General features: G+C 33.6%; 2 protein-coding genes and 2 long non-coding RNA genes across 20 annotated transcripts; 1 reads left to right on the top strand and 3 right to left on the bottom strand.

The window, feature by feature from the left end:
- Window positions 1–27209: 27209 nt before the first annotated feature.
- LOC107890843 (RNA-binding protein 39) lies at window positions 27210–34049 on the bottom strand. 8 transcript variants are annotated; one of them, XR_005905264.1, is made up of 15 exons: window positions 32966–34049; window positions 32421–32499; window positions 32226–32282; window positions 31060–31115; window positions 30018–30249; window positions 29631–29717; window positions 29461–29538; window positions 29217–29300; window positions 29013–29077; window positions 28748–28940; window positions 28550–28638; window positions 27962–28076; window positions 27676–27740; window positions 27528–27549; window positions 27210–27428 (listed from the first exon to the last, which is right to left on the bottom strand). XR_005905264.1 is itself a non-coding variant. In XM_041082307.1 (14 exons), the coding sequence occupies exons 1-13, from the start codon at window positions 33634–33636 to the stop codon at window positions 27705–27707; spliced, it is 1842 nt and encodes a 613-aa protein (XP_040938241.1). In that variant the 5' UTR covers window positions 33637–34049; the 3' UTR covers window positions 27210–27428; window positions 27676–27704. The 8 variants fall into 8 exon arrangements, 4 of the variants coding, with proteins under 4 accessions (XP_040938241.1, XP_040938243.1, XP_040938244.1 ...); XR_005905263.1 differs by having other exon boundaries at window positions 27528–27571; XR_005905265.1 differs by having other exon boundaries at window positions 27528–27595.
- A 4209-nt stretch (window positions 34050–38258) lies between these two features.
- LOC107890874 (uncharacterized) lies at window positions 38259–39011 on the bottom strand. The gene is made up of 3 exons (XR_005905273.1): window positions 38740–39011; window positions 38599–38650; window positions 38259–38473 (listed from the first exon to the last, which is right to left on the bottom strand). It is a non-coding gene; the product is annotated as an uncharacterized lncRNA (long non-coding RNA).
- A 3-nt stretch (window positions 39012–39014) lies between these two features.
- LOC107890855 (calcium-dependent protein kinase 20) lies at window positions 39015–42929 on the top strand. 10 transcript variants are annotated; one of them, XR_005905271.1, is made up of 8 exons: window positions 39880–40054; window positions 40243–40361; window positions 40444–40540; window positions 41538–41624; window positions 41707–41850; window positions 42111–42262; window positions 42348–42463; window positions 42664–42929. XR_005905271.1 is itself a non-coding variant. In XM_016815444.2 (6 exons), the coding sequence occupies exons 3-6, from the start codon at window positions 41543–41545 to the stop codon at window positions 42405–42407; spliced, it is 438 nt and encodes a 145-aa protein (XP_016670933.1). In that variant the 5' UTR covers window positions 39880–40054; window positions 40243–40361; window positions 40444–41542; the 3' UTR covers window positions 42408–42929. The 10 variants fall into 10 exon arrangements, 2 of the variants coding, with proteins under 2 accessions (XP_016670933.1, XP_040938245.1); XR_005905269.1 differs by lacking the exon at window positions 41538–41624 and having other exon boundaries at window positions 39015–40054; XR_001682071.2 differs by having other exon boundaries at window positions 40444–41624.
- A 10871-nt stretch (window positions 42930–53800) lies between these two features.
- LOC107890885 (uncharacterized) lies at window positions 53801–56507 on the bottom strand. The gene is made up of 2 exons (XR_001682078.2): window positions 55839–56507; window positions 53801–53969 (listed from the first exon to the last, which is right to left on the bottom strand). It is a non-coding gene; the product is annotated as an uncharacterized lncRNA (long non-coding RNA).
- Window positions 56508–72089: the final 15582 nt, after the last annotated feature.

A 72089-nucleotide genomic window follows, 5' to 3' on the forward strand; every position in this document is an offset into this window, starting at 1 on the left:
AACTCACATTTTCCTTCATTTCACATTTTACTACCCATTTTCATAACTTTTACAAAATGGAAGTTGTTTACTATCCTCTAAACTCTCATATTCCTCTATAAATCACCAAAGAACAAGCATATCATGCATGGGTAAATTTCTAAACATGAACCCTACTTGAAATATGGGTAGAAATAGAGAGAGCTTGTTTCGAAGATCTTAAAAATAGAAAGAACATTAAAAATGGGGCTAGGGAGCACTTTTTATTCAGCTTGAAAATGTTGAAACCCTAGCTATGGAGAACATACAAATTTTGGCAGCTATGGGGAAGAAGATGGCTGATTTTAGCTTTCATTTTCCCTTTTTATTAATTTTATTACCAAATGACCAAAATGCCCCTCCATACTAAACTTTCAAATTTTTCCATGCATGCCGATTTTTGTTCAAAAACTTAGAAATAGGGCAAATTGCTATTTAAGAACTCCTAATTAATAATCCAAAGAAATTTCATACAAATTCCTTGTAGAATCCAAGTTTTGAAATTTATTCAATTTGGTCCCTGATTTCCAATTAGACACCTTATACTGGGAATTTCTTCATGAAACTTTAACATATGCTTATTTTCATATCCTAGGCCTTATAATAATAATAAAACAATTATTTTAATGTCAGATTTGTGGTCGCAAAACTACTATTCCGACTAGGCCCAATTTCGAGATGTTATATTTCTCCCCCTTAAGGACTTTCGTCCTCGACAGTCTTACTAGTGAATAGGTTCAGATACTGAGTTATCATGACTTTTTCAGGTTCCCATGTGGCTTCTTCCACTCCATGTCTATGCCATAAAACTTTCACCAAGACTATATTTTTATTCCTCAACTACTTAACTTCTCGAGCTAAAATCTTGACCGGTTCTTCACCATAGGTCATGTACGGTCTAATCTCAACTTTCGCTGGTGAAATCATGTGAGAGGGATCTAATCTATATCTATGCAACATAAACACATGGAATACATCGTGAACCTTTTCTAATTCGGATGGCAGTGTTAAGTGATAGACTAACGGTCCAACTTTCTCAGTAATCTCATATGGTCCGATAAACCTTGGACTCAGTTTGCATTTTCAACCAAATCTCAAGACCTTTTTCCATGGAGATACTTTTAAGAACACTTTATCTCCAACTTGAAATTCAATCTCTTTTCTTTTCAAATCGACATATGACTTTTGCCTATCTGATGCCACTTTCAAACAGTCTCATATCACTTTAACCTTTTCTTCAGTTTCCTTGACTAAATCAACCCCATGAATTTGACTTTCCTTGAGTTCTGTCCAATACAGTGGAGTTCAACACTTTCGGCCATACAATGCCTCATAAGGAGCCACTTTCAAAATCGTCTGAAAAATATTATTGTAAGCGAATTCCACCAATGGCAAGTATTTTTCCCAACTGCCTTGAAATTCAAAGACGCAACACTGTAACATGTCCTCGAGAGTCTAAATCATCTGCTCAAACTGACCATCAGTCTGTGGGTGGAATGTCGTACTAAAACTCAACTTTGTACCCAAGGCTTGTTGTAGTTTCTTTCAAAATCTCGAAGTGAATCTCGGGTCCTTATCTAAAATGATCGACAACGGTACCCCGTGTAACCTCGCAATCTCGGATATGTAAAAGTCAACCGATCTATCAAGAGAGAAATCTATCCATACCAGAATAAAGTGAGCTAACTTCGTTAGTCTATCAACCACAACCCAAACAGCATTTTTCTTTTTCGGGGTCAACGGTAATCCAGTCACAAAATCCATGATAATCCTGTCCCACTTCCATTCGGGGACCATCACAGGCTGTAACAAACCTGAAGGTACTTGGTGTTCAGCCTTGACCTGCTGGCATATCAAGCATTCCGATACAAATTCAGAGATATCTCTTTTCATACCATTCCACCAATACATTGTCTTTAAATCATTGTACATCTTATTACTTCTTAGATGAATAGACAAATGGCTATCATGTGCCCCTTGCAAAATTTTCCGAATAAGTTCATTATCTTTGGGTACACAGACCCTATCTCAAAATATCAAGCAACCATCGAGACCAATCCGAAAATCTGATTTCACGCCCGTCTCACATTATGCTCTGACTTGCAAGTCACCATCATTGATCTGAGCTGCACAAATTTCTCAATGAAATGTCGGTTTGGCTCTTAACTCCACCAAAATTGAACCATCATCAGACAATGCCAATCATGTGTTCATAGCCCTCAATGCAAACGAGGACTTCCTACTCAAGGCATCGGCGACTACGTTCGCCTTTCCTGAGTGAGAATCAATTATCAGCTCATAATCTTTAATCAACTCTAACCATCTCTGTTGTCTCAAATTCAATTCCTTTTGAGTCATCAAGTACTTCAAACTTTTGTGATTGGTGAATACATGGCAAGTTTCACTATACAAATGGTGTCTCCAAATCTTCAAGGCAAATACAATGGCAGCTAGCTCCAAGTCGTGTATTGGATAATTTTTCTCATGTGGCTTTAGTTGCCTCGAAGCATAGGCTATCACCTTGCCCTCTTGCATCAGTACGCACTCTAGTCCATTCAAGGACGCATTGTTATAGACCACCAATTTTTTTCCATGCTCGGGTTGCACTAAAATTGGAGCTTCTATCAGTAATGTCTTTAATTTCTAAAAACTCTACTGACAATTTTCTGACCGTTCAAACTTAACATCATTTTGCAGCAACCTCGTCAAGGGAGTTGCGATCATAGAAAATCCTTTTACAAAGCATCGGTAGTAACCGGCTAAGCCCAAGAAGCTTCTAACCTCAGTTACATTCTTTAGCGGCTTCCATTCTACAATAGTAGAAATCTTATTTGGATCGACTCGGATGCCATCACTCGAGACAATGTGACCGAAGAATCCGACCTCTCAAAGCCAAAATTTACTTTTGTTAAACTTAGCATATAGTTGCTTGTCTCGTAAAGTCTATAAAATAGTCCTCAAATGTTCAGCATGCTCGGACTCATTATGGGAATAGATCAAAATATAGTCGATAATACCACAACAAACTTGTCCAAGTATGGTAGGAAAACACGATTCATTAAGTCTATAAATGCAGCTGGAGCATTTGTTAGACCAAAAGGCATGACAAGGAACTCGTAGTGACCATACCTCGTCCTGAAGGCAGTCTTAGGCACGTCCGACTCTTTAACTCGCAACTGGTAGTAGCTGGATCTTAGGTCTATCTTTGAAAACACTGTGGCTCCTCTCAGTTGATCAAACAAATCATCAATCCTTGGTAAAGGATACTTGTTCTTAATAGTCACCTTGTTGAGTTGCCGGTAGTCTATACATAACATTATCGAACCATCTTTCTTTTTCACGAATAATATGGGAGCACCTTAAGGTGAAGAACTCGGTCTTGTGAAACTTTTGTCAATCAATTCTTGCAACTATGATTTTAACTCTTTCAACTCAGTTGGGGCCATTTTGTATGGGGCAATAGAAATAGGCGTTGTTCCTGGTACAAGTTCAATTTCAAACTATACCTCTCTAACGGGAGGTAATCCGAGTAGCTCTTCTAGGAACACGTCTAGATATTCACAGACTATCGGTGCCGACTTAATCTTCAACTCAAATTCTTTAGTATTCAATACGAAAGTAAGGTAAGCTTCGTACCCTTTTCTCATATACCTTTGAGCCAACATTGAGGTAATCACAACCGCGGTGCATCCAACTCATTTGAATCAACCCAGAGAATTTCACCATATAAGAATTTCAATTTAATACTCTTGCTACCACAATTTACAACCACCTCATGAACAGTCAACCAATCCATGCCAAGTATTACGTCAAACTCATCAAATGGAAAAAGCATAAGGTTAGCCGGAAAATAATGACCTTGGATCATCTAGGGACAATTCTTACAAACCTTATCTACTAATATAGACTTGTCTAAAGGGTTCGACACCTTGATCACAAATTTCTTTGGTTCCACAGACATATTCATTCTAGACACCAATTTCATGCAAATGTATGAATAGGTCGATCCTGGGTTAATCAAGGTAATAACATGAGTATTATGGAGAGAAAATGTACCCGTAATAACATCAGAAGCTAAGGCTTCCTCTCGAGCGCGTATTGCGTAAGTTCTCGCTAGGGCTCGAGCCTCAAATTTTGTAGTAGTATCCTTGGCAACCATTCAACAGCCGCTTGCACTTCCGGGATGTCTCGGAGGTCTACCTCTAGAAATAGGATCATTCGGCTTCGGAGCTAATTCGACCTCTTTATCAGCTCGCTACGGGAAATCTCTAACGAATTGGTCAAGAGAACCACATCTGTAGCATGCTCTGCTCTTCATTCGACACTCTCTGAAATGAAATTTGTTGCAACTTTTACATCTCAGCTTTTGATCATCTACACTTCCCACACTAGTTACCATAGGGTAAGAAGACTTCGGGTTATGACGCTTAGAGCTTCTTCTCCTACCCAAATATCCCACCGATGCAGTGGAACGTTCTTGTTGACCTCTCGATTTCTTCTTGGGGAAAGAGTGTGTTCTGCCGCTAGATCTCTTACTCGAAACTCAAGCTTCTCTCTTTGCTTGTTTACTTTCATTATTAAGCTCTTCAGCCTTCTTGGCCCGATTGGCTAATGCAGCAAATTCTCGTATCTAAAGGATCCCAATTAACAACTTAATTTCCTCATTCATACCTTCCTCGAAGCGCTTACACATTTTTGTCTCTGTTTGGGCCCATTCCTTTGCGTAATAACTCAAACTCACGAATTCCCTTTCATATTCTGACACGGTTCTACTTCCTTGTTTGAGTTCCAGGAACTCCTTTCGCTTCTGATCCAAGAACCTCTGACTAATTTATTTCTTTCTAAATTCTACTTGGAAGAATTCCCATGTGATACTATCTTTCGGAGCCACCGAGGATATAGTCTTCCACCAGTGGTATGCAGTGTCCTTCAATAGTGACACCGCACATTTCAAGCTTTCCTCAGGAGTACACGACATTTCGTTGAGAACTCGCATGGTATTCTCGAGCCAAAATTTAGCACGTTCCAGGTCATCATCAATCGTGGCCCTAAACTCTTCGGCTCCATATTTCCTAAGTTTATCCACTAGGGCCTTACCAATTCTCACGGATGCCATACCTTGTGGCACTTCCTCTTCAGGTCGAGCAGGGGGCAGAGGAGGTCATGGTATATTGGGGCAGTTTCTCAAGTAATCCGCAAACCACTAATCCATCATTTCGAAAAAGGCAGCCTTCGCCTCTTCCCGACCCTCAGACATAGGCCTTCTACTACTACTAAAAGTAGCTCATTGTACAGAAGCTGGAGCATTGCTCTTGGCTCCCTCGGACTCATCTTGGGCTTGACTGGAAGATATTACTAAATACAAATACAATTGAAATGGTTAGGAGATGTCACACTATCTTAACTTGTATAATGGCATGTATAGCTAGACTCGATACATGTTACGTTAGTCCAAGAATCAACTAAATTGTAGCTCTGATACTGCTAAATGTAACACTCTTTACCCGTACCGAGGCCGGGACAAGGCACGAGGCATTACAGTACACAACCGTAACATTCCAAAAAGAACGGGTTATAAAATTTCATTTCAATTTAAAAACCAATTGAAAAAAATCATATTGTCCCTATTATGGGACTACGACGTCCAAAACATGAGTTAAAAGTGGTCCAGGACTAAACTGAGAACTTAAGAAAATTTTTGAAAAAAAATTCATGTTTAAGCCTCACACGCCCGTTGAAGGCAATGAATACGCCTGTGTGCTTGGGACACGCCCGTGTCCCGTACCTATGTGGAATTATTTTTCATTTCAAACCTACAGGGGTTTTCACACGGCCGGGCATACACCCGTGTTTCTCACACGGCCACGACACGCTCGTGTGCAAAAGCCTGGACATTCTATTTATGACATCATCATTTATTTAGGAGCACACGGCCAAGGCATACGCCCGTGGCCAGACACTGTGTCCTCTACATGGCTGAGACACATGGCCCTGTCTCTACCCATGTGTTTACTACCATGCATACTACCCTAAAATTCTAGGTACAGGGAACACAAAGCCGTACAACACGCCTATGGGAGTTGACTTTGTGTTACACATGACCTAGACACATGCTCGTGTGTCTACCCGTGTGGACCTTTTTAGAGGCTATTTCCCAAGCCTTTGGTCACCCTCAAACATCCATACATACTAATATACTTCTCGAACATTTATCAAGGTATAAATGTACATTTTAAACCTTCTTGGCCAAGGTCATACATGTTACTTCATGACCCTCTTTAACCTATATTAATATTACCTCTTTATGTTAGGGTTAACATTTCAACAATCCCATTTTATACTTGGGTTATTTATAACCCATGCCAATTGTGACATAAACCATTTCCAAATGATTTGGTCACTTTACACACACCCGTTTAGGGTATATCGCATCAACCATCACATGAAACATTCGAGCATAAACATGCACAATTAGTAGGTTTAAAACCTACATCAATATGAGTCATATCTTATGGCCATATACAAAATGAATAAGCATGTCATTTAAGCCTTTACTTTGGCTAGCCAAATGACACATATAACAAAATGACCAAGAATCCTATACATGCCATTATAACAAAATAAAAGTTTTTATATACCAAAGCAAGACAAATTGATAGTGTGATCGGAGCTCCAACTGTCTTCCAATCTTCACGAGTTCGCGAGCTCTATAAGACAAGGGAAAAGAGAGGGGGTAAGCATTAACATGCTTAGTAAGTTCGGATAACTAGAAAGTAAACTTACCAGTTGTTTAGCATACAACCATATTAGTTCTGCACTCCAACAAGTATAATATAATTTCCCTATCACATACACTCTATCATCAAGTTAGTCTCATGTCAATACATTATAGCATTAAGCTTAGATGAGCTCATCAATTCAAGAATTGCCATTCTCATTTCTCATTTTAATCCCGTTGAATTTCTTGAAATCTCGATAGATATCCCATTCAACATCAAATCATGCAAGTGATCATTTTAAGTATGCACTCCCGTGAACCTCGCTCTTACGGCGAGATTACTAGTCCAGGCTAAACCCCCATAGCATAAACTCATAGAGCAATGTCGGGATTACCAGTTCAGGCTAAATCCCTTATAACGAAATGTGCTCTAATGAGCTCGGATCTGAATTACCAGTCTAGGCTAAATTCAGATCCTAAATCGGATTACCCGTCTGGGCTAAATCCACTACCACACATATTTTTCGGGAGGCTCGATGACTAAAGGAACACTCGTCTGGGCTAGATCCTTTTTACCGTCAATTCATTTCGAGAAATCCATCAGATATCTTTTTTATGCAATTGGGGTCTTCAATTTTCTTTGTTAACTTATACTACCATATTTCATGTAATTATCATGCAATGAATACCTAAATTATCATACATTCAAGAATAAACATTTTAATTATATTAAGAGTTTACTTCAAGTTACATGAACTTACCTGGTAATTGTGTCGGGATCGTATTTCGGTTATTCTGAAACCTTTCGTTTTCCACGGTCGATCTCAAGAATTGGTTCCTCGGGGTCTATATCAGTAAAATAAATTATTAATACCTCACATTGTTCATTTTTAGCATAAACTCACCCCGAGCAAAATGACCAATTTGCCCCTAACCTTTCACACTTTTTACAATTTAGTCCTAAGGCTCGTATAATGAAATGCATGAAATTTTTAGGTTACCCAAGCCTAGCCGAATATTTTTCAAGCTTATAACAGCCCACATTTTTCTTCATTTCACATTTTACTACCCATTTTCATAACTTTTACAAAATGGTCCTTTAAGCCATTTCCATGAAAAACTACTTAGTAGAAGTTGTTTACTATCTTCTAAACTCTCATGTTACTCTATAAATCATCAAAGCACAAGCATCTCATGCATGGGTAAATTTCTAAACTTGAACCCTAGCTTGAAATATGGGTAGAAAAAGAGAGTGCTTGTTACGAGGATCTCAAAAATAGAAAGAACATTAAAAATGGGGCTAGGGACCACTTACTATTGAGCTTGAAAATGTTGAAACCCTAGCTATGGAGAACATAAAAATTTTGGCAGCTATGGGGAAGAAGATGGTTGATTTTAGCTTTCATTTTCCCTTTTTATTAATTTTATTACCAAATGACCAAAATGCCCCTCCATACTAAACTTTCAAATTTTTCCATGCATGCCCATTTTTGTCCAAAAACTTAGAAATTGGGAAAATTGCTATTTAAGACCTAATTAACAATCCAAAGAAATTTCATACAAATTGCTTCTAGAACCCAAGTTTTGCAATTTATTCTATTTGGTCTTTAATTTCCAATTGGACACCTTATACTAGGAATTTCTTCATGAAACTTTAACATATGCTTATTTTCATATCGAAGGCCTCATAATAATAATAATAAAATTATTTCAACGTCATCCGCTAAGGTTCTCTCTAAACCGAGATCCATTTACTAATCAAAACAAAAATTTTAGCCGTCAGAAGTCATCACACTGCTAAACACTAACATTAACGCATGTATAGCTAGACTCATACGCGCTATGGTAGTCCTAGAACCGACTAAACCATAACTCTGATACCAATAAAAATGTAACACCCCAAAACCGTGGCCGTCACCGGGGTCGAATACGAGGTGTTATCGGGCTTAATTCATCATTTATACAGCTCAAACAATTTATTTTAAAACTCCCAGACAAGCTGTCAATCTGCGTTATAGTCACTTAAAAATTCGTATCTTGAGTTCTGAAACTTGAAATCAAATTTCGTAAATTTTTCCTGAAACTAGACTCATATATATATCTAATAAAATTTTTGTAGCATTTTTTGTTGGGCCAATTAGTACAGTTTATTTGTTAAAGTCTCCCCTGTTTCAGGATTCGACTACTCTGACCTCTGAGCATTACGACTTAGATATCTCCCTACAGGGCTTCAATGCCTATGCCGCTTGTCTCTAATGAAACTAGACTCAATAATGAATCTTCACATATAAAGTATGAATTCTAATTATCTCTAAAAAATTTATGGTGAATTTCCAAAGTCAGAATAGGGGATCCAGAAATCGCTCTGGCCCTGTTTCACAAAAATTTAAACATCTCATAAAATATAGCTCATATGGTCGTTTTGTTTCTTCCATATGAAAATAGACTCATCCAGCTTCGATTACATAATTTATTCATTATTTAATTCCATTTATACTATTTTTATTGATTTTTCAATTTCACATCACTACTGCTGTCTGCATCTATTATTAGAGTAAATTTTACCTATTAGAGTAATTTAACATACATATCACCAAGTATGATCATGACTAGCCATACCAAAGGCTAATCATTACCAAGCATTTCCTTACTACTCAATAACCATATCATGAGTGTAACACCGGAAATGATTAGCCATGACAAACGGCATAATAATCAAATAGACTTTAACTATTACTTATAACTAAGTATCATAAGACCAAATCCAACTTAACATTTATGCCATTTTCGCATGGCTAAAAGTATACATACCAAAGTTCAAACAAAACATAATAGCCTATACATGCCGAAATGTTCTCTTAGACCAACTAAGAAGAAGATACCAAAAAGTTGCAAGCTGGTGTGATGACTTCGACGATGGTCCCGAGCACGCAAAAATGGATCAAAGGAACCTAAATAAGTGACAAATAAACACACCAAATGAGTATATAATTCAGTAAGTCATAAGCATTACACTGCCATCCATTTATAAAGTATCATAAAAGAAAACAAACAATGCAAGATTAGGTACTCCATCCATACCGACTATGCTATAATTTCACGTACATTTATCATTACATGCTCTCAACTAGCCAAGCCTCCATTGACATCTCGTATGATATTCGATATGATATTTGATGCATTTCCACACATCATTTTATTTTTGTTTAGATTATACTAATAATAACATTTCATCTATTCCACAATAATCTTATGTTCCTAACTTCAAATATAATCACCACATAGGTTCAAGACTTACCAAGCTCAGTTCCAAATATAAACATAACGTCTATTCCTCATGAACTCAAAGTATCTACTCATTCCGCTATCCATGATCTACTCGATAAAGTCGCACACTTAACGTTAATAATTATTCGAAAATATATAGTAAGTCCGCACACTTAGTGCTTAATAATCAAACTCGCACACTTAGTGCTATACAATTAAACTCGCACACTTAGTGCCAATCTCATTATCGTAAATGTTTATACCCGCACACTTAGTGCCGAAATCAACAACTCAATACATCTCACTTCTTTTTACACTCGATAATTTTGTCACTACATGCATTTATATATCATTCCATTCGGCATAAGTACATAGGTATTATGATTATTTAAATCAATACAAAATATATGCTTAATAACTTACCTTGTGTTGGGTAAAACGGTTCCAACTCGGCTACTCGATGTTCTTTCCTTTGCCTTTGCTTGATTCTCCTCCTTTAACTTCTTGAGCTTAATCAACCCCTTTTGAGTTGGCCGAATGTCTAGAGCATTTCTTCCTTCCTTCTCCTAACTCACGGCAATTGCAAAAAAAGAAAGAAGATGAATACTCCCTCTTCCTTCCTTATTTTATTCATCTTTTCTTTTTTAATTCCTTTCTTTAATTTATTTTAATTGTTTACTAATAAAAGAATTGCATTGAAATTCAACCTAGTGGATGGGGCATCATGGCTTGGCCGGCCACTACTTGGGTTTTTGGGCAATTTGATATGCAAACCCAAGTTTCCTCACTTTGTTATTATTTGATCCTTACATATTCCCCTATCATATTTTCTTAAGTTCTCAACTAAGTCAATCACATGAAATTCACATTCATAAGTCTAAATTAAAACATCAAATTTTCACACATACACTAATACACATAGAGGATATGCAACCAAATTTTAAATAAATTTTGGGACTCGGTCTTGTGGCCCCGAAACCACATTCCGACTAGGGTCGAATTAGGACTGTCACAATGAAAATCCCTAAAGGGGGGAGTTGTAACATCTTGACTTAGGGCCTAGCTGGAACAGTGGTTTCAAGACCACAAATCTAAAGTAGAAATAATTATTTTATGATTATTAGGAGGTCTAGGATATGAATACATGTTTGTGTAAAAGTTTCATGAAGAAATTCTATGCCTAAGATGCCCAATTTATTTTTAGAGGCTAAATTGAACAAGTTGCAAAACTTGAGTTCTATAAGCTTTTAGCATGGAATTGAGTTGGATTATTAATTAGATGCCCTTAAATAGTAATTTGACCAAGTTCTAAAATTTTGGACAAAAATAGGTGTGCATGGATAAAAATTCAAAGTTTAGTAAAAATGGCATTTTGGTTATTTAGTTAATTAAAGAATAAAAAGGAAAAAATCACGCAAAAATGTTGTCCATCTTCTCTAATGGTGCCGAGAATTTGGGAGTCTCCATAGCTAGGGTTTTCAACATTTCAAGCTTGATTCCCTAGCCCCGTTTTTAATGTTCTTTACATTTTTGAGACCCTTAAAACTTAATCTATCTATTTTTACCCATACTTTGAGTTAGAGTTTATGTTCAAAAATTTACCCATATGTGACATGCATGTTCTTTGAAGTTTAATGGAGGAATATGTGTAATAAAAGAAAATGTGGGCTGCTATGAGCTAGTACATGATTCGGCTAGGCTTGGGTAACCAAGAAAAATGCATGCATTTCATTTTACGAGCCTAGGGACCAAAGTGTAAAAATGTGCAAAGTTAAGGGTAAAAAGGTAATTTTTCCATAGAGTGAATTTTTGGGCTGAGATTGATGAATGTGATACATTAATAATTTAAATTGCTTATATAGACTTGGAAAGACCAATCTCGGAAGTAGACAGTGGAAAATAAAAGGTTTTGGGATAGTCAGAATTCAAAATCGAAAAATAATCCTGGTAAGTTCGTATAACTTAATTGAATATGTAAATATGTTGATTTTAATTGTTATGTGAAATTGAATGTGTAATGTAATAATATTGAATTATGTGAAATTATTCATAAGTGAAGAATTGATTGAAAATGGATTTTAATCCGTTTGAATTTTTTAAATCCCCATGGTTAGGTTATTCCTTAAACGAAATCGAATCCTGCATGTGTTGCAGAAAGGATTTAGCCTGTACAGGTAATCCCGAAATGAGCCTATCAAATATATGTTTAATTAGGATTTAGCCTGGACTGGTAATCCTAATTGACTGGATTTAGCCTAGACTGGTAATCCAGATTTGACACTATAGGGAATTCTTTGTCATATAAAGGATTCAGCCTGGACTGGTAATCTGACAAAGCCCTTAGAGTATATGGTACAGTTAGAATTTAGCCTGGACTGGTAATTCTGCTGTAGGATATATGGCTCGAAAGTGTACCAAAAAGGTGCTACTGGATATGAATTCACGGATGAAACATCCATTGGGAATTCAATAATTCAATGGATAAAATATATATATAAGACAAGATAAACATGAAATAGAACGTGTACATGATATGATGAGCTCATCTATGCTTCTTGTATTATTTGAGACTAACTTATTAATTGAGTGCATGTGTTTAGGGAAAATTATCCAAAATTTATGGATAGTATAGCTCACTGAGATTATGTGTTTAAAATGACAGGTAAGTTTACTTTCCGTTATACGAACTTAATAAGCATGTAATGCTTACCTCGATTTACTTTTCCCTATCTTGTAGTGCTTGCGGACTCATGAAGGTTGGAGGACAGTTGGAGCTTTGATCACACTATCAACAATCTCGTTTTGGGCATAAAAGAAATATTTTTTTTTGATATAATGGCATGTATAGGGAAACTTATCTTTTGTCATATGTGTCATTTAATTTGGCCAAGTGTAATGGCTTTTGATGATTGATAATTCATTTTGTATATAGCCATGTGATATGGCTAATATGTGATTATTGTGTTGTAACTCTAATTAATTATGCATGCATGAATTGAGTTACACTCATGTTATGCACGATGGTTACTTGTGTTGACTAGACTGATGAATGTCATTCATGTTTAGAGAAAGAATTTTTAGCCATTAGGTGTGGCCACAATCTTGATAAAATGGTATAAATGACAAGTAGGTTATTGCTAAAGATTTTTTATGGAATTTGTATGGAATGACTTAAGTCACTTGCTAAATTGAATATGTGCTAATTGAACTCCGTACAGTCATATATTAACCACATTTTGAGCGAAAATCAAGCCATGTTGTAAGCCTTTGAAATTATGATTGATCATGTTCAAAGAAGGTGGCACTTAGCTTGGAACGTAGCCACAAAATTTTCCACACGGGCATGTGTCTAGGCTGCGTGTGACACACGATCTGCCCCATGGGCGTGTTGTTCGATCGTGTGTCCCCTGCACCCTAGTTTTACAAGTCAGAATGCTCAATAGGAAACACACAGGCTAAGACACGGGCGTGTGTCTTAGCAGTGTGAGAGACACGGGCGTGTGTCCTAGCCTCACATAGCCTACCCGCATTGGCGTGTACTCTGGCCGTGTAAAGTCTGCACCATTTTATGAAAAATCATTTAATTTTTAATTGACCATACAATCTAGCCACACGGGCGTGCGATACGGTCGTGTGACCCTGTTTTGGTGCTGACGTCATAAACAGAAAGTTACATGACCTGAGAACATGGGTGTGCCTAGAGCACACGGGCGTGTCCTCTTCATCACACGGGCGTGTGACATTATTTTGATGAAAAATTTCCTCAATTTTCCAAAGATCTCGACTTAGTCCCAAACCATCCCTAATGCATGTTTTGGGACTCGTAGGCCCATATAAGGGACAATATGTATCTATATGAATAGTTTTAAATTTGAGGAAATTTATGACCCGTTTTTACGTGAGTATTAATGTAATTGTCCGGTAATGCCTTGTGCCCTGTCCCGACCTCGGATACGGGTAAGGGGTGTTACAGTATGAATTGCACATACATGCCCCTGTTTGTACTTCAGTACTGTAACACCCCTCGCCCACATCAGACGCCGGGACATGGTTCGAGGTGTTACCTGACTTATCTCAATCAATTATACAAAATCAGGCCGTAAAATTTTGATGACTTGGTTAAAACTTTTACTTTTATAAGCAATTCGTTCCTTAAATGGGCTTACGAGGCCCAAAACATACATTCGAGACGATTTAGACTTAACTGAAAATTTAAGAAAAACTTGGTGAAATTCAACCTTTAGGGTTCCACACGCCCGTGTGACTCGGGACACGCCCATGTCCTCAGCCCGTGTTCGACACTGACTTTAGGGCTCGGCCATGACACACGCCCGTGTGGCCTACCCTTGGGCAATACTGACTTATAGACACGGCTATGGCACAAGCCCGTGTGTCCTAACCGTAGACAATATTGATTTAAAAGTTTAAGTGCAGGGGGACAACAGCCAAAACACACACCCATGGGGGTGAGCCGTGTGTTACACATGGTCTAAACACACACCCGTGTGTCTTTTCGGTGTGGACAAACTAGGTTATCTTCCAAGCCATTTTGTTACCCAATTTGCACAACCTACACAAGATCATTTCAATATGCTAATTCCAACCCAAAAGACATCAATTCATCCATAGTAGGAACATCATATACATTTTCCAAAATGAATAATAGCCATTATCTAGGCTCAATACAAAATGAAGGGCTTTTATCTTAAGCCAATATACATAAACAATTCTCAATAATACAACTCCCTAGTCTAGCCCTATACATGCCATAATCAAAAATATAAATCCAACTATGCTGAGTATTACGGCTGATAATGTGATCGATATCTCTGAATTCAAGGGATCCTCGAGCAAATGGCAGGACTGAAAGAAAAGGGAAACGAAAGAAAGTAAGCATAAAGCTTAGTAAGTTGCATATAAATATATATACAACGACAACTTCACCATTTATCAATTGTGCTCATAGCTCAAAGGTAAGTATAAATTGGACTTACTCATTGCCATCAACTCAAATCATATTTTCTAATCGAGCTCATTACTCATGCATACCAAATAGGTACCTGTAACACTTACAACATTATCCTACTTTCCTTTTTAAATCACTTTCTTAACTCTTAAAGTTGAACCTTTTTGGAATACTACCGGATTTTCTATAAGCCCCAAACATGGGTTAAGTTGCCACTGCCATGTCCTAGATGGTCTTATGCTGGCTATCTCCATCGAGGCCAATGCCATGTCCCAGACATGGTCTTACACTAGCTTTCGTGTATACATGCTGATGCATGTCCCAGACATGTCTTACGCTAGCAAGAAACTTAGCTGATGTATGTCCCAAACACGTCTTACACTGGCTAACATCATCGAGGCTGATGCATGTCCCAGACATGTCTTACACTGGCACTCACCTCTACGCCAATGCCATGTCCCAGACGTGGTCTTACACGGGCTATCATGATGCGACTGATGCATGTCCCAGACATGTCTTAACTAGCCCTCCTCTCAATGCTGATTTCATGTCCCATACATGGTCTTATACTGGCTCTCACATAACCCAATATCGTGGCATGAATATCCGGTTTGTTTCTTGGGGTTCTTACTGGATCTTTCGACTTTCTCAATCATAAATACATATACTCAGTTCCAATTCTAGAAATTTATGCTATATCAAATCAATAACAATCGAATACATGCATTAATAATATAGTTGTATTATTTACATACAACTTACCTCGGATTACAAAAAGTACTTGACTAGTCGGCTTAATCGGATTGCTTGGCTTTGCCCCGATCAAGGTTCGAACTTGGTAAATATTGATCTATAATAGAAATATACACCCATTTAGTCACTAATTACAACTAGGTAATCATAAATTTATATCTTTGATAAAATGACCATTTTGCCCCTAGACTTTGACAAAATGACCATTTTATCCCTATGCTCGAAAGTCGATTTTTATCAAATTTATTTGTATCTCGGGTCTAAATGAACTATTTTTACTCTTATAGCAACTTTAAATTCTCACTATTTCACATATTTATCAACCAATTTACAACTTATGCAACATAGTCTCTTTTAGGTGTTTTCCATGGAAACTCCTTCACCAAAGTTGTTCATGACACAACTAGGACTCATTTTCTTCCATAAAAACTCAGAAAATATCACAAATCCTTTCATGGAAACATCAATCATTTTGCAAAATAGACCCCTCATTTGAAAGCCCATGAAACAAGCATACTAAAAATGTAAAACTCACCAAGAAAATAATCAAGATCACTTACATTATGAGAGGAATAAGTTGCTGCAAATTTTTTGCTTACAAAACTCCATTTTTTCTGATAATTTTGGTAAAGAAATAAGATGGAGAATAAGGAAATGATAGCTAGGCTTTTAGGCATTATTTATCACCAAATCATGACATCATCTACCTAATATTTTGACTATTTGTTCAAAATCCATCACATGGCCGGCCAACATTATTAAAAAGGGTGTAATTGCCCTTTAAAAGCCCTCAATTTTGATTTTCTAGCTATTTAACACATTTGGGTACTAAAATGTAACTTTTTCCCTTTTTTGCGATTTAGTCCTTTTTCGCAATCGGGCTTGAAAATATTAAAATTAACTCACCAAATTTTTCATGCACTAATATAATCGTACTATAACCTCATAAAATAATAAAAATAATTTTTTTGGTCCCGAGATCACTGTTTCGACTAGGCCCTAAATCAAGCTATTACATTTCTCCCCCTTAGGGATTTTTATCCTCAAAAATCTTACCGATGAATAAGTGCGGGTACTGTTCTCTCAGAGACTCCTCGGGTTCCCATGTGGCTTTCTTGACTCCATGTCTATGCCACAAAACCTTCACAAGTGGTATATTTTTATTTCTTAGCTGTTTGACTTCTCGAGCTAAAATCTTGACCGGCTCCTCACTATAAGTCATGTCTGGGAGAACTCAACTTTAGTTATGGCAATTATGTGCGAAAGGTCTGATCTATACCGACATAACATAGACATATGAAACACATCGTGAATTTTTCTAACTCTGGCGGCAATTCCAAACGGTAGGCAACAGGCCCTACTCTCTCGGTATCTCATAAGGTCCTATGAAACGAGGAATCAACTTGCCCCTTTTACCAAATCTGAGGACTTCCTCCACGGGAAAACTTTCAAAAATACCTTATCCCCAACTTTAAATTTAATCTCCCTCCATTTCAAATCCGCTAGGATTTTTGTCTATCCGAAGGGCTTTCAAACAGTCACAAATCACCTTAACTTTTTCCTCAGCCTCTATAATCAAATCCACCCCGTGAATCTGATTCTCTCTCAACTTGGTCCAGAAGAAGGGTGTTCGGCACTTCTGCCTGTACAAAGCTTCATAAGGTGCCATTTTCAGACTCGATTGATAGCTGTTGTTATAGGCGAATTCAATCAATGGTAAGTATTTTTCCTAATTTCCTTGAAATTCAAAAATGCAGCACCTTTACATGTCTTCTAAGATCTGTATTACTCTTTCTGACTGTCTGTCAGTTTGCGGATGAAATGTCGTACTGAAACTCAACCTGTTCCTAGAGCCTCTTATAACTTTTTCCAAAATCTCGAGGTGAACCTCGGGTCTCGATCAGATACAATCGATAACGGCACACCATGAAGCCTCACAGTCTCAGAAACATTCAAGTCAGCCAACTTTTCAATGGAGTAATCGACACGCACTGGTATGAAGTGTGCTGACTTAGTGAGTCTATCGACAATAACCCATACTGCATCTCTCTTTTTCAGGGTTAGAGACAAACTGGTCACGAAGTCTATAGCGATACGATCCCATTCCACTCGGGAATCATAATAGGCTGAAGTAAACCCGAAGGCACTTGATGTTCAGCCTTTACTTGTTAACACACTAGGCACTTGGAAATGAACTCTGAAATGTCTCTTTTCATACCCGACCACCAATACATTTTCTTAAGGTCGTGGTACATTTTCACGCTACCCGGGTGAACTGACCAATAACCACTGTGTGCCTATCGTAAAATCTTCTGAATGAGCTCACTATCTTTGGGTACATAAACTCTGTCTTTGAACATTATACACTCATCAGTACTAATACAAAAATCTAACTTAATCTCTGATTCACACTGAGTTCTCTTGGCTTGTAGTTTCTCATCATCTTTCTGAGCTTCACGGATTTCATGAAGAAAAGTTGGTCTGCCTCTCAACTCTGCTAGGACTGATCCATCACTAGATGTAGTCAATTGAGCGTTCAAGGCTCTCAAGGCAAACAACGACTTCCTACTCAAAGCGTCAGCGACTACGTTCGCCTTTCCTGGATGATAATCGATAATCAACTCATAATCTTTTATTAGCTCTAACCATCGTCGTTGCCTCAAGTTCAACTCTTTCTGAGTCATTAGATATTTTATACTCTTGTGATTGGTAAAAACTTGGCATCTCTCACTATACAAATGGTGTCGCCAAATTTTCAGTGCGAACACCACAGCTACTAGCTCTAAATCATGGGTCGGATAATTCCTCTCATGAGGTTTTAGCTTTCTCGGGGCACAGGCTATAACCTTGCCTTTTGCATTAGCACACTCCCTAAACCGTTTAGGGAGGCGTAGGCTATAACCTTGCCTTTTTGCATTAGCACACTCCCTAAACCGTTTAGGGAGGCGTCATTAAAAACTACAAATTCCTTGCCCGACTCAGGTTGCACTGAAATTAGGGCTTTGGTCAACAAAGCCTTTAATTTCTCGAAGCTCTGTTGGCACTCTTCTATCTATTCGAACTTGACATCTTTCTACAGTAGCCTTGTTATCAGTATAGCTATCATGGAGAATCCATTTACAAATCGTCTATAGTATCTCGCTAGCCCCAGAAAACTGCAAACCTCTGTCACATTCCTCGGCGGTTTCCACTCCACAATGGCGGAGATCCTATTTGGATCAACTTGGATTCCATCACCCGACACTATATGTCCTAGAAACTCGACCTCCTTGGGCCAAAACTCGCTCTTACTAAACTTGGCATAAAGTTGCTTATCCCTCAAAATCTGCAACATAGTTCTCAAATGCTCCGCGTGCTCATTCTCGTTACACGAATAAACCAAGACGTCGTCAATAAAAAACGACGACGAACCTATCCAAATACGATCAGAAGATGCGGTTCATCAAATCCATAAATACCGCTGGGGCATTTGTTAATCCAAAAGGCATAACAAGAAACTCGTAATGCCCATATCTTGTCCGAAAAGCAGTCTTCGGCACATCTTGTTCCTTGACTCTTAACTAGTAGTAACCCGACCTCAAATCTATTTTAGAAAATATAGTGGCTCCTCTCAATTGATCGAAGAGATTATCGATCCTCGGTAAAGGATACTTGTTCTTCACTGTCACCTTGTTAAGTTGTCTATAGTCGATACATAAGCTCATCGACCCGTCCTTCTTTTTCACAAAAAGCACTGCAGCACCCCATGGTGAGTAACTCGGTCTAGCAAAACCTTTATCTGTTAATTCTTGAAACTGTACCTTCAACTCTTTTAACTAGGTGGGGGCCATTCTATAAGGTGCAATTGAAATTGGCGTCGTACCAAGAGCCAACTCGATACCAAACTCAACCTCTCTCTCTGGGGGTAGCCCGGGCAACTCTTTTGGAAAAACATCTATAAACTCACAAACCACTGGTACTGACTCAATCTTCGACTCGAACATTTGGGTATTCGACACAAAAGCTAAATAAAATTCATAACATTTTTCTCAAATATTTTTCGGTGACTAAAAATGATATTACCACAGGCAGGTTATCTGACCCAACTTGAAGAACATCACTGTTCTCACACCTTAACTGAATTTCTTTTTTTCCATAGTCTACTACAACACCATGGGAGGTCAGCCAATCTATCCCAAGAATTACATCGAATTCATTAAACGGCAATAACATCAAGTTGGCCAGAAAGCAATGGCCTTTAATCATCAAAGGACAATTTCTACATACTTGGTCCACTAATACATGTTTTCCTAACGGGTTAGACACTTTTATTACAAACTTAGTGGACTCTACTAACATGTTTATACGGGGCATCAAATCCATACGTATATAGGAGTGGGTAGACCCCGGGTCAATCAAAGCAACAACATAAATGTCATGAATAGAAAAAGTACCCGTAATCACATCAGAAGACTCTGCCTCCTCACGGGCACAGATAGCATAAGTCCTCGCAGGCGCTCATCCCTCGGACCTCGCCACTACATCTCTAGTCGCGCCTCTACTGTTAACTCCACTGCCCGTATTTCTTTGGGGTCTTCCCTCAAAGGAGCACTACTCGCCCTCACCTCTTGATTTTTCTCTTTGTCATTTATTTTGGGACAATCTCAGATGAAGTGATCTAACGACCCACACTTGAAACAGCCCCTATCATTTACTCGGCATTCGCCCAACTGGCGTCTCCCACATTGCAGACACTCCTGCCTATTTGGTCGTATACTGCCGACACTAGCAACCGAAGTGGTCTGGGCTTTAAACGTCATATCCTGTCGATTTTTGTTCCTCCTCAAAAATCCCATTGAAGCGTTCGATCGGGTATTAATTTCTTTCGACCTCTTGGAGGAGGACTGATGCGTCTTCCCCATCTGTCTTCTCTTTAAATCTCGCGACTCAATGGTCGCCTTCCTCCTCTCCTTCACCAGCTCTTATGTTTTACATGCTCTCTCAACGAGCACAACAAATTCTCTTAACTCTAGAATGCCCCGCAAATACTCGAATGTCTTCATTGAGGCCATCCTCAAACCTCTTACACATAGTAGCTTCAGTGGATACGTATTCTCATGCATATTTGTTGAGCTTCACAAACTCACGCTCATACTCCGTCACAGTCTTACTACTTTACTTCAACTCTAGAAATTCCTTCCTTTTCTGATCCACGAACCTCTGGCTAATATACTTCTTTCGAAACTCTTCTTGGAAAAATTCTCAAGTGATCTTCTCCTCGGTACAATAGATATGAGAGTGTTCCACCACTGATAAGCCGAGTCTCGTAGGAGTGACACAGTACACTTCACGCACTCATCGGGTGTGCATGATAGCTCATCAAATACCCTCATGCTATTTTCTATCCAGAACAAAGCTCTATCCGGGTCATCATCTACACTAGCCCAAAATTCCTCGGCCCCTTACTTCCGGATCTTGTCTACCAGAGGCTTTTCCCTCCTGAACATATTCACACCTTGCAGAGCCACCGGGGCATACTGAGGAATCGGAGGAGGTAGGGGAGGTGGAGTGTTCAGGTTCACACGAACGAACTCTGTGTACCAAGCATCCATCACTTGAAGGTAGGCTTCCCTAGCCCCTCTGCCTTGGCCCATACTTACGGGCTCACTCTCTATTAGCGCGGTTCCTTCTACGGGAACCGGCGCATTACTTTCCACGTCATCCGCCGTGGTTCTATCAGGATCCATTTACTATATAAGAAAAACACAATTCATGATTGTCAGAAATCGTCACACTATCAATATATATATGGCATGTATGGCTAGACTCATACTTTAGCTAGCTTAGTCCTAGAACTGACTAAACCATACTCTGATACCACTGAATATAACACCCCTCGCCCATATCCGACGCCAGGACATGGTTCGAGGTGTTACCTGACTTAATTAATTATACAAAATCGAGCCGTAAAATTTTGATGATTTGGTTAAAACTTTTACTTTCATAAGTAATTCATTCCTTAAATAGGCTTACGAGGCCCAAAACATACATTCGAGACGATTTAGACTTAACTAAGAATTTAAGAAAAACTTGGTGAAATTCAACCTTTAAGGTTCCACACGCCCGTGTGACTCGGGACACGCCCATGTCCTCAGCCCGTGTGCGACACTGACTTTAGGGCACGGCCATGACACACGCCTGTGTGGCCTACCCGTGGGTAATACTGACTTATAGACACAGCTATGGCACACGCTCGTGTGGCCTAACCGTGGACAATACTGATTTAAAAATTTAAGTGCAGGGGGACACACGGCCATAACACACACCCATGGGGTGAGCCGTGTGTCACACACGATCTAAACACACGCCCGTATGTCTTGCCCGTGTGGACAAACTAGGCTATCTTCCAAGCCATTTTGTTACCCAATTTGCACAACCTACACAAGATCATTTCAATATGCTAATTCCATCCCAAAGACATCAATTCATCCATAGTAGGAACATCATATACATTCGCCAAAATGAATAATAGCCATTATCTAGGCTCAATACAAAATGAAGGGCTTTTATCTTAAGCCAATGTACATGAACAATTCTCAATAATACAACTCCTTAGTCTAGCCCTATACATGCCATAATCAAAAATATAAATCCAACTATACCAAGTATTACGGCTAATAGTGTGATCGATATATCTGAATTCAAGAGATCCTCGAGCAAATGGCAGTACTGAAAGAAAAGGGAAACGAAAGAAAATAAGCATAAAGCTTAGTAAGTTGCATATAAATATATATACAACAACAACTTCACCCTTTATCAATTATGTTCATAGCTCAAAGGTAAGTATAAACTGGACTTCATTACCATCAACTCAAATCATGTTTTCTAATCGAGCTCATTACTCATGCATACCAAATAGGTACTTCTAACACTTACAACATTATCATACTTTCCTTTTTAAATCTCTTTCTTAACTCTTAAAGTTGAACCTTTTTGGAATACTACCGGATATTCTATAAGCCTCAAACATGGGTTAAGTTACCGCTGCCATGTCCCAGACATGGTCTTACGCTAGCTATCTCCATCGAGGTCGATGCCATGTCCCAGACATGGTCTTACACTAGCTCTCGTGTATATGTGCTGATGCATGTCCCAGACATGTCTTACACTAGCACGAAACTCAGCCGATGCATGTCCCTGACACATCTTACACTGGCTAACATCATCGAGGCCGATGCATGTCCTAGACATGTCTTACACTGGCACTCACCTCTACGCCGATGCCATGTCCCAGACGTAGTCTTACACGGGCTATCATGATGTAGCTGATGCATGTCCCAGACATGTCTTACACTAGCCCTCGTCTTAATGTCGATGCCATGTCCCAGACATGGTCTTATACTAGCTCTCACATAACCCAATGTCATTGCACGAATATCCGGTTTGTTTCTTGGGGTTCTTACTGGATCTTTTGACTTTCTCAATCATAAATACATATACTTAGTTCCAATTCTAGAAATTTATGTTATATCAATTCAATAAAAATTGAATACATGCATTAATAATATAGTTGTATTATTTACATACAACTTACCTCGGTTTACAAAAAGTACTTGACTAGTCGGCTTAATTGGATTGCTTGGCTTTGCCCCGATCTAGGTTCAGACTTGGTAAATCTTGATCTATAATAGCAATATACACCCATTTAGTCACTAATTACAACTAGGTAATCATAAATTCACATCTTTGGTAAATTGAAGATTTTGCCCCTAGACTTTGACAAAATGACCATTTTACCCCTATGCTCAAAAGTCTATTTTTATCAAATTTCTTTGTATCTCGGGCCTAACTGAACTATTTTTACTCTTATATAAACTTCAAGTTCTCACTATTTCATATATTTATCAACCAATTTACAACTTATGTAACATAGTCTCTTTTAGGTGTTTTCCATGAAAACTCCTTCACCAAAGTTGTTCATGACACAACTAGGACTCATTTTCTTCCATAAAAACTCAAAAAATATCACAAATCCTTTCATGGAAACACCATAAACTCTCAATCATTTTGCAAAATAGACCCCTCATTTGAAAGCCCATGAAACAAGCATACTAAAAATGAAAAAATCACCAAGAAAATCATCAAGATCACTTACATTATGAGAGGAATAAGTTGCTGCAAATTTTCAGCTTACAAAACTCGATTTTTGCTGATAATTTCGGTGAAGAAAGAAGATGGAGAAGAAGGAAATGATAGCTAGGCTTTTAGGCATTATTTATCACCAAATCATGACATCATCTACCTAATATTTTGACTATTTGTTCAAAATCCATCACATGGCCTGCCAACACTGTTAAAAAGGGTGTATTTTCCCTTTAAAAGCCCTCAATTTTGATTTTCTAGCTATTTAACACATTTGGGTACTAAAATGTAACTTTTTCCCTTTTTGCGATTTAGTCCTTTTTCGCAATCGGGCTTGAAAATATTAAAATTAACTCTCCAAATTTTTCATGCACTAATATAATCGTACTATAACCTCATAAAAATAATAAAAATAATTTTTCTATCTTCGAATTTGTGGTCCCGAGACCACTGTTCTAATTTGACCCTAAATCGGGCTGTTACAGGTACCTCTAAATTGTACATACGTGCCCCTGTTCGTACTTCGGTACCCTTGAATTGCACATACGTGCCCCTATATACACTCCGTTAATTTTGAATCGAGTAATATATGAGTTGTATTCAATTGTTGTTAGATTTAATGATATACTATGTCCTTACTAAGCTCTATAAGCTTATTCGTTCTTGTGGATTGTTTTATAGATCGTTGTTGCTGACATTTTGACGGATCGAACTTTCGGCTCACACTATCTATCGATGTTGGTAGTTGTTGTGTCTCTTAGGGTAGTGACATGTATATGTGGCTATATAGGTTGTTTTGGTACAATATGACACTAAACAAAACTAAGTTATTAGGTATTTTATCAATAGGTATCATTTTGGTATAATTAGAATGGTGTGAAGGTGACTTGTGGTATGTTTTGGTTTATGATTGAATTAAGTTGATATGCTAGGAATAGATCAATGTTGACATGTTTTAGTTGTTGATGTTTGGACATAATTGCAGTGTCCATGAAGGGCACCTTGGTGGGTTGTTTTTAGGGCATTAAAATGGTATGTTTATATTGAATTGCTTATGCTTATAATTATGGTATGTTTTAAGATGATATTGAACTAGATGTGCATGTTTTAAATGTGGTAATGTATGCACGTTTAGATAGGTTTGTATGTTTGTATTTGAGGTGCCTTGTATGGCATATTGGTTGAATGGTTTTGAACTTTTGAATTGATCATTTCATGTTGGTTTTGGTCATATTTTGATGCTTTGAATAGGTGTTATAAAGGCCTTTAGATGATTGCTTGAACTGGTGATTGAAATGGTTTGTTTTTGGGCAAATTCATGTCCACACGGCCTGAGACACGGGCGTGTGACTCATCTATGTGTGATACACAACCAAGTGACACGGCCATGTGTCCCCTGTAGGTTTTCAAGCATGCAAGTCAAGATGTTACACGGTCTAGCACACAGTCTGACACACGAGCGTGTGTGGCTATTTTGAGAGTTACACAGCCTGGCACACAGGCGTGTGGCTTAGCCGTTTGGCCCAACTCAAAGAGTTACATGGGTGAGGACACAGGCTAGGACACTGGCCTATGTCCCTATTTTGGTTGTTACATGGCCTGAAACACAAGCGTGTGTCTTAGCCGTGTGAGTCACACAGCCGTGTGACCCTTGCAGTCTGATTTTTCTAAATTTTTCTTATACTTTTTGATTGTTTCCAATTTGATCTCAAACTGTTCTTAAGGTATTTTTAGGGCCTCGACTGATCGATTAAGGGACATTATGCATGTGATTGAATGTTTTAGATTAGGATTACAATAATGTATGAAATAAATGTTTTAATGTTATGTTTGTACGATAATGCTCTGTAACCCTATTTTGGCGACGGATATGGGATAGGGGTGTTATAAGGTAGATAACCAAGAAATAAGTACTTTCACACAAAGTTACAACACTTGAAAGAATATAGAAAACTTAACCTAAAAGTGTGCACAAGAAATATTTAGTAAAAGATTGAGAAAGATTGAAAATTGAGTTCTTGGAAGTTAGGCACTTGTTTCTTGTCTTTGTTGACTTCAATGGAGAGCCTTGACCTTGTATTTAAGTCCTCTAACAATCTTATGGACATTTGTAGCCGTTAGAAACAAAATGGAGTCGTTGCAACCATAAAAACAAGCATTAAATACAGTCTGCAGCTTTGTTGTATCAGTAAAAGGAAACTTGTATCGATTGAAGTCTTTCCAAAATATGACCATTGGGCTCGTGCTATCGGTATAAGTTCTCTTGTATCGATAGAAATTTAAGGGTTCCATTTGGTATCGGTAGAACCCGTTAAAGTATCAGTAGAACCCGTCAAATTATCAATAGAAGTGCAGGAGATGCTGAACTTTGGCTACTATCTTGGCTTGTTTCTATAGAAATCCTCAATGTATTAGTAAAACTCTAGTGGTTTCAACTCATATCGGTAGAAGCCATTAGAGTTTCGGTAGAAATGTGGGAGAGGCTGAACCTTGGCTACTATTTTGACTTTTTGTGATAGAAGTCTTCAAGGTAGCAGTAGAACTCTGAAGATATCAGTAGATCTGATCAGGGTATCGACAAAAATTCTAGGCCAAAACTACGTTGCTTATTGGAATGCATTCTACTAGTAGAATACTATAGCCTTTTCAAGGTCGTTTTCATCTTGAATTGTCCTTCAGACTTCAAAAAACTCATTAAAAATCAAGTTAATTCAAGGCCTTTTAAAAGTTTATTTTGTCCAACACTTTCAAAATAATTTTTAGGATTTTGCAAATTTAAGTAGGAAATCTTTAATATTCTTTTTGTTATATCAAAATACTTGAAAATTTTCAACTAACAGATATTTTATAATTTTAATCAATCACAATCTATAATCGATAAATTTTTTAAGTGATAAATTTGAAAAACAAAATTAAATTACTTAAATATTAAAAAATTTATATTATTTCAATTAAATAATTATTTAAATAATAAATAAAACTATTTTTCATTATTTAAATAATTTGAAAAAATATATATCCAAATTTACCACCTAAAAATTTAAAAATATTAAAATTTCTTACATTTTTCAAAAAATTTAGTACTTTTTATATTTTTATATTTATTTTTTTGTACTTTTGTAAATCTTTTTTATTTCTTAAAGAAGTTTGATAGTTTCCATAATTTTTAAATACTTTTCTTTTGTAATTTTCTGCATTTTTCACAGATTTTTTAAGGCTTTGACGTTACAATTATGTACTAAACTGAAAATATCTAATATCAAGAACCATAATGAAGACAGTATAAATTATGTTTAAACCTTAAATAAACATTAGATTGGACGAGCTTGATAAAAGATGAGAAAATTTTAAAACTTGCGCTCCCAATAATCCCAAGGGTGGTATATATTCAATAATTCTTTTACATGAATATAGAGTTTTGTAATGGAAAATAAATTCCCCATTTCAAATAAATTGTTACCGATAAATTTCTTTTGAAGTTCATATATGGCCATAACAGTTCTTTTTTAAATGATCTTGAAATCTTTTGAGTACTGGAATAAATTCTGATACATACAAAATTATTTGCCTCCTCCAAGTATTGCCCTGTTCCCAAAAATAAAATTGGCAGAATATTTAAGCAAATTAAAAAAAACAAAAAAACAAAAAAACAAAAAAAAAGTGAACAAATATCAATTATCTTACATTTAGCTCATTGTGTACCAATCTGAAATAAAAATAAAAATAATCTGCACCCAGTCAAGACAATTACCCTAAATATATATATGTGCACTGAAGCAAACATGAGGAACCGAAAATAAAAACCCCACATCGAAAAATTTGCAAAACTTACTTGATAATGTGAAAGCTGCTGAACTTCAATCAACCTTTAAACCTCGCTTCATATTCATGGGGTTGCTGCAATAGTTGATCAAAGTTATTAACTAGGAAAACACATGTAACCAGCAAGTCCTCCATATACTAAATAGATTCAACCACCAGAAAACATTACTAAGACGACAGATAAATTAAAGACCAAGGTCCGTTCAAACTTCAACCAGGAATTAAGATAACTATGAAAGTATTACTAGACTGGAAAAGAAAAGCTAAATGTTTTTCATTGTGGAAAACGAATTTACCATAAATAAGGCTGATATTGATCTGCCTGCAAACCATCTCATGTGCATTGCACGTTGAGCTTTACCCGCTGCTTCTGTTGATTCAAATCGAAGATAGACACAACCGCCACTGTTTCTGTAGGGAAGAAAAAATGACAAGTGATAAAAGAAAGAAGTTTTCTGTTAAACTGCAGATGGGAAAATGGCAAAGCAATCTTTCTTTCCTCGTAACAGTTTTCATTTGTTAATAAAATATGTATTGGGTAATCTTACAAATTGAAATGATAAAACAAAAAAGCGTTATAATACAAAATAAGATGCCATTAGTCATTGATTGTCAGCTACAGATATTAACCAAGTTGCTGAATGACTGCATAATGTCCATAACTTGCACAGAAATAACATTACTAACAGATTAATAGATGTAAAAATATGTGATTATCCCCTTCCTCAACATTGATACAACATTTGCCCCTTCATAAACAATAAAGAACAGATAAAATATATTTATCCGGTTCTGGAGTACACAATTATCAAGCCAACTAAAAAGAACAAAAAATTGCTGTAAAAAATGAGTTTATCCAATGCAATAGACAGTCCGATGCTTACTTGTCCACATAAATATGCTTCACCCTGCCATATTTGCTGCATTCTTCTTCAACATCCTCTTTAATATCCAAATCAAAATCAGGTTCCGTCTGAAATAGAACTTAAAAAGAATATCACTACATTGTATAAGGAAGCAAAAAAGGAAGAAGACAAGAAGTAACACAGAAATAGCATTTTTAGAAACCGGAAAATCTAAACCTCAGTTGTAGGATCAAACATATTCTTCAACAGCAAACACTCGCTGGGCTGTCCAATAGGTTCAAGGGCTGTAGTAGACATGATTGGCTGTAGAACCGGTGCTGGATATGCCCCTTGGCCATTGACTGGTAATGTTGCCTGTTGATTTGGAGCAGACCCATTAACAAGGGGTACTCCAAGAGAGCTCGTAATGCTGTAAAACAATCACATTAGATATATAATATGATTAAAAAAAGGAAAAGACTATCTGAAAGTACAAACGAACCTTGTTGCAATACCAGAGCGATCCAGTTTCTGCATAAGCAACGCTCTTGATTGTGCGTTCAAGGCCTGGATAAAAGTTACACCAGTTAAGCAAAAAGAAAAGTGATAAAACAATTCCTCAGCACTATTACTAGAATGAGACAAACTGCGAATTAAAAACCAGTATTCATTAAATACTACTATAATAAAATGAATTTCAACTTACCAAGCCACCGCCCTCATCATCATCAAAGTCTGCAGATTTTGCTGTAGTATCTTGGGTAACAACATGATCTGTAACAGATGAAACCTACATCCAATTTTGACCACAAAGCCATTAATACGATATAAGCCAGTTGTAGTTTTTCTTTTATTTTTTTATTCCGCTACAGTGACTGAAAATAGAACACACAACTGACACTGAGATTACACTAACATAACATACAATTTCATGAAATTAACAAGCCTACCTTAATGGTTCGACCAACAATCTCCAGTTTCCCGTTCAAGGCACTTTGAGCTGCTTTTGCATGTTCAAGTTGAGCAAACTGTAAAAAACAAACAGCCAACAAAGAACATGCATGGTTATTATTATACAGAAAAATGAACATAAAAGCTCAAGTCTTCAGCCATATCTAACCTGGACAAACCCAAAACCTTTGCACTGCCCAGTCTCAAGGTCAAGTGGTAGTTGCACAAGCTCCACAGGTCCAAAAGGTTCAAATATCTGAGCCATTAACATAAGAAAAGGGTTTGAAATGAAAATAATGTAACTTAAAATTATTAAACACTAAAACTGGGTAATATGAACATGGAAAAGGTTCAAAGAAAATTAAAATTTCAAAAAATTCACGTAACCCCTTCCAATTTTTTTCCTAAGAAACTACTATTAGAATGTACTTTCCTTTTAATAAGAAGTTAAATTTGGAAAAGTTTAGAGAACACCAAAATATAAATGCAGTAATTCATAAACCAAATCAAAGAATGGTAACTTCTAATTTTGCTGATAAGCTAATGATCCTATTACCTGTCTAAGCTGCATTTCTGTCATATTAAAATGCAAGTTCCCTACATATAGTTTTCTATCAACAGCTCCATATGGTCCAGCAACACCACCTGCGCCTGCACCAGAAGTATTGGACTGAACAAGATTCTTTTCGGCCTCTGAAGGTTTAACCATCACAGGTTGACCAAGAAGCAGTTGACCAGACAATGCGATTGCCATTGGCACAGACATCACATCATAAAACTCAATGTACCTGCAATTTTATCAGTGACAAATTAGTTTCTCAAAATATGAGAAATAAATACAACCAAAGTTTATGTCAAAGTGATGCAGGGAAAGAAAAACTATTGTGCAGGGAGCTATTCTGAGCAACTTTTGTTGAATCTGAAGTCTGATGCAATAAAAAGGTTAGCTCAGCATAACAATTAGAAAGCAAAATAGATTTCTTACACCAAGATAACAAAACAATGATAATCAAACGACACAAAGGACTCAAAAAGGAGGTTAAAAGATTAGCATGTCCTTTTTGATTTTAACAGAAAGTAAAGATGGCATAGATAACACCTTTAGCTTAGATTATACACATGGAACAAGAAACAAGATGAACCCGCAAAAAAAAAAACAAAAACAAAAATCATAGATGAACAACATCTCAACCCCTCCAGATAACCAAAAAAATGAAAAATAACATATTAAAGGGAGAAAGAAAAAGCCTAACAGTGAGTCAAGTCACGAACAAAACCACTTTTAGATTAAACCGTATGGAGCATCTTAAAATTCTTATCTGTACTACTAACAAGTTGAATAGAATAAGGTACCCATGTCCGTAAGCTGCATTTAATGCTAAGAAATTTGAAAGGTGAGGAATAGAATTCAGGTTTATGTCATCTAATATGCGAAAGAAGCATGAATTGATTAAAAATTGAGAACTATTCCCATCAATCCTCATCATTATAGCATTGCAAGTGCATTTAAGAATACAGTAAACCTTGATTCTAGTACAAAGATATATTTCACACAACTGCAAAAGGAAGTCTAATTTGCTCAACATAAAGGCACTTACCCAACCCCCTTTGATCTTCTTGAATTTCTATCCATGATCAGCCGAACATCCCTCACCTGAAAATAGTAAAGGAAAACAGATATGGCATCAAACATAAAATAATAACCTAAAAGATTAAATATGCGGGGAGATCCCAGACTTTCAAGCTTCCTGATGAAACACCTATCAAGGAGTGTCCGCAAGATTATATCGTTTAACATGTGCTTTTAACTCACCCCACATATATAGAATGTTGAGACACAAGAAAGTCATAATACTACTCGAAACTGAAGGCAGAGGATCATATACTGCAAGAGGAAGCAGATGAATCTCAATAATGTGCATTCACATCATTCTAAACATTGTTTTATGCATTAACTTAAAGTTATTATCAGAAATGCATAAAGACAAATGAATTTGAAGGAATATAGCAGATTATGCAAAATGATATTCCCAGTATGCTAAATTCTAGAAATTGCAATAGTGAGTTATTCTAAAGGAAATAAACATGGTATTTCAAGTGTACACAAACTTCCAAAACATTACATTAACATTTTCCCAGATAAATTAATGTGAAATCTTAGCATGCTTGAAAGAAGTTGTTGATAATTCATAGAACAACCAATGTTGTCAAGGGCGAAAGGTGCATCTAGGTACTAGAACCCTTATATTGCCTCAGGCGCAAGGCTCAAAGATAAAAAGAATGCTTACTTAAGCTATGTAGTGCCGTATAAGTATAAGTGCATGCTTTTATATGTGTGTATGATAAGCTTAAGATATACAATCATCATGACAATATCTCTAAAGAATGGTGAAATTTATTTGCAGAAAATGCAAGTATTTTTTGGTCAATATGCATGGTTCTTTACAGTCCCATGCCTACTGTTGAATAGGCAAATATCAAAAAGAGGAGAGTTTGATGCTATCCCCTTTTTACCAGTAAAGCAACATCTAATGAAAAAAAGAAAAATAAAATAAAGAGTAACTTCGACCAGGCAAGCTTTTTTATGCATATTGCCCTTAACAAAAAGTATGCCTAGAAGCACCAAGTGTGTGCCTGATCAAATGCACCTCGCTTGAAAGGGTATTGAGGTGCTTTATTATCAAGCACAAGGAGCAAAGTGTAGATACAATACTGACTACATCCTTCACAAAGAAATAAAATAACCAAGTTAAACCCGACTAACCTTGCCTGCTTTTGAGAAGAATTCATAGACATCTCTCTCAGTTGCTTTTAGAGGCATCTGTCATCAACCAATTCAAGGTGAACAACAATTAATAAATAGTGAAATTTAAAAAAAAATGCATGTTGATACACATAAATATTACATTTATATCATACAATACTTTGAAGATGAAAGCAAAAATAGCAATTTATCTACCTGATAAGCAAAAACAGTTCTCTGGTCCCTCTCAGGATCAGCCTCAGGCTCCACTGCATCTTTCTTATCCTTAAATCTCCTGAAACATCCATGTTCATGAGATAATTCAGGATGCCACTAAAATCATGCTCTAAAAAAGAAAAAAGAACCATCTGCACAAAATTACTAGACATTGCCATCGACATCCTACCAAAAATGCACATACAAAAGGCATTACAGTTCTATAACTCTAAAGGATACAACTAAGGAATCCTCTCACCCTATTTCTTGCATATAAATTTACTCCAAAAAATGAATTCTGAAACATCATAAAAAACAATAAACTTCATCCCTAAGGGGTGAGCAGTGAGCACTTCAACCATGTTTATGTGCTTAGATCATGACAGACAATATAATTGGATGGTATAAACACGATGCAAAAATGCATGTTTAATTGAACTTAGCAGTCATCTAGTCATTTCTACATCTGCATAAACATTACAATACTTCAACATAGGTGCCCAGAAATTCATTTTGCACATATAATGTACTTTTTAAAAAATTACCTGCTATCTCTGATGTCAATTTCACGTTCCCTCTCTTGATCGCGTTCACTCTCGTGTCTCCTCAACCTACTACTGCTTCTCTCTCTCCTATCTCTCTCCCGCTCCCTCTCTAGCTCACGATCACTCTCGTGCCTCCTCGACCTACTACTGCTCCTCTCTCTCCTATCTCTCTCCCGTTCCCTCTCAATCTCACGATCACTTTCGTGCCTCCTCGACCTACTACTGCTTCTCTCTCTCCGGTCTACCTCCCTCTCTTTCTCCTTTTCCTTCTCTCTTTCCCTTCTCTCTCTCTCCTTTTCCTTCTCTCTCCTATCCCTCTCTTTCTCCTTATCTTTTTCTCTTCTTTCTCTCTCCCTTTCCTTCTCCCTCTCTCTGCTACCCCTCCTCTCTAAATCCTTATCTCTATCTCTCTCCCTTTCCCTATCCCTGTCGCGGCTGCTTCTATGGCGGTCCTTATCCCGATCTCGCCTCTCCTCGTCGTCCTCATCGCGGCCGCTTCTCGATTTCTTGCTGCTCCTCTTGCCCTCGTCATCCTCTTCCTCTCTATCTCCATCTCTCTTCCTATAGCTTCTCTCGCTCTTATCCTCCGATCCTCCTCTGTCTTTCGTCTTCTTCGGATCTTCCTGCTCCTCAACGGTTTTTTCCAAATACTCGTACTCGTCGAAATCCATTATTTTGTTTCAAAACTTCCGAGATTTCACCTCTTTTTGTTGAAGGTAATAAAGTTGGAACCTCGAAATATGGTTTGAGAAATTAGGGTTTTGTTGGGGTTCAGCTGTCAATTGCAAGGGTTTGGTTTAATTTGGGTCCTCGAAATCTGGGAATGGGACTTGGGTGCAATTTGATAAAATTGCGTGGGCTTTGAGAGAATTTACCAAGAAGTTTGAAGAAAGATTGAAGAAAAGAAACGAGTAGAAACAAAGACAAACAGCAAGTGATTCCCTTTTCCACAGCACATTCACCGGATACGATATGTGTGAAGTGTGTGAAGTGTGTGAAGCGTACGGAATCTATGGGCTTCCAACTTCGTTGTATACAATATTGGGTATGTTATAGGTTTCTGACAATAAGGGTTGGCCTGTGTTTTAGGGAAAATTTGTTCGTCCTTTTTGTGTATTTGTTTTTAAAAAAATAATTTGATTAATAGAAAATGAAATAAAATTAATGTAAAATAAGTTTTTTTTAAATAAATTATCCTCTTAAAAAGCGTAAGTTATTTTCTATAAAAAAATTTAATTAATTTAAGTTAAGCTTAATAATATTATATTGATAATAAATTTTATTTTTATTTTTAAAAATATTTAAAATTATTAAAATATTAATAAAAATATTATATTTTTAATATTATTAAACATATATATTTTATTATTTTATTATATTGATAATAAATTTTATTTTTATTTTTAAAAATATTAATAAAAATATTATATCTTTCAATATTATTAAACATACATATTTAATTATTTATATTTAGTTATATAATAAATTATTTTTATAATTAATATAATTTATTAATAAATTATTTAATATTTTAATTTTATTTTAATAATAAATTTTAAAAATAATAAATTTAAATAATATTATTCAATATTATTGAAAATATTTAATACTAATATTTTAATAATAAATATTTATTACAATTATAAATATGTTAAAAATATTTTTTTTGGAGAAGAAAGGTTAAAATATGTCGTAAGTCTATATAGTATTCACAAATTTGTAATTTAGTCTCTGTACTTTTATTTTTAATAATTTAGTCCGCCTACTTTTCAATTTTGAAAATCAAGTTCAATTGTTAACTTTTTTTTTTTGTTAATTTTGTTGATATCACATTTTTAAATAAAAATAATCACTTGATAGTCTTATAACTAAAAAATGACGTTGTAATAAACCTAAATTTTAAAAAATGTTTTTAATTTAAATTTATAGATATAAAATAAACTCAATTAAACAATGAAAAGACAAGAAAATCTCAAATGTATGTTTGTTTTATTTAAAACAATTTTTATGAAATATTTTTAATAAATCTGTCAAACAACAGAAAATATTTTACACAAATTCATCCAAAAACCAAAAAATATTAATTCTTCCAAGAAAGTAAGTCATTCTCCAGAAATCATTTTCAGTGAAATAACAGACCCTAACTTCAAACTCTATTATTATATAAGAATAGTGTGATTGTTTCACATAAATTGATTTAGGCCTCAGTTTGATAGATGATTAAAAAATATAAAAAAAATATGGTAAATAATAAGTAGATAAAAATTACTTTATCATTGAAAGGAGAATGTTTTCAATTTATTTATCAAACAATCTAATTATATTCAGTAATTAATTTTAAAAATATATTAAACAAATTTTATAACTTAAATTCAGCACTCAAATTTTCAACATTTATTTTTTCAACATTTAATTTTTCAATTTATCAAACAATACCTTATATAAAATGTTTTTTTTTGCATTTTATTGTATTTGATTCATTAAAAAAATTGACCAACAAAATATTACTTGCAAATGAATGGAAATTAAGCTTTTCCTTTCTCTTTTTTATTTTTATTTTTTTTAATTGAGTTAATTTTTGAAAAACATAAGTTATTTTTTAAAAGAAGTGTTCATTTATGGGTTTTTATTTAAAATTAAATTAAATTAAGCATAATATTATTATATTAATGATAATTTTTTATTTTTTTATTTTTAAAAATATTAAAATATTAATATCAAATATCATTTTCTTTTAATATTAATCTCATTACATGTTCTTATCATATTTGCTCTTTTTTCATACAATACTTAGAACTACCCATAGCCCTTCCCCAACACTTAAATAGGAAGATAATGTGCTTCAGCGCACTTAAACTCACTTCCTCCTGCACTAACAAAAATATCGATGTCAATCAAGTTAACACTCAATCGACAAATATTAAAATGTTGAATAATATCAAACATACTTATTTAATTATTTATATTTAATATAGTAAATTCTTTAATATTACAACTTTACTTTTAATAATAAATTTTAACAATAATATTTTTAAATTTTAAATAATATTTTTAAATAATATTGAAAAATGTTTATATTAATATTTTAACTATGAATAAATATTACAATTTATAGATATTTAATAATAAATAAAATATTATTATTTAATAATATAAATATAAGTATTTGTTTAAATCATGATTAACTTCATTTATCCATTCCAACTCTAATGTGTCATTATTCACTTTCATATATGTAATTAGTTTTCTTAGCCGTGCGATTCACTTATTAAGTGTGTATATCAATTAAAATGTATTAAAAATTTTCTAATTTTTATATAATTTTTGTGAATGATATGAGAAAAAATTCAAATTGATTATTCAAGAAATTGTTAGAAATAATAAGTGAAACAATAATTAAAAGGAATAAATCTTAAAATAATACATAAACTTTGGTTTAATATGCATATTTATACATAAACTTTTATTTTATGTAATTTTATACATGAAATTTTGATTTGATCCAATTCTCACAAATTAATATAGTTATTGATATAGCGCTATTTTATATTTATATATTGCATACAAAAATAATTATATTTATCTAATATATAAATAAGTTGATGTATTTATTTCTTTAAAAATGTATGACTGGATATAAATAAAAATTATTTTATTAAAAAACAATTTTTGGTAATTATTTTTATTTAAATAAATTTTAATTTTTTCCAACAGTTTTAAACCTTTTTTACAAGCTTTAAAAAACATATTTTTTTGAAGTAATTCTATGATTTTATTTATGAAAAAAGTCCCATATTTATTTGAGAAAATAGTTTTTAAGTAATAATTTTAAATTAGAAATTTTTATGTTTAGCACCTTTAAGACATTGATTAAAAATTAGAAAAAAAATGTTTAGAAAATAATGGATTATTTGTAAAATTTTGGGAGTGACATTTTTTTATATGTAACGAAATAATTGTTTAGAAAATATATAAAAAATTGTTTGGTGACATGTTTTTAGGTGGGATTTTTTGTTTCAATATTGTATTTATTTTCTCAAATTTCTGGGTGGAATGTATAGAAGAATGGTTAAATAAGTTTAAATATGTCGTTTTTTTTAATTGGTTAAAAATATTTTTTTTAATTTAAGAAAATAGGTTGATTTTAGAGAGAGTGTATGAAAGTGCATCCAATTGGACAAATTTTCTACTGACATGTCAAAGAAAACGTGCCCAGCTAGAAGTGTTTTCTAAAATTTCTAAAGAAAACGTATCCAATTGGGAATGTTTTCCCTGACATGTCAACAGAAAACTCGCTTAGTAGGACGCGATTTCACACTCTTTCTCTAAAATCGATCTATTTCACTAATTTTAAAAAAGAAGATTTATTTAACCAATTAAAAAAATCAGCACATATTAAAGCAAAAAGTAAAAAGTAAAAAAAAATAAATTGTATTAGCGACAAATTCAAATTGTTGTATATAATTATCATTAAATATTTTAAAAATTATTTATTTTAATTTATTGATTTTTTTTCAAAATGTTGTATTTTATTTTAAATATTTATTTATTTTAATGCATCCTACGTCGTTGATGGTGCGCATTCTAAGGGCCAAATACTTTCCTAATACAAGGTTTTTTAATGCTCAGTTAGGTTCCAAACCATCACTCGTTTGGAGGAGCATCTAGAGTGTCAGGAAATTAATTGAGATGGGGCTGAAATGGAATGTGGGAACAGGTGAAAGCATTAACATTTGGGAGGACAGTTGGGTGCCAAGGTTTTTACCTGGAAAAGTTAAAACTTCTAGATTAGGTAATATTGAGAAGGTGTCTAAGCTTATTTTGCCAAATGGAATGGGTTGGAAACGGGATTTGATTGACTCGCTTTTTGTAGCTGCTGATGCAATCCTCATTCAGGGTATTCCTTTACCGTCTGTTCCATAAGAGGATTTCTCGTGTGGGACGGTGAACGCTCGGGTTTCTACTCTGTTCGTAGTGGTTATCGTTTATTACTCCAACAGCCAACTCTTTTATCATCTAGGCATTATGTTTTCAAGAAATTTTGGGCAACTAGATGTCCCCCGAAAATCAAAATAGCTTTGTGGAAATTTGTTCATGGTTTTGTAGCCACTAGACCATGCCTATACAATAGAAGAGTTGCAAATAACCCAAGCTATCCGAGGTGTAATGTTGATCATGAGGCAATGAACCATGTGCTAAGATTTTGTGCTAAAGTGAAAGATGTGTGGGTAATCTTGGGTTACCCTTTGCATATGGTTAGTACTCAAATGGATTTCCATTAGTAGCTTTCATGGATACTGAAAATGCATCATATAACAAAACATAATGAAATTTGTGTTACAATGTGGGCTATATGGTTTGCCCGAAATCATATGGTGCATGAGGGAACAAACCAGAGTGTGGGTGAGATTGTTGGCTTCATTCGCAGCTATTGTGTGAAGTTGGTCTCTGTGATCCATACGAATAATGGTGTAGTCTCCAACATTCAAGTTCGGTGGTCTCTGCCACCTGCAGGGGTGGTCAAAATAAACGTTGATGCAGGGTTTAGATTAAATCAAAAGAAGGCTGCAACAGGGGTTGTAATTCGAGATGAAAGTGGGGAAATTTTGGGGGCTTGTTGCAAAATCACTTACCCTATGCAATTGCGGTGATACACGAGCTCCAATTGCTAAAGAGTTGGGTTTTCTGTCAATAATAGTTGAGGGAGACTCAAGATCTGTTATCAAGAAGATTAACAACCATGAACAGGATTTCTCGGATATAAGGACTCTTACCTGTTCCGCAAATCAGATAGCGAAGGAGTTCTATGCCTGCGCCTTCCACTTCATTGGCCGATCTGGTAATAAAACAGCATGCAATGGCGTAAGAGGGATTAAGTCGAGGTGAGGATAGTTATTGGGTCAAAAAAGCTCCAGCATTGGTAGAAGCAGCAGCTGCAGAAGATGGCCGTCTTCATGAACCTCCATAGAGCTGTTGGTTCTCTTTGAAGGGTTGTGAGGATTTGATTTTTGAAGACTCCATTTCTTGTTTTGGTTGCTCTCTATTCAATATTGTTAATGATTTTGTTGAGCAACTACCGATTGGAATCCCATGGTTGAGGGTTCTTTTTTGTGTTTTTCTTTTAACTATTGGTTCATAATTGTCTTTTTTTTTTCTTTGTTCTATTCATAAATAAAGAAGCCGACTTTTGAGATAAAAAAAAATTATCAGAAAAGATAAAGAAATTTGAAATAATTTCAAAACAAAAAATCATCTCAACTATTATCTTATACGATAAAACAAACAAATTTGAAAACCATCCCAACAATCATCTCTGATTTGAAGTTTGGATATAGATTACAAATATTGACTTAGCATACTCTCATGCATTAATTTTTTTAACCAGCTAGACATTCTTTTCTTTAGTCTGCATTTGTAAAATTATTTCCTTTTGAAAGTATAGGAGAACTCTTAAAATGAGATACAAATTAATTTTTAGATTTAAGATTTAATCTATCTCGTCAAAATAAAGAGCACACAAAACCTATTCCTTTTTCCTATTATAAGATTTAAGATCAGGACTTTCAAGATTTAGCAATTTGGGTATTCAGTATTTGTTTTTCTTTCTTGAAAGAAATGCAGAGAATTTCACTTTAAAATTTTCGGTATTCCATTTTCACTTGTATTTCTTGAAATTCTTTAACGCTTCATTTGGTTCAATGTAATGGCAAAGCCATTACAGGACGGTTCCAATTTCTACAGTAAAGCAGAGGTTTGGTTAATTGGAAAACTTTAAATGCCGAATGGAGATTACAGCTTCATTCTGAAAATCGTTGAATAGCCATTCAAAGGAGGAGTGCCGAATTGGCGATTCCAGCCTCTCCACCGAATGACATTCTTTTCCCTTCCGAAAATACTTTCAGACTGAAATTTCTCAGCGGTTGTACTTTTTTTTTTCTTTAGCCATCAACAATCTCATGCTCAAATCAATCTAAAAGGAAGCAAATCAACTTGAAGGCCAAAGACCCACACTTCGTTTACCACTCCTAAGCGATTCCAATCCATCATTAGAACCGTTTGGTGCTCAGTAAGGCCCTGCTTGTTTTGATGGTAAGTTTTTCTTTCTTTCTCTCGAATAGAAAAGTAAATCAATGGCTTATAGTCGTATTCATTCAAGAATTTATCCATTATCTACATGGTCCAAAAACAAAGTTGATAAATTGAAACTTTCAGGTTTCATTTTCCTTTTCCAGGTTGCCATACGGAACATTTGTAATTGGTTGATTTTTTTTTTCTAGGTTCAAAACGAAGTAGCTTTTTCATTAGGACATGGGTTTTCAATTTGCAGAACTCCCTATGTTAAATCTTCACAAAAGCTGGGTGAACAATCACTGGGCATTTCCAGAGTTGTTGAAAAGTGGGTCTCCTTTAAAAGATTGAATTCAATTTATCAAATTCTTGAATTAGAAGCCCAAAGTTACTAATTTTTTAGGGTGCAGGAAACCAGTGAAAAAGGCTGAAAAGAACGAGCATCACTTGTGGAAGAAAAGAGATTCAGCTGGCTCTGGACAAAAGGCACTCAATCTTGTTAGAATTGTAAGTTTAATTGGCTTATTTGTTCTATATTGGCTATAGTTTTTAGTTATAGTATGGGTTTAGTATTTGAAGTTTAATTTCAATTTTTAATAATGTTTGTGTTGCATTTGTTTTGTGATTTCACTGTTACTGTATACCCACTGATTGAAATCTGTTTTGTACTAATGTTGTTGAAGTCATTGTTCCTTCTGCAACCATGGAAGACTTTGGCTATTCATCAATAACACCATTTGCAGCTTGAACCAAACTTGATTTATTCTGCTGGTGGCTACTTGAACCAAACTTACTTTATTCTAGGCATCACTTTTGATTGCAATTAATTTATTTTTCCGGGCTTAATTTATATGCAATTTTAGTTGTAATGATTCTAGGCATCACCATTTGCAGTTTTAGTTGCAATTAACGTGTTTATCTTTTTCATCATTAGTCTGCTGCCCTTTTGACCATAAGAAAAAAAGGGGGTGTAATAGAAGATAGTTTCTAAACGCATGGTGCCTTTTTGGTTAGAAGTTAGAACTTGGATATGTTAGTTTTATTTTTTTTAATTACACATTTCTATATGACTACCTATTTGTTAATTTCTGTGGGGATAAATGCCTTCACTGAAACATTGGGTTCTTGTTTAATGGTGCTATTCTGGGGCCAGATATTTTAACTTTTGGATTACTGTTTGTAAAGAAAATAATCTGTATAGAGTTACTTTTTTTTTGGGGAAGGGGGCAGGGAACTTAAATTTTGCATTTTCCTCTGGTTTTCTCATGCTGAAAGATTCATTGAATGATTATTTGGTGTGCTTCTACTGATTCAACCTATTTGTTCAAGATGCTATAATTTAAGCTGTGGCTGTCAGCTTGGTTATGTTTAGTATTTTCTCGAGTTAAATTAGATTTCATGAAGTCGCTGATACTCAGTGACAAAAGTGGATGTTGAGCAATGGACAAGGAGCTATGATGGGAACATATAACACCCTTCTACTTGCATTTGATATGGATAACAGAGTGGATGAGGCTGGATCATTATGGAACATGGTTTTACATACAGATAATCGTTCTATCTGAAAGCGGTTGTTTTCTAGGAACTATAGGTCCAAGCAACTATAAGACTGCTTCAGTTATCTCCTTTTTACATTTATGCTCAAGCAGCTCAAAAATGCTCTCTTTTAACAGGTGAACGATTCAATGAGATTGCGGGAAGCTCATATTACATGGCTCCAGAGGTTCTTAAACGTAATTACGGCCCAGAGGTTGGTGTCTGGAGTGCTGGAGTTATCGTCTATATTTTACTTTGTGGTGTGCCACCATTCTGGGCAGGTTTGCCTTTCTATTTTCAAGTGCTTCCCTTTTTTTTCATCTGACATCATGAAGGTTATATCTCGAGATAAATGTAGAGACAATGTGTGCTTCCAGAGTTTGGATAAAGAAAAGAGAGATATAAAGAAAAAAAAACTTTTAAATTTATCTTTAATATTATGTATTAGGAGTTTGATGTATTCTTTTGCATACGGTTCACTATCTACTCTTTTACTTTTAGAAAAATAGATATAAATTACATTTCTCGTGTTTGCATACAGAGACTGAGCAGGGGGTGGCACAAGCAATTATTCGCTCTGCTATTGACTTTAAAAGGGACCCATGGCCTAAGGTTTCGGACAATGCAAAGGACCTTGTAAAGAAAATGCTTAATCCTGATCCAAAGCAGCGTCTTACAGTACAGGAGTGCTTGGTAACCTTCTGTATATGTTACATGCTTTATTTTTATTGATATATATTTTCTATGCATGAAAAATCATCCCAACTATTGTATGCAGAACATCCATGGCTACAAAATGCCAAAAAAGCACCCAATGTTCCATTGGGTGAGACTGTGAAAGCTAGGCTCAAACAATTTTCTATAATGAACAAGCTGAAGAAGAGAGCTCTAAGGGTAATAATCCAAATAACTGCTGTAGTTTATCTGCTTTTAAGTTGCATGGACCTATAGTTTCTACATTTAAGACAAGCAGAAGTTAGTTCTTAGAAGATACATGAGCAAATGGAAATTCGATTTCTACTAGTTGATTTATACTAGTTGATTTCCTAACATCTTAACATGCATATTGCAACATAAAAAACGATTATTTGCAGGTATTTTATTAAGCCTCATATGTCTATGTGATTTTGACCATTCAAGTTTATGGCAAGTGCAACATCCGAGAATCCAGGATGACCGACATCCGTAACTTGCAAGCATTTGCACTGTACATTCAGAAGAATGATATTAAATTTGCTCTGTTTTCCATTACCAAGGAAATGGAAAAACAAGTATCTGTATTCACACTGATTTTTCTTGCAAAACACATCTATCATTCTTTTATTTACTTTTCAAATTATGTAAATTGAGTACCGTTCCACTTGGATTTGGATTTATTTTTTCTTTTGCATGTTGTTAATTATTTATTCTCTGTGTTGTCAAGATCGTATATGAGTTTGAGAAACTTTCTAAGAGAAGCCAATGCTATGGAGAGAATTCGCTATTCTTATACGAGAATAACATAAAGAACTAGAGTTTTTGAATAAAATCAAATGAGGAATGGCTTTTGAGACAAAGGGATTACGGGTCTTAGCTCCTTCTGTATTTATGTCGAGTTTTCTTCATGTTTTTAATAACATAAAGAGCTATGAGTTTTTGAATAACATAAAATCAATGATTATGGTTTTTGAATAACAAAGGAGAAAGGACTATGAGTTTTGATTTTTTTATTTCACATATGAAAAGAACTAATGTTACTAAAATTTAGTAATTTTTCATGTAAAATTTGAAGGTTTTTATTTCACCAAAAGATTGCTATAAATAATTAAGTATTTAAAGAGTATACCTTATAATTAATTGTTGTGACCATGTTATTATAAAGGATAAAATAAAATATAAAAATATGTCTTCTATTAAAATTGACTATTAAAATAAAATATTATTAGAAAATTATCGTACTGTATGTTAAACTCATTTTTATATTGGCGATTGTGACCTCTTTGTAAGAGAAGAGGTGAGAGGCTAGATTCAAGCAAATATATTAGGCATTGAAATATTCTTAATAATAATATTATATTAAAATTGTTATTAAATATTATTAATAATTATATTAAGAATGTTATTAAATTGTATTTAATAATAATTATGTTAAAATATGATTAAATTATTTTTTATTAAAATATATTTAACAATAATCTTATTAAAATTTAATAACAATAATTAACTATCTACTAAAATTTTGTTAAGGGTACTTTGGTCATTTAAGCATTTTTCCTTATCCTATTACAACATCTATTCCATTCAACCGAACACAATAATGCTATTACAACTCTATTCTATTTCATTCAACTAAACAATTGAATTACTGATTACTGTTACAACTCTATTCAATTACAATCATATTCCATTACAGTGAACTAAACATACCCTAAGGGCATGTTTGGTTGGGGGAATGGAATAGGACTGTAATGGAATAGAATTGTAATTAGTAATTCAGTTGTTTGGTTCAATGGAATGGAATAGAATTGTAATAGTATTCTTGTGTTTGGTTGAATATAACGTGGGTTGTAATAGCATAAGGAAAAATGCTTAAATGACCAAAGTACCTTTAGTAGAATTTTTTGTTAGGTAGATTATTATTGTTATTGTTATTAAATTTTAATAAGATTATTATTAAATATAATCTAATAAAAATAATAATAAATATTTTAGTCATATTTTAACAAAATTGTTAATAATATTTAATAATAATTTTAATATGATATTATTATTAAGAATATTTCAATGCCTAATATATTTGCTTCAATCTAACCTCTCACCTCTTCTCTTGCAAATAGGTCACAATCGCGAATATAAAAATGGGTTTTACATATGTTATGATAATCCTCTAATAACATTTTATTTTAGTAGTCAATTTTAATAGAAGGCAAATTTGTTGTATTTTATTTTATACATTATAATAGCATGGCAACAACAATTATTTATAAGGTATACTCTTTAATAAATTAATTATTTACAACAATCTTTGGTGAAATAAAAACCTTCAAATTTTACATAAAAATTACTAAATTTTAGTAACATTAGTTCTTTTCATATGTGAAATAAAAAATCAAAACTCATAGTTTTTTATGTTATTCAAAAACCATAATTCTTGATTTTATGTTATTCAAAAACTTATAGTTCTTTATATTATTAAAAAACATGAAGAAAACTCGACATAAATACAAAAGAAGTTTAAGATCCGTAATCCCTTTGTCTCAAAAGCCCTTCCTCATTTCCTTCTAAATAATGCAGCTTGATATTAAATCAAATGTTTTATTGCCTTCCAAGATCTAATACCTTTAACTTAATAGGTAAAACGTTACATGGTTTATCCATCGTTGAAAAAACCGAATAGGAGGTTGAATTATCTATTTCTTATTTTTTTCTTGACCAATCTCTAAAATTTTCCAATTCAACTTATAAAGTTGAACTGCCAAATCAATAGATTCCTGGTTCAACCTGTTGAATTAGCCGGTCTGATTTTTAAAGCCATGGTTTTATCTAAAACACTAAAATATTTTAAGGGTCAATTATGCAACATTAACCTGGATAACAAACTGTTATGCGCCTTGGCGTAAGATCTAGTCACAGGTCTAGACGAGAAAGTATCCTTGCTTCGACCTATGGTTACTCAAAGGCAGATTCGTCTTTGACTGAACCCCCTTCCCAAACTAACGTTTGTGATAAAAAAAAAACTCCCCTTTTATTTCATATTGGCAGCCTTTTTATAGGCTGTTAATTACAAAGGAAAATCCTAATCTAATTCCTAATTTAAAGTCCTAATAGAATTCCTAATTTAAAGTTTATAAAGAAATAAAAAACCTAGTAAAACTAAAACTCCTAAAGAAATTAAATAAATGTAGAATTCTAATTCCTATTCCTCCGTTGATATTGTTTTCCAATGAAAACATCTATATCATTACTCCCCCTCTCGGAGTTGAGCTTGTCCTCAAGCTCAAATTCAGGATAAGCTACTTGAAAATTATCAATTGGTTCCCAAGTGGCATCTTCTTGAGGACATCCTGCCTATTGCACTAATAGTTCCCGCCGACCCCGATTAAGCCTGGTATTAATAATAGCTTGTGGAGTAGGCAAGGCCTTGCCATCAGATACTAAGGGCAAGTCTCCTACCGCATCTGGTTGAGGTCCCTTGTATTCTTTGAGGAAAGAAACATGAAATACATCATGTATTCTGCTGCCTGTAGGTAATTCAAGCTGATAGGCCACTGATCCTATTTTGTTCAAAACTTTAAAAGGACCAAAATATTTTGGCAATAACTTGTGGTGCTTCTGCTTAGTTATCGTCAATTTTCGATATTGTTGAAGCCGTAACTAAACCCAATCCCCGACTTTAAAATTCAAATCTCTGTGCCCCAAATCATAAGTGGCTTTCATTCGTTGCTGAGCTTGCAAGAGTCTATCCCGAGCATTGTGTAAAAGTGCACCCCTATCTTGTAGAGCCTTATCCACAGCTTCAATCCTTGTAGAACCAGCTGAATAGGACAGAAGTCGAGGTGGATCCCTACCGTATACTAATTGGAAGGGAGTGGCCTTTAGGGCAGTGTGATATGAGGTGTTGTAGCAATACTCAGCCCATGGAACCCAATCGACCCACTATCGTGGACGATCACTAGAGAAGCATTGTAGGTACATTTCTATTGTTCGGTTAACTACCTCTGTCTGACCATCAGATTGGGGATGGTATGCTGAGGAAAAAGCGAGCTTAGAACCACTTTGACGAAATAATTCCTTCCAAAATAGACTGAGGAAAACTTTATCACGGTCTGAAACTATGGATTCCGACAAGCCATGAAGTCGGAATACCTCTGCAAAGAAGACGGTAGCAACAGATATAGCAGTAAATGGATGGGACAAAGGTAAAAAATGAGCGTACTTCGACAGTCTGTCCACAACCACCATAAGTACCGATTTCCCTTTTACTTTGGGTAGACCCTCCACGAAATCCATAGAAATATCAGCCCAAACATGTTATGGTATTGGAAGAGGTTGAAGTAAACCTGCGGGCTGTAAATTTTTCCATTTGTGGCGTTGGCATACTAAACAATGTTGCACAAATTCTGAGGTTGCAAGCTTCATTCCTTTCCAAAAAAAATCTTGGCGAAGACGATGCAATGTTTTCAATTCCCCTTCATGTGCCATAGCATGTATAGAGGAGATAAGAGTGGGAATAATTGGTGAGGTAGGTAAAAGGTACAACCTCCCTTTGAAGAAAATCAACCCATCTTGTGCAACCCAATCGGGCCCCAACTCTCCTTGTAGAATTCTTTGCTGGAGTTGTGATAATTCTGGGGAAGCTTCTATTTCTCGTCTGATGGCTTTAAGAATTTCAACTTGAGGGAATGAAACAGTCATGAGGTGTGGTAAGTCTTCGTCTTTTCTAGATAAAGCATCTGCAGCCTGTTCAACTTTCCTGCTTTATATTCCACTCGAAAATCAAACCCCATTAGCTTGCTGATCCAATGTTGTGGGGATGTCGTAAGTCGTTGGTCTAACAAATACTTAAGACTGAAGTGATCAGTACGGATGAGGAAATGCCTTCCCCAAAGATAGGGTCGCCAATGAGTTACTGCCTTTGCCAAACCTATTAATTCACGTTCGTAGGCAGCCAACTTAAGGTGTCGATCTACAATCTTGCAACTGAAAAAGGCAATGGGGTGTCCCTTTTGCTGTAGTACAGCTCCAAACCCGCTGTCTGAAGCATCAAATCCAACCACAAATTCCTCCTCAAAGTTGGGTAATTGCAAAACTTGGGTTGCTGAAAGAGAAGTTTTTAATTGGGTGAAAGCAACATCAGCTTCCTTAATCCAGTTGAAGGCATTTTTCTTTAGAAGAGATGTTAAGGGTGCAGCCACTTGTCCATAATTCTTGATGAATTTTCTGTAATATCCTGCTAATCCAAGAAAGCCTTGTAGAGCCTTGGTAGTTTTAGGAGTTGGCCAATCGGTGACATCTTTAATTTTAGTGTGATCAACCTCGACCCCTTCACCATGGATGACATGACCGAGGTAAGTTACCTGAGACTCTCCAAAGAAACACTTGGATTTCTTTAAGAACAACATATTATCCCGCAAGAGTTCAAAAACTAATATTACATGATGCATATGTTCAGTCCATGTTTTGCTATAAATTAATATGTCATCAAAGAAGACTAAAACAAACTTACGCAAGTAAGGGCGAAAAATGTCATTCATCAAACATTGAAATGTGGAAGGGGCATTGGTAAGCCCAAATGGCATGACAAGAAACTCAAAGTGTCCATGGTGGGTTCGGAAGGCTGTCTTTTCCACATCAGTAGTTGCCATTCTAATTTGAAAATATCCCGATCGTAAATCCAATTTTGTAAAATATTTTGCCCCATGAAGTTCGTCCAACAATTCATCCACGACAGGAATCAGATATTTGTCTTTAACAGTGCAAGCATTAAGCTCTCGATAATCGATGCAAAAATGCCATGACCCGTCATGCTTCTTTACTAATAGTACTGGAGAAGAGAATGGTGATCTACTGGGTCGAATGATTCCTTGTTGTAACATTTGGTTACACAGCTTCTCAATCTCATCCTTTTGAAAATGTGGATATCGATAAGGCCTGACTACAATTGGTCCCGTTCCTGGTTTGAGAGTCATACGATGGTTACATTTGCGGTTAGGAGGTATCCCAGACGGTTCTTGGAATAAATGCACAAATTCTACCAGTAGCTTATCTAATACTATATTAGTTAAATCCTGTCCCTGTATCAAGCTGAGTCGTGGAACTTCCTCTGGGTGCTGCCCTTGCCAGAGTATCTTCTTCTTGTTTACTGCAAATTGCATAATTAAGGAGCTGAAATCCCATAAAATTGGACCAAGGGTACACAACCATTTAACCCCCAAAATCATATCAAACCCTTCTAATGGTATTGTATAAAAATCAGCTTGAAAGTTGTCATTGGCCACAACGAACTGTACTGATTTACAAATGCCAATGCTAGGAACCCGTTCTCCGTTTGCCACATATACTTGCAACCCCCTTTTCTTTTTTTATTTTCAGTCCCAATCTTGGCACTAGACCTTCGCGTAGAAAGTTGTGTACTGCCTGAATCAACGAGAACTAACACTGTTTTTCTTGACACCTTTGCTGGTAGTTGCATAGTAGATAAATTGCAAGTTCCTCTAATGGCATGTAAGGAAATTTCAAGATCATCTACCTCATCATCTTGCTCATCTTCAATATCTGGTACTTCTATCCAAAATAGCCTTTTACATTTGTGCCCCATGGAGTAAGACTCGTCACAATTATAACACAATCCCTTAGCCCTTCTCTCCGCCATCTCTGCTCGTGTCAATCTTTTGATAAATGGTGCGGAAGAACCTATTTTGCTATTATTCCCCATTGGTTTCGTTGTTTGTCCTCCTCCCTTTGCAAAGCTCTTAGTTGTTGGAATAATGGAATTGTTGCCAGTGTTTTGGGAAGCTGACCAGTTTAGATTGGTTTGAGATAACATCTTGGAAGAGACTTTTTGTTTCCGTTCCAAAGCTCAAGCCATATTCATTGCAACTCCAAGGTTTCCCGGTTGTTGCATCTTGATATCAATTCTAAGTTCCTCTACTAATCTGGCAGGAAAAAGGTTTACTTGTTGTCGAGGTTTAAGATCAGTAGTCCTAGCTAGTAGTGATTGAAATTGACGTTGATATTCTTCTACCGTCCCAGTTTGTCTCAAGTTTGCAAGTTCCCCCAAGGGGTTATTACTCATAGGTGGCCCAAACCTAACATGACAACACTCTCTAAAGTGCTCCCAATCCAGATTTGCCTCCTCTTCCTCGATTTGATCAAACCACAATTGTGCTTCTCCTAAGAGATGGAATGAAGCTAAGCCGACTTTGTCTTCTTCATTGGTCCGCTGATTGCCAAAAATTTTTTTGCATCTTTTTAACCATCCTAAAGGATCACCAACACCATCATAACTGGGAAATTCCATCTTGGAGTATCTTGGCACCATGCTCCCACCGTGTTGTGAATCTGAATTTCTTTTCTTGCCTCTACTGCTGCCTTGTTCTTCATTATTTTTTTCTAAATTCTCTTTCGTTGTCTTTTGGACCGAAAGAGATAAAATCGTCATCTGCTCCTCAATGCTTGTTTCCTTGTAGCCATTTGTTCCATAAATGCCTCCAGCTTGGCTGTCAAAGTTTTTTCGTCACCCATGACAGCTGGCTCCGATACCAAGTTGTTATGCGCCTTGGCGTAAGATCTAGTCACAGGTCTAGACGAGAAAGTATCCTTGCTTCGACCTATGGTTACTCAAAGGCAGATTCGTCTTTGACTGAACCCTCTTCCCAAACTAACGTTTGTGATAAAAAAAACTCCCTTTTTATTTCATATTGGCAGCCTTTTTATAGGTTGTTAATTACAAAAGAAAATCCTAATCTAATTCCTAATTTAAAGTCCTAATAGAATTCCTAATTTAAAGTTTATAAGGAAATAAAAAACCTAGTAAAACTAAAAATCCCAAAAGAAATTAAATAAATGTAGAATTCTAATTCCTATTCCTCCGTTGATATTGTTTTCCAATGAAAACATCTATATCACAAACCTCATTACTAACTCGCTGACAAGCACACAAATATAAAAAGATAAAATGAGTGAATCTATATCGGTACAACATTTATGCTTGTTTATCGAACCAATAAAGACAACACCAAGTCCTAAACTACAAAATGTAATGGATTTTCAAACATCTATTTCAGATATCCTTGGATAATACTAGGACAAAATGTACAAAAAATACAAAGAATTACAACAAAATGAAATTTCCTTGTAACCAAACCCCGAAGCACTGTCGGAACCAGGACCAGAGTCAGAGTCTTTTTGTTATTCTCGTATAAGAAACAGCAAATTCTCTAGATAGTATTGGCTTCTCTTAGAAAGTCAAACTCATATCTGATTTTGACAACACAAAGGATAAATAATTAACAACATGCAGAGGAACAAAGAAATCCAAATCCGAGTGGTACGATTCTCTCAATTTACATAATCTGAAAATTACATAAAAGAAGGACAGATGTGTTTTGCAAGGAACAACAGTGTGAATACAGATACCTGTTTTTCCATTTCCTTAGCAATGGAAAAAAGATCAAATTTGATATCAGCCTTTTGCATGTACAGTACAAATGCTTGCAAGTTACGAATGTCAGTCATCATAAGATCCTGGATTCCCGGATGTTGCACCTGCCATAAACTTGAATGGTCAAAATCGCATAGACATATGAGGCTTTAAAATCATCTTCAAGGGAACTTACCTTAACAACAACATCGTTCTTATCACCTCTCAATCTTGCTTGATCAACCTAAGTTAGATACGAACATATGTTAATGTATATCAATTCGGTTTTTGTAAGCATTATCCTATTTCCGGAACCCGAGAATCCTGCAAAAATGTTAAAATTTATGGTAGCATTAAAACAGCAAATGTGCCATATCTTAATGTATGTTGGAAAGCATGAAGCTTGTTTAATGACAATGTTCAAACTTCAAAGATTTTATATGTTTAAATACATAAACCTATACCTTTCCCAGCATATGCTCATACAAACTTATACCCTTCCCAGCATGCTCATATAAACCTATACCTTTTCTAGCATGCTCATATAAAATTTCAAACCAGGTAAAGAAATGAAAAAGTAATACCTGTGCAATCGATGCTGAACCGAGAGGATTTACATCAAAATTCTCAAAAATTTCACCCATGCTTCGACCAAACTCCTCCTCTGAAACAAGTTGAACAACATCAAATGGTATATTTACCAATAAAAGTATTTAGTACCAAAGTGGAATGGAAAATATCAATAAGTAAAACAGGATTTCAAAAGGAACATAAATAAATTTGAACATACAGGTAAAATTTAGCCTTTAATTGAGCTGGAAGAACATAAAAAGCAAATGTTGTGCAGTTTGCCAATAGCTAAGAACAATAAAATCAACAAAAGGAGCAATCAATAAGAATCAAACAGTACAAAAGAAAAAGTAAAAACAGACAAACCCATTTAAATTTGAACTGAAAGAACACAAAAACAAAGATTGTAATTTACAAAGAGCTAAGAACATCAAAATCAACAAAAGGGGCAATCAATAAGAATCAAATAGTATAGAAAAAGTAAAAACAAACAAACCCATTTTAATTGAACTAAAAGAACACAAAAGCGAAGACCGTAGTTTAAAGAACTAAGAATAGCTAAATCAATCAATAAGAATCAAACAGTAAAGAAACTAGAAAAAATAGAAAAAAAACTAAAAAAACAAACTCATGTTGTTTATCCCACATTGCTAATTGCTTTTGTGGATCCTTCACAAAACTCACTCGAAGTTGAACCACCTATCATTTCAACAATTACCCAACAATGTAAAACTATCAAATTAACAACAAGAAGAAGAAGATAAAGAAGGGAACTTAAAGCCCGTATAAATATCAACTGCTCGAACCCAGAATTGAAATGAGCGATGCCAAGGTCTTAAATAAAGAGAAACCTTGTCTTGAATCGCTTTGAAATCAAAACCAGAAGCTAATGTGTTCTTCAATTGAGTCTGGATTTTTTTCCTTGCTAAAGATTTTGCCCTTAATTGGGAAATTTCTATAATCTCTATTCCTACGAGGAAAAGATTGAAAAAATTGGTGAGGGGCAATGGTGTTTAGGGCTTTATAAATGGAGAAGGTAATGAACGTAGAGGCTATAGTTGAAACTGCAGAAAGGATGACGATGAAAAATGAGGGTAAAAATGAAAAAAAAAAAGGTATTCTCTCAGCATTCCTACCATGCTCTGAATGGCAATTCAGAGGGTGGGACAAAATCCTCCATGCAGTGATGTGCAGGAATAGAAAACTAAACAGCAAGGCCTGTAATACACATTCCATTGAATCACACAAGGGTTTGTGGTGGACCATATAATTGAGTTGTAATAGCTATGCCATTACATTGAACCAAACAAGTTTTAACCGGACGATTGTTTCACTGTAATAGAATAGGGTTGTAATTGAATAGAGCTGTAATGTAATAGAGTTATAATAAGTAATTTAACTGTTTAGTTGAATGGAATAGAATAGAACTGTAATAGTATTTTTGTGTTTGGTTAAATGGAATGATGTTGTAATAGCATATGGAAAAAAACTAAAATGACCATAATACCTTCAGTAGAATTTTTTAAGATAGATGATTATTGTTATTGTTATTAAATTTTAATAAGATTATTATTAAAAATAATTTAATAAAAATAATAAATAGTTTAACCATATTTTAACATAATTATTATTAAATATAATTTAATAAAAAATATAATTTAATAACATTCTTAATATTATTATTATATGAATTAAAAAATCCAAATATATAATACTATAAAAATATATATAATCTACTTTATTATTTTTAAACTGCAATACATATTTAATGTGCTAAAATATCATTACTGAAATAAATAATTTAATTATTCTACAATAAAAAATAATTAAATATTAGAAGTAATAAATAACTCATTGCTAAAAAAAATAATAAATAACTTGAGAATTATATTTCACATCCAAGCATAATATTCATATATTAACAAAAAACTACATGATTTCATTAGTTTATATGTCATAATCCATATGTTTTAAAATTTTATAACATCAAAAAGTTACAACATTGTAATGACATTCTATCATGTCATTATAAAATCTAAATATTACAAACACAAAAAAATACAAAATGAAAAATACAAAATAAATTCACTACTTTATCTTATGGTCGGGAGTTTGATCCCTATTCATGAGAATAGAGCACATTTTGTGACTATTCATCCCACAATAGCATAATACTTTATTTTAATTTACATTTGTCATTATACGTAAATTTGTCAATTAACTTAATGTGATTGAATTTTGCCACTAAAATTTGAATTTTATTGAATATTTCCACCAACTTTAATTTTTTTTAACTAAAATTTACCACCCAATATTGATTTTGATGATTTGAAAACAAATTTTAACAAAAAAAATATTCTTTCAAATATTTTATTTTAAAAGTTAACCATAACTTAATTTATAAAATATAATACATTAAATTAGAATTTTTATTTATTAAATTAAAGGACTTGAAAATTAAATATAAGTTAACTTTAATTTTTAAAATTATATTAATTAATTTATTATTTTAACTATTAAAATAAAATATTAAAAATATGTTTTAATTAAAAAATATCTTTAAATAAATTTGAATAAAAAAATTCAAGTAAAGATAAAACTAGGCAAAATTTAATAGAGAGTTCAAAAAATAATAGGCAAAAGTTGCTGTTGAAGGCTCCGCACAAGTTCCTAAAGTCTCTAAATGTTCTTCTCTTGTGATAAAATGATCTGCAACAAGTGAAAGATTACAAGTTAATCACAGGTAGAATAGCCGACAAAAGGTATGTATCATGCCAAAAACATAACTTCATTATAATTTGCCTTTTCCCAATAGCATATTGTAAATGAAATAGCAAGAATTTTGTCAAGACTATCCAACAAATGCAACAATAGATAAAAGCAAGAATTTTACTAACAGAAATAGAATGTGCTATGTCACATTTATGGCTTTTCCTCAATAAAAAGCTTCCCACGACAATTATGTCGAGCTTTGAAAGGTGAAACCTATGTAAAATGCCAGGTTAATCACTAAACATAACAAGTTCTCTTGAGGAAAAGATGTAAACCTCATCAGAAAAACAAGAAGCATCAGCAACTAATTTGGTGACAAGAATAGAGAGCATCATAAAAAAGTTTTGGTCTTATTATATTAAATAAATAAATGAACCATTGATTTTAAGTTTTAACATTTTAATTAAAATCATGTTTGATTTTTATATATAATTTTTTATAGTTGTAGCAATACTAAAAAAAACAAATAAGATCAAAATTTAACTATTAAAATAATATCATTTACAATCTATAAGAACTATATATGAAAACTGCAAAATAGGGTATATCTCTATTTGATTTAAAATCATTTCATGAACTAGTTTCTATGCTTAGGAGAAGATCACTTAATCTTGATTGTGCTTAAATATGGTACAAGGCATTTCAACAATTTGATTTAGATAGTAGACAACAATGGGGCTTAAACTTGCAGCTGTTCTAGTACAAATGCAGCTTAGCTTATGCTATGTAGATTATTAAATGGGCTATACAGGTAGGGTTGAGTGGCAAGAGCAAGGACTTGAGAGGTATACATGCTTGTACAGATAGTAAAAAAGTGACATTTGGTCCATCTATTTTTTAGCGTTAATGATGAAAGTAATAGAAGGGCATTTGACAGGGAAGAGCTAACTTCATCAAAGCTCTAATAGTTATTAGGAGTAACTAATATTTGAATTTTGTTTCAACTGTTTGAACAAAAAAATAAACTGGCTTCCTTCACGAATCAAGCCCTCTTATTGCGTGTTTGTCATCATTTTGTACTGATTAAAGAAAATATTTTAGCTACAAATCATAAGTTACATAGAGTAACTTAACACTGCCATCATAATAATCTAGCACAAGATAGTGTTAAAGGTCTTCAAGAATTCAAGTCCTCATAATTTGCAGATCCCACAACTGTTCAGAGGGCCATTTTTTCAGGCAGGAGGGGGCAACAAGGAGCCTATTTCAGACTATCAGATTTATCAATCATGATTTTTCATCACTTCATACCAAATAATGATTCAATTGAATTTAGTATAAAGTAATAAAGAAACTGCTTGAATATATTATGAAGCTACCTATATGTTCAAAAGGTTCAATATGCCAAATTAATGAAGCAACAATATGGGAAATTATTAAATTTACTCTGACATACCTTACAGACTCACTTGGAAGATCCAGTACAATGACCCCTGTGCTTATCTATAATATATCTCTATGTCTACGAAGCATTAACAACTCGCTTTTCTATGAAAGGAGGAGCTAAAATCTTAAACACATACTATTTTGACATTTATTTAATACTATACATATACAAATAACACAAAGCAGAAACCAGGACATCCTTCGTGAAAGAAGAGAGGACAAAGTGTCTCTTATTATTGGTTCTTTTTTTTTAATTTCAGGAAAATATGGATTAGAGGTGGTCCAATACTGTTATAAATAACTATTCTGGTCTTATTCAGACATAGCACTAAACCATAAGTCAACTTAAATCACACAAGTATTAATTTTTGTGCATTTTCTTAACCCAATCGATAGAAAATGACTAATTGAGAAACATACCAGGTGCACAAAGAAATCTTCAACAACAGCTGTATTACTCTTTAATAGAAATGCTTCGTTCCTGTTTTAAAAACAAAATCCACATAATTCTGCATGTGCGGTTGAAGATGATAAGGATCCTGATGAAATTTTTATCCACTCTTCACAACCGAAGCTTGAGGATGAATTTGTGGAAATGGGAAATCGATGGAAATTATAGAATTCAACCGGAGCTTGAGGAGGGAGAATCGATGGAATTCGCCGATAGGTAAGAATTTGGTGGCTTTAGTTTGAAATTGGATCTAGGTTCGGGCTTGGATAGGGTTGGTGAGGATGGTTCAGAGGTGAAAAAGATTGAGAAGGTTGGAAGCAAATAGGAATCAGAAGTGAAAAAAAAGAAGAAGAATAAGAAGAAGAAGAAGAAGAAAAATGGTCAGATGTGAAAAAGAAGAGAAGGGCAAAGTCGATAAAATTTCAGGCTGAATATGTATTCAATGAGGAGGCTGCTAAATTATAAACGGTAGTTTTGTCTTGAATAAGGCTGTAAGGAATAGGGCTGTAATAGCCCATTCAGCCAACCAAACAATGGAATAGGGTTGGGCCCACTGAATAAGGCTGTAATGGTTTAGCGTTACAGCCAACCAAACAAGTTGTAAGTGTTTTTTATCAATTAAGAAAAAAAATCTCAAATACCAAAAGAAAAATAAATATCGAAAAAATTTTTTAAGGTGGATAAAATTAAATTGTAATTTTTACGATAATAAAAATATAATTTCACTATTTGAATAGCCTATTTTTTCTATAATTTTTAAAGTATTAAATTAAATTTTTATCATTTTTAATGGTCAAAATGTAATTTTACATTTACTAATTTAAAGGTCTAAATGAAAAAAATTCATTTTAGGAGGGCCGAGCCCCTGTCAACCCCCCAAAGTACACTCTTAATCTTGATAACCTTAGTCTCTTACTTTCAATCCCATTGTAAATATGTGCTTCAAAAAGAACACTTGAAATCGTTTGTTTCAAAGTAAAAGCTTTTACAGAAAATACTTTCAGCCTTTTTTTATGTTTGTTTCATATAAAATAGGATGGTCAATGTAAAATAACCCCATTATTCCTGTAAAATGTCTTATCATTTTTTTTTCCATAAGACATTTTCCAAATTGACAAGACTCTATTCACTGTAACACCCGTCAAAATACTGGGATGTTACATTCTCTACTACATTATTCATTTATCAAATATTTTCTTATCAATTCATAAATTTTCAATTTAGTGTCTTTTTGTCATAAAAGTTTAATATTCCCTAATTAATCATATTAAATCAATTTTCTTTCTTGTTACATTTTATTCACATAATTTATCTCAATATCTTGTTCCACATATCAAATTTCTATATATTTCACTTCTATTATTTCATACACATTTTTTTCAAGTTTAACAATTTAGTCATTGTCATCATAAAATTTTTCATATTTTTCAACAAATTCACTTTTACAATACTTTATGCATATTTCATCATCTCATAACACATTTATTAAACTTTTATCATAATTTCCTTATTCACATATTAAATTGTTTGAAATTTAAACTTTTTTACATTTTTAATTTAGTCCCTATTGCCATGTAATTTATTTTTCACAGCTTAATCAAATAATTTATTATAATATCTTATTTCACATAACAAATTTTCACACATTCCACTTCTCTTGCTTCAATTACAAAATTTACAAAGTTTACAATTTAATCCTTAACATAAAAAAGATTCATTATGTACTATATTTTCACCTTAACATAAATTTGTAATTAATTCACTACTTTATTTAAATTCTTTATCATAAATCTATAATATATGTTTGTTTCATTGAAAACAACTTTTATGAAATATTTTCAAGAAAGCTGTCAAACACTAAAAATTATTTTCTGAAAACCATTTTTAGTAAAACAAACAGAGCCTAAGAGATTATCCAAATTTCTTTTAGCCTAAAACTTGTATTACACTGTCAAAAGAAAAAAAAAGGGGAAGGGGGAGATTGGGTGTTGTGCTCTTTATTTTAGTGAAGTAGATTAAATATTCTATCTAAGACTTAGATTTATTTATTTTGATCTAAGAGTTAAAAACAATTTAATTCTCATTTTAAGAGTTATTACAATAAGTTGTCAGTTGTCAATTTTCACTCAACTTATAAATTATCTTTACTTTTGTAAAGTTACATTCTTGTACTTCTAAATTACTGGTTATGTACTTCGTAGGGATGGCATTTTCCAATTCTTCAAAACAAAAATTATTTGAATTATCATTATCGCTAACTATGATGATTTCTGTGTTACTTTCCCCTTTTTTGATCATTGGTCTCTCTTGCACTCAAGCTTAGATAGGGGGTTATCCTTTGATGTAGTGCCACACAACCGAAAACACGGTGTCCTACATGATGGTGTAGGTTGGCCATGTGGCAAGGTTGTTGCATGTCAGTTGTTGTCACGGAGTGTATTGTGTTGTCCTACTTTAACATTCTCATCCTTAGGGTCATATAAGGTGGTTATGCATTGGTGGTCCTCTCAGTGCAATGGGCTATCACCAGGCCGCTCTAGAGAGGATTTGTGAAGGGTTGCTTGCGAACTGTTCCATAATGATGGTTGATACAATTACAGAGGATTACTTGCGAACTATTTATCGACTTGTCATATGTGATGCTAACATGGGGTATAACAATAACAAAACCTTAAATTAATTTACCTTTTCATTGTTTATTTGTAGGTGATATTTGATTAATCACTTGAGAGGTATTTTTGCTCTCCTCTAATTTGATTTATGTTAGCAATCAGCTTATTTATGGGATTTTTTCATTTGATGCTATATGTGGATTTTTAGCAACTTTCAATATTGGGAGTAGGTATATTTCACTTCACTTGAATGTTGGGAGTAGTTCAAGGTAGTAGGGTGCTTTGTATTTGAATGTTAGTAATGAATGTATTTGGCAATTGGTGGTAAGTAAAAGATGCTTTGTATTTGTGTAATATCTCATTTTATAGTAATGTCAAAAATAATGGTTTCGGGATTACAATTCCAATAGAAGAGGTCATGTTTATTATTTAATTAATGTTTATTGAGTTATAATAGTGTCATATGAAATTTGGTTAAGAAATTTTAATGTTTGGATAGTTAATTAAGTAAAAATGATTAAATTGTAAATGTTGAGAAAGTTAGTTACTATTAGTAAATAGGGTTCAATAGCTTTACAAATTTAATTTGGTGGCCTTAAATGGTAATTAAACCATCACTATCTATGATGGACGATAATAGGTTTAAGTTTGACTTAATTGAATGATATATTAAAGGGTAAAATTGTAATTTAGAAATTAAAAACTATAATTAAATAAAATCAATAATGTCATCACCTTCCAAGAAGCTTAGTTGTCGAAATTGTAAAGAAAAACACCATTTTTGGGTGCTTGAAGTTCGACCAAACAATTGGGTGCATGCATGGTATGAATTTTTAGCCTATTTCTTGTATTTTCTATGTTTTTGAGATAGTTGTAAATAAGTCCAACTAACATGTACCTTTGTTTTCAAAATTGTTATGAATTTTAGATTTTACCATTGACGAATTCTTGTGATTCATGATATTGATTGATGAAATTGAAGTGTTAGTTGATAGTGTGAATTAGTTTACTAAGTGGTTTTGATAGTTTTAGTTAATGGAGTAATTGTTAAAAATAATTAAAGTTATATGGAATTTGTGTATAATTGTAAATCACCCTTATATAAGAAGAAGTTCAGTTAGCTTGGAAAATTGTAAAAAAAAAATTTAATTTTGAGATTTTAGGTATAGGAACTAAATTGTGATAAAAGTAAAAGTTTAGGAAAAATGCCTGAATAATAAAAAGTTAAGGGTCATATGCATTGAGTTGAGTGTGATATGTATGTGAATTTAATAGATTGTATTTGACTATTATATAGATTAAGACACGAATCATAAAGACAATAACCGAGGAAAGAGAAAAATTACGGAGTAGTCCCTGTTGGGAAATGTGTACATATTGTAGTAAACATGTAACTGTTTTCTATTTATTTGAATGATGAATAGATAAATAAAGTTAATTTAACATTTCACTATTATGTCTTTTGTATTTTCTGTCTTATGTTTTACATACACAATAAAATTGCGACAAACAAATATTAGCTCATTGATTGTTTAAAGTTCAAACTAAAGATAAGTGGCATTTTAAAGAAGGTTTACATTGTGAGAAAGACAACTTACTTCAGTAGATAATCTAAATGAGTCTGTAATCTCGTAAAACAATCAAAGTGAGCATTTGACTCAAATACTGAGAAGGATTATTATATCTTCTACAATTCCAATTGGGGAGATGGATAGTCTTGGTTATCGAAGCAGTTGACTCACGAGTAGAGACATAGATGTATTCATTGGTAGAATGTTGCATTTGGACTAGACCCAAGATGAATTAATTCTGAATCCGTTTGTGAATTTATTCACTTGTGACTTTCATGGTGTGATTTACCTAAATCATGAGTTAGTCACTGACCATACGTATGCAACTTATGTACTTTGATATAAGTGGAGGTTTATGCTCTAAAGATGATTGAGCCCATAGCCGATATGTTGGGTACATGACTTGTGTATGACATGGCTTTACTAGCAATAATGGAATTCATAGCTCAATTAAAGAGTTAATGATATCCTCTCATTGGTATTGTGTGGATTGATAAATATAGAACATGGCCACGGTTGCTTGTTCTCGAACGAGCAATTTATCACAGTCATTTGTTGACAGTGATTATATTAATCATTAAGAAAACACAATGGTGACAATAAGATAAAATGTGATTGTATTGAGTGAACTTATTCAACTCAACGGAATCAAGGATATCATATGAGGGTAACACACATATGACGAGGTCATTGGACAAAATAATAGATGAATTGCTTTCGTAAGGATTATACAATAAGGAGTTTTCAATCATGATACTTCTTGTGGACTGACTCCATGATTAAGTAATTGCAAATTATCGGAACGATGCTTCTGGACATAATTGCAATCATTAGAGCCTAATTGTATATGTCCGATTGGTCTCTCTGCTAGCTCAACAAAAGCTCGATCGGACTGCATTTGAATCAGAAGAAAATTCTACGACTTTGGGAATAATTTAATTGAGTCAATTTATTTGATGTGGAATTAAATTAGGTAGTAGTGAAAATTGTTCAACAAGAGAATTTAATTAAAGAATTTTCTTGAAAATTTAATTTAGAAAATCTAAGTGATTTTTGAAAAAATTAATTTTGATCCTAGTAAAATTAAATTAATTAAAATTAATATGATAATTTTTTAAGTTAATTTTCAAGTTAGATAATTCGCCGAATGGGTAGATAAACTTGAAAATTGGACCTGAGCTCGTAAATTGGGCCTGGGAGCCCAAAATCGAGCCCAAGACACAAAAACTAGTTGAACTGAGCCTAGTATGTGAAACCGGGCATACAGTCCTGTAGACACTCAATTTTGCCCAGGCCCAGAAATAATTTCAAAAAAAAAAACAAAGTCCAAGTCCAGTACAAATTTACGAACATATAATTTGGCCCAATCGAAATGGCCCATTACTTGAAAAGATTGAAGGTCCATCTATGAGCTTGACTCATATGGAAATATAATCTTTAAGGACATGCAATCTTAGATATGATATGCAATCTTAGATATGATACAATCTTAGATATGATATGCAATCTTAAATATGATATGCAATCTTGAAGATATGATCTTGTAATCTTGGAGATTTAATTTGTAGATATCCTTTAATCTTAACCGTTGATGTAATTGATCTGTACCATTGGATTTGGGGAGGCTCAACTATAAATAGAGGCCTCTCCCTTCATTGTAAAGGACTTGAGTTTTGGGAAGCAATAAGAATTCTTGAGAGCATTCACTCAAATTTCTCTCCCTCTTGCGTTCTTACTCTCTGTGGTTTGTTCTTATTTTATTCTTCGTCTATCTTAGTTTTTCAACCCTTTTTTTTATTTTAATTTCTTCATTTTTCAAATATGTATATTTATTCCTATCTTTTATACATTTGATTATGTATTTTATATATTATAATATTTAACCTTTTTATATAGTTTATTTTCAAATATATATTTTCTATGCATGTATATATATTATATTATCATTTCATGTATTTTGAACTATTGCATTATATTTTTATAATTTGTAATGTTCTATTTATTCATTTTTTAGTGTATGTCATTTATCTTATTTGTGCATAGTTTCATTTTTTATATGCTATGTTTAATTATTTCTTTTATGTGTTATTTTATGATATATATTGTTGTATAATTTTGCATGTATTATGTTTTTCTTTTAGTTTACTCATGTTTTTATTTGTTTATTATCTTATATTTACCCTAGTATGATTTTTTTCATTAAATGTATGTTCATGTTATTTAGTTTTGTCATAATGATATTATTTATGTTTGTATGGAAATGTTAGAATATTTTGTACATCTATGCTTCATGATGCATTAATATGTCATCCTAAAACGTCATTTAAAAATAATATTCCAAGGTTTTTAAAAAAAAATTAAAAGGCAATGCTTGATGTTTGAAAACTTCGAGAAAGGTAGTGCCCTAACTTACTGGGTTGCGACTTTTCTCGTTGAATTCGAATAGTCAAGCACCATTCTAAGTGATTTTGAGTTTTCAAAACTTAAACAATTATTTCGAGATTTCAAAACATAGTGTCCTAACTTACTGAATATGGTGTTTTGTTGTTTCGAGATAGAAATTTTCGAAGGACGAGCTTAGTTTCGAAGGTTTTAAAATGTTGCGTTCTAACTTACTGGATGTGATGTTTTCACTCGTTTGAAATAAGTGAGCCTTAATTTTCAAAATTGAGACATTCTAACTAAAAAAGGTTTGCATCTTAAAACTTTCAAATTTCCGACATTAAAGACACTTGATAATCAATTAGGTACCAATTTTTGGGCGTTACGAGGGTGCTAACCCTTCCTCGTACGTAACTGACTCCCGAATTCGTTTTCTCGACTTTCGTAGACCAAAATTAATGTTTTAAAACAAAACATTTTATAAGGTGATCCAATCATACCTAAAAAGATTGGTGGCGACTCCCCTTTTCGTTTTTCTTAAAGTCTATTCCCATTTTCCAAAACTCGATTTAAAAATGGTTTCGACAAGTCCAACCGGTGGCTAGACCAGATCGGTCGGATTGTCACTTTTAATTTTGCAATATTTTGATATGTGTCTTGATTTTCCACATCTATAACATTTTAATATTTTATCTATTTTTTTTCTTTTTTTTCTGTATTTTCTATATTTGGTTTTTTTATAATATTCTGAAATATTCTTTCTCCTATTTTTTGGTTTTACCGGGTAACATGTTTTTGAAGAAGAAGGTTCATTCCTAATGTTAAATTGGTGGCAAAATGATCCTAATTCCTTTCTATGTTGATATCTTTCTTTCTTAAGTTGTTTTTGTAATTTTAAATCTTGAAAAATTTTTAATCATTAATCTTGAAAAATTTTTAATCATTCTTTTTGGGTGAAACTAATTAGTTCCCCATATGTAAGTTTTTTGTACGAAATAATACATCTGTAATTTTCTCTTATTTGATTTCTAACTTTTTCTTCTAGTAAAGTAGGAAGTCCTGCTAGAAAATTTTCTTTCCAAAATTATTGTTGGTTATCAGATCTTTGCATAACTCTAGTTATAAAGACATCTTTATACCATTTAAAATCAGTTAATTTTTTGCATTTTAGATTTGATAATAATTCTGAATTTCTATCTTTAAAATAAGAGGATCTCCTATAAAATGCTTAGAGATTGAGAAATCCAAAGTTGCTACTGCATCTTGGATTTCTCTTTCTTGTTCATCCAAAATAATCCTTTTTTGATAATCTTTTTTGATTGCTTTTAAGATTTCTTCTTGTTGGGTCTTAGTGGGTGCATAGTCCCACCATCCTTTTAATTGACAAGTAAACTCAGCCACTAAAAGATTGGCTATAGCATGATCACTAATTAATCCATTTTGGTTTTGGGTTTTATAAATATTTGAAACCATTGTATTTGTTGTAATAAACTAAGAATATTATATTCAGACATTCCATCTATATTCCATTCATAAATTGTATTAGCATTGTTTTTATTTTGGAAAATAGGTTTTTCTTCTATATTAAGATCAGGTGCAGTGATTTTCGGATAATATAATCTTTTTTGTTCTTTCCAAGTCATTTTTTTAATTTGTTGTTCATTTGACTAGTTAGAGTCAGATTGGGAAGATGGTTGTAATGTATTTACTAAATGTTGGACTTGCATTGGGCTATCAGGTGCAATTAATTCATACTTGTAACTTTCTAAAGCATCAAGTCTATTTTGGATTTTTATTAAGAAATCATTTTGGGATTTTTGGAAAGGTTTTGGAATTTCATAAGGTGTAAATATTGGTTCTGTAGAACTTTTTTCTGTTACCTCTTTTACTGGTTCTTTCTTAATCGGTTGACTTTATACCAAATTCTAAATATTATCTAATTGTTTTCCTATTGTATGAAGACTGGTATTTGTATAGTTATTTTGTTTTACTATCATTTTAATATCTTTTGATGAGATTTGTTCTCCTACATTAGGAGCTCTCGTTCTTAAAAGATTTACTTTTCTTCCAGTATTTTTTTGAAGATATTGAACCTCCATTAAATGGGGATGTTGAGATTCAACTTCTCCTTTATTAGTCTGTCATCTAGTATTATGTTTTATTGTATTAACAGATTCTGAATAATATTCTTTAAACCATTCAACAAATTTTATATGAAATTTATGGGTATTTATGAATTCATAATATTCTTGATGAATGCTTTCTTTTTTATCATTATAATTTTTAAAGTAATCTTCTCTATTTTGCTTATTTTTGTTGGAATAGAAGTGTTTTCTACACCATTCCTTATTTATCTCAAAAGATTTTTCTAGAACAAATATTTCTGAATTTTCTAATTGTCTTGCATTATTAGTCATTGATGAATATGTTGGTGACATATTAGGTGAGTTTTGGGGACTCTCTTCCTGTCTGATATAGATAGGTTGAGCTATATTTGAGGAATTATTTATTCATTGTAAGTTGGTTCTAAATGTTGTTGGGATAGAAGAGACAGAAGCTCTACTTGTCGTAAAATTAGCCATTTGTGTTTCTGGATTTGACTCTTCTTTTAAATTTAACCTCCTAGAAACTATGATACCAGATAAATATTATATTAATTTAATATTAAAGTGATTAAGTTTTATCATAGTTGAACTCTCTAAACTCTCGTTATATAAAAAAGAGCCTTAAGTCATTATTTACATACACTTGCATTCAAAAGAAAGTTATAGAGAGAAAACTCTCTAAATAGATTATTCCAGAAAATTTCTAAAAATATTTTATTTATAACTTGACCCAAAAGTTTAGAGAATTTACGAAATTACCCCACTGGTAATTTTTGTGAAAAAATTTCTGATTTGAAGCGAGCCAACACTAGGCAGACGTGAGCTTGAGGATAGCGGAGAAGACTATTCAGTCGAAGTGCTCATCCTAGACGAATAAAAATGGTACAATTTTGATTAAGTGTTTATTACTTTAGATATCACAACAAAGATCTTGTTTTAGAAAATTTTTTAAAACTCTGATTTTTCATTAAATTTATTTTCCGTTGCGTTTTCCAAACCCATTTTTTCCAACAGTCCCTGCGTTTGAGTCAGGAGTGGATCGTAGGTAAGTTCACAGTATAAAAGAATTAAATTAAATTATGTTTAGTATTGAGGTTGTTTTGTGTTAGTAGTTAATTTATTTTGAAGATGAAATATGAAGTGGCTATTGATGAGTATGTATAGGTACTATATTGATTGAGAAAATGGATGAAATTACAAATGATGAAATCTTGATGTGAACTTATTAAAGTTATTAATTATGTATGGTTACTATGGAAATGCACGTAAGTGAAAGTGATAAATTCAGTAAATTGCCCGGTTGAGCATAGTAATCGCTAGGATACGATTGGCATGCTAATAGGGTTAATATGCGCACTTGTACGAGATTGCACTTCAATTTTTTTGTCACACTTTAGTGTTTCTATTTGCACTTGGGTGCCCCTGATTGCACAATCGTGCCTCTGTTTTCACTTCGGTGCCTCTGTTATGCATCAATTATGCTCTTGGCATGGTGTAGTTACCCAAGTATCCGAGTAAGTTACTAGTTTATTGGGCTATGTGATAATTGAATTATGATCTAATCATGTGCTTATATGTTATTGCATATTCATAGAATTGATAAGTGAGAAATATTGCCATGAAATTCTTGGTTACATGTGTGAATTGTTACTTTGAATAAATGTGGTTTATGGTATGAACAAGACCTTTGAGATGGAGGTTGTAATTACATACTTGGATATGTGATCAATTACTAATGTGATTGGTGAATTTGTATTTGGTGATCAAGATTTATAAATTATCTCTTTAAATGATTACTTTGATTAAGGTAAGTTAACTTGATGTTTAAACTATGAGCTTATTAGGCTTCTTTAGCTTACTTCTTTTTTTTTATGTTATTTTGTAGTTGTCAAATTGCGGACTGACTGAACGAACTGATTTGGAAGCTTACACTATCCAGCCATCTTGGTAGCTTTTGTATTTCTTTTTGGATTGTGGCATGTATATATGTTTTTTGTTGTTTATGGGTTAAATGTTGTGTTGTAATGTTATATCTAATTGAATGGTTAATTTTGGATGTGTATATAAGTTAACTTTTAGTATGGTATAATTTTTAAGGTTAAGATTTGCTAATGGTGTTTTGGTGTGGTAAGCTTTTATGCATGTTTTTATTATGGCTAATATGCTTGATGAGTGGAACTTGAATAGATGATTAATACTATGTGAATTTTTTTTATTAGGTTATTTAAATGAGTGAACTTGATTATGGTGTCTTTAAATAACATATTGGTTAGGTGTAGGATGAATGAAATTTTGGCATGTATTTGATGATGTGAATGTGTTTTTGAACCTAGTAGTTGATTTAGAAATGACATGTCTTATTGTGTAAGGAATGATGTATGAAATTGCTTGATTTAGGGGTCTAAATGGTGCACACGGCCTGGGACACGAGCTATCACATGACCGTGAGCCACACACAGTTGCTACGCACGACCATGTATAATTATTGAATTTAAGTGCAGTATCCACACGGCCTGCGGCACGCCGTGTGAGCCAAAACAGTTTGTTACATGGGCTAGCACAATATTGTGGGACCTAACTGTAACGCCCAATATTTCTATTTCTGTTTCTGTAATTGTCTGACACAAGTGTGTATCTGCTTCAGTGGTTAGGTGTTTTGGGAGTGTCTAAGAGGTCATAAGTTCAACCCTTCATTTAGCAAAATTTAGGTATTTTTGGATTTAAGCCCTATCTCTGTTCAATGGGCTTGTATTTAATTGTCTGTAATTCTATATCAGAATGAGCCTACTGGTTCGAGTGGTAAGGGATTTTAAGCATTAGAGTCCCTACATTAGCGATTATTTTTAATCAGCTTCGAGATGGAATTTCAGTTGCATCAGAATTTTGAGTAGTGGGTGGTTAGGGTGTAGTGGGATTTGTGGGAGCAAAATTAGGGGAAACAAATTTCTAATGGAATTTTTGTTTGTTTTCCAAAAGAAAACTCATTCTTTTCTCTAACGTTCCCTCTCCCCCTTATTTTGTTTTTCCATTTTCAAGTCTATTTTTTTAATTAATTAATTGCTGTCGTTTTCCTCGTTGAGTTGTTGCTACTACAGATTTTGGGTTCTTTAATCAGTTTGGTAAGTAAGGATTGTTGTTTATCTCGAAGTGGGGAGTTCTCTTTAAAATCGGTTTAGCCTTGTTGAATGCTTTTCTTAGCACTGATCTTGTGTTTTGGCAATGGTAAATTGTGAATATCGGGATTCTCCTCTTGCGAAAACGTAATGAAACCTTTCGGAGTAGTAAGGTAAGTGTTGAACACTTATTTTAAATATTTGTCGGTTTCTTTAATTTGGTAAATGTGAGGTGTAGAATTGATTCGATGAGTTTCTTGTCATTTTTTAGGTGCTGTGTGGCTCGGGAGTGGTTTTGCGTCTAATCGTATCAGGTGTGTACCCAAAAGCATAAAAACAGGATTCAGCAAAAGCTGAAAAACCCCACTGTCGATACCACATGGCCATGTGGTAGGCCGTGTGCGACGACACGATTGTGTGATCGACGAAGGCCAAGCCGTGAGCAAGACACTGCTGTGTGGGCCACACGGGTTAAATCGGACTGGGCATGTGGGCCTACACAAGTGTGTCACACAAGCATGTGAGCCAGGCCGTGTGATCCACTCGGGCAAGGCCAATCTAGGCGTGTGGGCCACACGGGTAACCCACACGGGCGTGTGGGCCCATATTACTGAAATTATTTGTAGAGTCGTATGAGTTGTCCTAATCGACCATGGGCCTACCGTAGGGTCAGTAAATGCTATCTAGCCCTAAAACCAAGTGATCGATTAGATTGGAATATGGTTATGAGCATGCCTGTGTTTGTTTATCTGTTATCTGTTTATAAAAGCATGTTAAGCATGATTTATCTGTTAATTCTGTATGCATGTTCTGTTACTATGATTCGGGTGGGATGATTTATATTAGAGAAAGTATTCTGAAAGGCTGATTATGCCTAATATCTGGCAGCATGGGTGCAATATATCTGATACGTGCCGAATCAGTACAATGTGGCGTGTAAGGCTAGGTGGGTGTTTTAAGCCTTACCTGGTGTGTAGGGATGGTCGGAGATGTGTGTAGAGGATGGGGGTAGGATTCTGATATCTGATTTGTATATCTGTATCTGAAATGGGCTCAAGCCCGAAACTGTATCTGTATCTGACATGGCCACAGGCTCGATTGTGAATCTGTTTGACTTGTAATATTCTGTATGTGCACGTGCTTAATTCTGCTGGGTTAGACACTGAGTTTACGTAAACTCACCCTATTATGTTTATCTGTACAGGTAACTCACAGTTTTAGGCAGATTGGTGCAGTAGAGGACTCAGCAATGACCACATATTTTACTGTTTTATTTTGTTTTGGGTTATTAAGTTTTGACACTGAAGTTGTATTTTCTGGGACTCTAGACTCTTTTAAGATTTTGACGTTGGTTTCGAGTTTTTGGTTTTGCTTATTTATAAGTGTGATGGTTTTCTAAAATCTTAAACAGATTTTTTGTTCACAACGTTTTTTTACAAGCTTCCGCTACAAATATGTTTTATCTCTAAATGATTAAATGAAAGAAAGCTTTAAATTAATTATAATGCTAAAGGCTAATGAACCGGAAAGATTTTAACTTAACGACAATGGTTTTTCAACCCATTTCATGTGACACTTCCGGATTTGGCCATAACATCTAGGCCGAGTTTGGGGTGTTATACTAACTTTGAATACACACACGATCTAGCATACAACCTGCGACACGGCCGTGTGTCCTCACTTCAAAAGTTCACATGGTCTGGGCTATGTCACATGGCTGTGTGACCACTGTTTTGCAAATTTTCAAGTTTTTCTAAAACTTTCTGATTTGATTCAATTTGATCCTGGATCATCCTCAAATTGTTTTTTAGGGCTCCATAAGTTCGATTTAAGGTCCATAAGTGATTTATTCTATAAATTGATTTCGTTTGTTATATGTTTGTTAATTATTTGTTTAATTGGTCTGAAATGAAATGAAATGTTCTATATTGCTTAGTAACACTCTGTAAATTTTCAAGATTTTTTAAAACTTTCTGATTTGATGCAATTTGATCCTAGATCTCCTCAAATTGTTTTTTAGGGCTCCGTATTTCGATTTAAGGTGCATAAGTGTATTTATTCTATAAATTGATTTCATTTGTTACATGTTTGTTAATTATTAATTTGGTTAATTGGTCTGAAATGAAATGTTCTATATTGCTCGGTAACATTCTGTAACCTTAACCCAATAATAAAGACAAGTTGGAGGTGTTACAATTTGGATTAATAAACTACTTTGTATATTAAAAAAATGTTTAGCTACTTTGGATTAATTAATTAATTTATATTTGGATTAATTGTTGTTAAATTTGTGAATTTGACAATAGCCACATGTTAGTTTGCACTATGAACTTTTATCTTTCAAAGTATAAAAACTATTATATAAGAAAAACAATATTTAAAAAGTAAATGGGTTCGGATAGATTGATTATTTATATTGTTATTTAAGTTCCTGATTGAGTTAGTGTTACGAATCAATCAAGTATAAACTCAATTAGGAAAATTACGAAAATATTTTTTTGTAATTAAAATAAGTTATATTATTGAAAAGTATTTGAGTCTTTTCATTTAAAAAAAAGATCATTTTTCTTTTGCGTGTGATTGGATTTGAACTTATACTATTTAGTATCTATAGAACATTACTTTTAGCACTAAACCAAAGCTTTATATTAATCTAATATTTACAATTTAAATGAATTATGCATAGTTTATTACCTCCATCAATTATATATATACTTACTATTATTTAAGTCTCTGATTGAGTTGTTGTCATGAGTCAACCGGACACCAATTCAGTTGGAGAAATTATGAAAATGTTCTTTTATACTTAAAATAAGTTATATTATTTGAGGGTACTTTTAATTTATTTATTTTAAAAAACCAATAAAAATATGTATATGGTAAGATTTAAACCCACATCAATTACATTAACAAAATCTTGAATTTACCACTTAGCTAAACTTTATTTTAATCTTTTTTATACATTTTAGTTTTATCATGCATGCTTTATTACCTCTATGAGTTGTACATATTGTTGATTTCAGTTAGTGTTAGAAGTTAACTTGATGTCAACTCAATATTGATGACAACATCATGTCAAACAATTATATTTATTTAGTATTTGTAACTTGATGTATTTATGTGTTTAAATTTTATTTTACTCACAAATTAATATAATTTTTTTCATTTTAATATCATATTATTTAATGTGTTATTATTAATTAGTTTCAAACCATATATTTATAACTAATTGTATGTAACTTTTAGATAACATTTATATTATAAATTTGTTGTTTCCGTATACATACGTGTGTGATAATATTTCATAATATTGTTCATCGAGTTGTGTCACAAGTCAACTTGACACTAACTAAGACTGATTACAACACTATGATAATCACTTGTACTACATTTAGTATTCTTAATATTATGTATTTACATGTTTAAATATCATTTTACTCACAATTTAATCTATTTTTTTATTTTAATATCGTACATATTTCATGTGTTATTATTAATTAGTCTCAAACTACACATTTAATTAATTATTTTATGTTATTGTTAAACCATCCTCTTTATTCTAAGCATGTTGTTTCCACATGCATACACGTATGATAGAATTTCTAATAATAATTTTAGTCAATTGTTCCAACCGTTATAAATTATAGTCAGTTAGATTAGTTAAATATAAATAATAGTTTAAAATAACCAAATATTCACTTTTAATAATTATAATTTTTTAAAATTTAAAATTGAATAGAATATAAAAATATAATGACTTATTTGGCCTTTCAATTTTACAAAAAAAAATTATTTTAGTTTTTCATTTAAATTTTCGCCCCTTTTAGTATTTAAACTTACTTTATTTGCCAAATCACCTCAAAATGAATGAAAATATTAATGTCGGTAACTTTGCTAATGTGACATATTAATAATTAATTATTTTTTTAATTTAATTAGACATATTAATAATTAATTTCTAACTTGGCATTTACGTGGATGGCATAGTAAAGTTAATGTATGTTAACTTTTTCATCTATTTTGGGGTGATTAAACAAATAATGCAAGTTTAAGAATTAAAAAAAAGGTGAAAAATTAAATGGATGACTAAAATAACTTTTTATAAAGTTGGAGGTTGTAATAAATCATTATGCCTAATTAGGGACGAATCCAGGATTTTACTTCAGGGAGACGAAACTTATAAATCCGAACAACTTTTTTTTAATGTAAAAAAGTGTCTGTTCTTCTCGGGTACTTTCTTTTTTCCTTATAAAAAAATCAATTTTTTTAAAAGCATGAATGATTTAACTGAAAAAAATTAAAAAAAAATCACACTATATAAAACTAAATATTTTTTCCAGTATGCAAAAAATAATAACTAATACTATATTAAAAAATTCATAAATATCATTATAATTCTAAAAATTAAATTAAAAAAAGGCTTGGTATCTCGTTCAG

The sequence above is a fragment of the Gossypium hirsutum genome, chromosome A11 (genome assembly GCF_007990345.1).
Source record: "Gossypium hirsutum isolate 1008001.06 chromosome A11, Gossypium_hirsutum_v2.1, whole genome shotgun sequence".
In the NCBI taxonomy this organism is placed as follows: Eukaryota; Viridiplantae; Streptophyta; class Magnoliopsida; order Malvales; family Malvaceae; genus Gossypium; species Gossypium hirsutum.

Excerpts from the sequence above, each read along its gene's own strand:
- LOC107890843 (XM_041082307.1), bottom strand. The coding sequence starts at position 33,636 with ATGGATTTCGACGAGTACGAGTATTTGGAAAAAACCGTTGAGGAGCAG. Across the intron at positions 32,283-32,420 it reads GAACTGTTTTTGCTTATCAG|ATGCCTCTAAAAGCAACTGA; the intron begins GTAGATAAATTG and ends GGTTGATGACAG. Across the intron at positions 28,941-29,012 it reads CGCTCTGGTATTGCAACAAG|CATTACGAGCTCTCTTGGAG; the intron begins GTTCGTTTGTAC and ends ATTGTTTTACAG.
- LOC107890855 (XM_041082311.1), top strand. Across the intron at positions 40,362-40,443 it reads ATTTCCAGAGTTGTTGAAAA|GAAACCAGTGAAAAAGGCTG; the intron begins GTGGGTCTCCTT and ends TTTAGGGTGCAG. Across the intron at positions 41,851-42,110 it reads TGTGCCACCATTCTGGGCAG|AGACTGAGCAGGGGGTGGCA; the intron begins GTTTGCCTTTCT and ends GTTTGCATACAG.